General features: G+C 49.2%; 1 protein-coding gene, 1 long non-coding RNA gene and 1 pseudogene across 2 annotated transcripts; 1 reads left to right on the top strand and 2 right to left on the bottom strand.

The window, feature by feature from the left end:
* The first annotated feature begins 30,556 nt into the window (after window positions 1–30,556).
* Window positions 30,557–33,385, top strand: LOC104870672. Its single transcript, XR_782562.1, has 4 exons — window positions 30,557–30,594; window positions 31,154–31,274; window positions 32,357–32,495; window positions 33,032–33,385. It is a non-coding gene; the product is annotated as an uncharacterized LOC104870672 (long non-coding RNA).
* A 7,217-nt stretch (window positions 33,386–40,602) lies between these two features.
* LOC104870671 (PDZ and LIM domain protein 1) lies at window positions 40,603–41,968 on the bottom strand. Its single transcript, XM_010636350.3, has one exon. The coding sequence runs from the start codon at window positions 41,884–41,886 to the stop codon at window positions 40,897–40,899; it is 990 nt and encodes a 329-aa protein (XP_010634652.1). The 5' UTR covers window positions 41,887–41,968; the 3' UTR covers window positions 40,603–40,896.
* Window positions 41,969–52,294: 10,326 nt separating this feature from the next.
* Window positions 52,295–52,720, bottom strand: LOC117284487 (annotated as a pseudogene).
* Between the last annotated feature and the right edge of the window lie 18,207 nt (window positions 52,721–70,927).

Here is a 70,927-nt window from a genome sequence, read left to right as displayed (position 1 = left end):
GGGACAGGCTGGCTAGCCCTGGAGGCTGGCTCAGCACTCATCAGCATCCCAGTGGCCCGGCAGGGGACACCACCCCTCCACCTCTGCCGTGCCCTGTGGCTCTGCTGGTGCCACGACGCACCTGGTACGGGTCACCCATGATGCCCCAAGAGAGCTGGCCTGGTGGGGAGTAGAGCCCTGGAAGGTGCCCTGTGGTACTGTCTTGCTGATGGGGCCACAGGGGTGAGAAGAAGAGGGGAGAGCATCAGGCAGGGCTGTGGCAATGGCTGAGGCTGGAGGGGGCAAGGATCAGAGGGTCAGGGGTCAGGGAGAGAAGGTTAAACACCAGGAAGGCCCTACATTGCCTACAACCTCCCCTTGGGTCTCTCCCGGCAGGAGGCCCGCAGCAGGATCTTCTGGACTCAGGTTTCTGCCTGACTTTATCGGGTCTGAGGCATCCTGACTGTTCTGCCTCGAGGCTGTGCACGCTGAGACTGCAATCTGACTTCTGGGCCGAGGCACAGAGCAGGATAGGGGCCCTCTCAGGCCACGGTGCACCCGTGTTCCCAGGCCAGCCCTGGCCAGGACAGCGCCAGGGCACACACACATGGAGCTGAGCCCAGGCCAGCTGAGGCATCGAGGGGAGGGGGCTCCTCCAGCGCGGTAAGGGGCCCAGAGGTTGAAGGAGGGGTAGGGGCTGTGTGCAGCTGGATCCCAGGGAGGTTGACCCACCCCAGGCCTCTGTGCAGGAAGAGAAAGCTCTGCACCCAGCCTGGGAAAGAGATGCTGTCTCATCCTGCGTGAAGCCAAGACAACCTCACTCCACCTGGGCAGGAACAGCTGTCCAGGACACCCTCTGAGGAAGAAGGAGCCACCCTCCCCACCACCGCTGCTTCTAGGAGAGGGTGCGCGACCGTGACCGCAGCTCCCATCTCTTGACAGGAGCCGAGGCTCAGAAGAGCTCCTAGAGAAATCGCTGTCATGTTGGGGAGAAAATGACAAAGAGTGGAAATTAGGTCAGCCTCTTAAGGAGGCTGCAAAGAGCCCGCGTGACCGCAAAGGGGGCCAGGAGGCTGTGCGCCACACAGAGACAGCGGGTAATGGGAAAACTTTCTCCAATTACATGAAGAAGAGCGAGTGCATGTCAGCCGGCAGATAACAGATGACTGGGAGAGGCAGGCCACTAATGGGTTTTTCCCCCGCCATCAGTTAACCCGAGCAAGTGGCCCTGGTGACAGGCAGGGCAGGCAAGGGTGCTAGGCTCGAGAGTCCCTGTGCGATGACTGCTCTCCAGTCCTGTACCCAGTGACACAGGGTTTCCGTGAGAGCCACCAGGAGAAGGGCTGTCCTTGGCCAGAGCCGTCTTGGGCCACCTCCTGGTGATCAGGAAGGGCACCGGCTGGAGGACAGGCTGCATGGCACACAGGATGGTTGACAGGCAGGAACACGGGCGCCACTATGTAGACACAGATGCCACTGCTCATGTGTGTCCATATCACATGCAACAGCTCAGACACAGATGCCCAGAGCCAGGCACATGGACTCAAGCTGGGCTTACACACTCACACTCGTGCACACGCACACATTTATACATTCATGGACATCCGGGCCCAAAGGCACAGTGACAGGCTCACTCCCAGACACCAGCAGTCATATACCTGCGCACAGGCACACACACACATGAACACATGGATAACAGTCACACACACAGAGCTGTTCATAACTATACGACGACACACACTTGCACACAGACCACCACACACACGCATGCACACACACACTCCTGCCAGCTCACGTTCATGCACACAGTCGGTGCCCAGACCTTGACGTGAGTGAGCGAGTCCACACAGGCACACATAGGCAACCCACTCACAAACATGGCCTGGAGAGGCACAGCACTCCTCACAGAGCCCCCCGCCCAGGTCACAGGCCTGACCTATGTGCCCCTTGCCTCCATACCTCACTTGCCCGGGGTAGCCGCCTTTGCCCCAGCTCCCTGCACCTGTCTCCCCGTTTCTGCCTGGACCCCTGAAGCCCAGCCCTGCTCCCTGGACCCCAGGCCTTCAGGACAGCTAGGCCTTGTGTGCAGCCTCCTCCTCTCCACACGCCCTGACCCCAAGCCCCAGCTGGCTCCATCCTACTCCACTCAGCCAGTGCTTGCTCCATGTCTGCAGTGTCATGGGAGGGACAAGTGACAGCCCATGGAGATCCTCCTGCCTGGGTGGGGCCTGTGCTCCGATGGGGAGGCAGCACCCAGCAGCAGGGGAGAAGCAGACTCAGAGTAGGAGGGGGTCGGGCCCAGCAGGCCTGAGGGTTGGGGGGCAGGGCAGGTGCAGAGAGGGACCAGGAATCCACTACCCTCTGCAGGAGAGAGATGGAAACAAGGCCAGAAAGGCACAGGCAGCATGGTCGGGCTGAGTGGGCTGCTTTGGGGCAGCGGCTGGACACCAGGGCACTGATCCTGATGAAAGCTGTGTGTGGCCTGGGCCACCACAGGTGGGAGAAGGGCAGTTACGAACATGTCTCAGAGGAAAGAGGGGAGCTTTTAGTAGGGTGGGGGTGTCTTGGGGGGATAGGGCGAGAGGGGCAGGGCTGACTGTGGCTATCATCTGAGACAGGAAGACGGTGGAGAAGGCAGTCCCCAAGACAGCCATGCCCCACAATATGTCACTTCCCGTGGCAGAAGGGAAGTCACAGTTGTAACTGAGTGAGGAGGGCTTCCTGGGCCCCAAATAAGCTCCAAGGCAGAACCAGCATTCCGTTCAGGAGAAGCAAGAGAGTCAGGAGAGAGATGTGGCCGCCACGCTGCTGGCAGTGAAGATGGAGGAAGAGGCCACCAGCTGGGGATACAGGTGGTCCCCAGCAGGAAGGAAAGACCAGGGGACAGATTCTCCATGTCCTCCCACAGGATAACACCACCCCACCGCACCCTGATCCCAGGACTTTCTGACTCCCAGGACTAGGAAGAAGCCATCCGCGCTGCGTCTGTGGTTGTCATGACAGCAAGAGAAAAGACAGACAGATGCAACCAGCAGGAGCTACAAGTAGGTGGCTGCAGGCACAGTGTAGGTGGCTTCCAGAAAGTGTTTGGAGTCCCGATGCTGGGTGAGGCAGCCCTGTCACAGAAGCCGGATGAGGACCCGCCTGAGCCCTGGAGGTCCCAAAGGAGAGGATCAGGAAATGAACGGACAGCTCACAGGAAACAGGGAGAGAGGTCGCTGGCCTAAGGGAAGGGAACCAAGAGGTGAGGGGAGAAGGGAGGGCAGGGAGAGGGAAAGGAGACAAAATGAGAATGAAGACGTGCTCTGTCCGTGCACCAGCTCCCCGCGAGGAGTGAGATCGTTAAGTACTGCAGACGTGTGTGAATAAAAATAAAAATTGGGGGAAAGAAAAGGAAATGAAAGAAAACAGAAGAAGCAAAACAGGCTGAGAAGGAAGCTTTCTCCTGGAAGCCAAGAAAGTGCTTCGGAAGGGCAGGCGGCACAAGCACTACATGATAGGGCGTCAGCGGAGAGGCTGTCAGCCCCAGAAAGGATTAGCTACCGGCTAGGCCACCGCAGGCACGGACAGGCAACCCCTCCGAGCAAGCCGAAGAAGCCGCACAAAAGAACCAACTAGTGAACCTGAGAACCGGATCATAAACCTTCCAAAGCCTCAAAGTACACAGAAAGCCAATAAAATGGGATGGGGGGCACAAAGGAGAGAAGATGACAGGGTGAGGCTGGAGTTATTAATTCCAGCACCATATGTGCAAACCGAACCCCATTAGACAGGCAGCCTTTCACACCGAGTCAGGCGCAGTCAAAGAAAACACTGCGCCCGGGAGAATGGCCACAGCAAAGTCTAAAAAGATAAATACACACCCGCATACACAATCAGAAAGGAGCAAGCGGGTCAAACGCTCGGCTCAGACTCAGTAGCACATATGACAAAAAGCGTTACATAGAACAAGGGAACCTAACAGGCGAGGCATCTTATGAACTGAATTACACTGCATTTAAATACAGCAAGTAAAAACTCTCAGTAATATGAAAAAGTTTGGCGAAAATACTCCCCTAATTGAGGACTGTCATTTATCTCTCACTCTTTTGATAGGCGAAGAAGGCAATAAAGTTTCTGAATGTCTTATTACTAATATTGTGGAGGGGAGAGGGAGGAGAGAGAGATTTATATATGTATGAAACCTTGATGCTGACACACAAAAGCACAGCATCCCTGACATAAATTGGTCAAGTTATCAGCCAGTAACATTCCTAAACAGGAAGCAGTGTGTGGTAGAGCATGCCCATAATCCCAGCCTTTGCAAGGCTGAGGCGGGTAGATCTTGAGTTCAAGGCCAGCCTAGACTATCTAGCAAAACTCTGTCTCAAAAAGAAAGTGCAAAAGAAAAAAACATCTAAATGGGACTGGGAGTATAGTTCATGGTAGAGCATTTGTACAGTGCATGCAAAGTCCTGGGTTCCATCCTTAGCATCCACCCCCAAAAATCTTTAAAAGTCTAACAACAGAAGCAATCATGGAGCAATTGTACAGAGCACATTAGTGCATTAAAGTAAAAATTAGCCGGAAATGCTTTCATTTCTAACTATAAAACTTTTCAGAACCGTCCTTCAGGCCATTTCAAAGCCTTGAATAAATGTAGGCAGGAACCTCATCCTCATTGGGAAAGAGTTAATTTTCATGTGACAGTCACATAAGTTCAGCCCAAACTGATCTCCGAGGAAGACATGATTCTGACCTAAAAGAGAATTTTATCTTTTCAACTTTGAAAAGAATATTGTGAAACCAACCAGGAAGGGAAGTATTGAAAATACAAGGAAGTATTGAAAAGACTGAAGAGACACTTGCCCTCTCATATTAAAAAAAAAAAAAAATGTTTTAAAGCTATCACATACAAGAGTGAGCTGTTGGTACAGAGCTAGAGTATCCAAGGCCAGAACTGAGTTCCTGAGGAGAGCCAGGAACATGCATGATGCTCCCAGGCCACAAGACACAGTCTGGGATGTGAGAAAAGAGCGTTTTGTTTGATAACATCATCTAATTCGCAATGAAATAAATTCCAGAAAAAGATAACTTCAACATAAAGTACAAGGGCTGCGGGTGTGGCTCTGGGGTAGAGCAGTTGTCTAGCATGCACCTGGATTTCAGCCCCAGCCCTGCAAAAATAATCTAAATTAAAATAAACCACAAAATGTAGCTGGTATACATAAAACCTGAGCAGGAGAATGCTTTCCTAAGTAGGGTGCAAAAGGGAAATCCACAAAAGAGTAACAAATTTTGCTACATTCACACCTTAAACTTCTGTGGATTTAAATGAATAAAATAAACAAAATAAAAATAGAAACAAAGTAAAAAAATGTTGATAGATTTGGGAAAATATTTGCAACACTTTCTATGTATCCAGGGAAAGGGTTAACATCCATAATATACAAATAATCAAGGAAATATTAACATACAAATAGAAATATGAGCAAAGACTATGAACCGACAACTTTCAATAGAAGAAATACAAGTATCAAAAGGCATTTGAAAAAGTGTTCGGCCTCATTAGTATTCAAGTACATGCAAATTAAAACAACAAGCTACCATTTTTCACCTATGAAATTGGCTTTTTATTCTTACTATTATTATATTCTGCATTACCAAGAGCACGGAGTATGGACATTTATACTTTCTTGCTGGAAACATAAAGTGGTGCAGTTTTTAGAGTGCAATTTCACTTTCCATATCCATTTTTGCATACCTTTTGACCCACTTGTTCTTCTTGTAGAGATTTGTCCTAAAAAGAAAAAAGAATTAGCTACAGGGCTGTTTATTGCAGTATTTTGTAACAGCAAAAGAGAAAGAAATTCAAAATGTCAATTAATAGGCAATCATTGGTTGTATGAATCATGTACTTTTATACAATAGAATTCTATGCAGCCACCAGTAATGGCTTTATACAAGTGTGTATATGAATGCTGTATTGTTAAATGAAAAGAGAGGATGATAAAATAATACATAGCCCCAAAATCAATTTTTGTAAGAAAGGATGCACACTGAAATATTAATGCTGATTACCCATGGCTGGTAGATCATGGGTGATTTGTTCTTTTTGCATTGTGATTATTTCCATTAAAAAAATTTTTTACAATAAACATACATTAATTATATAATAAAAATGAATGTTTTTGTCTGGGATTTAGCTCAGAGTGGTTCTGCTGCCTGCCTCTCCAGTGCAAGAACCCAAGTTTGATCCCCGGTACCAAAAAAAAAAAAGAATGTTTTAAAAAGTGACAGAGGATTTGGTAACTTATAACACAATCCCTCTCAGTCCCAACTAACAGCTAGAGAAATTTGTGCAGTAGAATCATATTCATTGATATGAAAAAAGGTGATCACCTAACCTTAAATGAAAACAGTACATTACAAAACAGTGTGTGCTATGATCTTTTTTTGTTGAAAAACAGCAAATATATCTATTTGTATGCATAGAAAATGACAGAAGATTATGAAATGAAATATTAGGAATGGTTATCTCCGGAAGATGCAGTGAGGGTGGTGTGCTTGTGTGTGTGTGTGTGTATGTGTGTGTGCACGTGTGTTTCTTTGTTCATTTTGGCATTGTCCAAGTTTCCTGCAGCTAGAATTACTAACTGAATAATGAGAAATTATATTTATTCTTTAAAAGATGTTCACACCCTCCACCCCATGATGCCTTTTCTAACATTTTTGCCCTAAGGAAATAACTCCCACACCTGCTTCCTTAACTCCATAGTGTACCCTCCCCAGGGTGCTGGCATTGTCTGGCATATTTCTGGAGGCTGCAGGTCCTGCCAGTCTCTCCTGAGTGGATACCAAGAATGTTAAAACGGTTCTTCTGGGGCTGAGAGACCTGTCTTACATCAGATTCTCTTTCATTCCTTAAAGGACAAAGTATCCCTCTTCCTTTGCAGAGGGCCCCATTTCTCAGAAGCCAAAGGTACCAAAAAAGGGTGCCCAAGCTTGACCTTCATCCACAGAGAAACATAGAAGAGCTCTGGTGCCCAGGGACACTTCTCAGAGTCACTCTCTACACCCCAGCCCTGCACAGATGGGAAACCTGCAGCTGCTCCCCACAGCCTCCACGGTGGCGGCTCCTGATCCCTCTCCCCTATCCACCCAGCTCTCAGCCTAAGCATCCCCTGCCAGCCTCACTGACTCTACACCCTTCTACCCACTGTCTGGAGCCTGCATTGCACTGAGCAGCACTGTATTTGCACAGAGAGGAAAATAATTTACTCTCTGTGGGCAGGAGGTGCCCGCTGTGAGGGCCCATAAAATAAATATCTGGACACACGCACATTATTGAATGAACCCAAAAGGACCTATTGTGTGCTGACTCTAGTGCTGTGTTTCATTTATATACAAATGTAAATGTGCTGGGCTTGCTGCGCCCAGCAGATCTTGGAGGGTGATGGTCACATGACCAGTGCTACGCTGCTTTCACCATTCACACAGCTCCACACTTCTGCACAAAAACACCATACGCAACATCTAGTTTACAACTACTCATGCACAAGTGAAGACACTCAGCCTGCTCCCAAAGAGGTCCCACCCATCTTCAGGAGACAGTAACCTCCACCAGTTCCGTCCCAATCCAGCCTGGATGTTCCCTGACATGAGACTAAATTTTAAAGTTAAACACGGTGAAGACTCCACATATGAACAATCAGGGGACAGAGAAATAACTCGTAAACACATGCAAATAAATACATAATAGGAAGGGTGAGTAACGCGACTACTCTCCCTAATGCTACAGCTTACCACACAGCCAGGGTTAATCTTTCACCTCTTTTTTCTGCTGTCTCCTCAAGCGCCCTTTTATTTCAATCAGCTCCTTGGTGTGGTTCTTTACTGTCGGCCTGAACAAATATCCTTCTTCATTCTCTGTGGCTCTGAACTGACCATTGCTGTGCTTACGCACTAACTTTTATTACCAGACGGGAATACTGAGAGGCTCCCAAGAGGTTTCCCCTAGAGTGCAGATGTAATTCCCCTTCACCTGGCAAGCAGAAGCACACCAAATTCCCCACAATAACCGGGATCAACCACTCAGCCACGCAGAAATCCTTTCCCTGTGTCTGTCGACTCAAGGCCCATGATGGCCAGGTGGTCATGAACTAGTTGTCTAGTTTAAAGGAACCACAGTCACGGCTGAGCTGGAAGCCTTTCTCCCTCGGGAAACGCTGTGTCTAAATCAGCAGTGCCGAAAGATGTAGGGATGGGAAGCAACAATTTCACGAATGCACTCACAGGCATAGAAGAGCAGCTCCCTTCCATTTCTACCCCTCATCCCCAGATCTGTGGTACCACTATGGAAAAAAACTAACAGCACCGTTTATTGGTCACAAGCTTCTAAAACCTGCAGGACAACAGCCTGAACTGGCAGGGGGCTGCAATGGGCAATTCTAATAATTGCTGGCTGCAATAGGAAATTGCAGTTCTAATAATTGCAATAGGCAATTCTAATAATCTGTACCCAGAACTGGGGACCCATGAGGCAAATCTAGCCTGTTGTCTGTTTTTTTGTAAACAAAGTTTTATTGACACAGCCAGATCCATGCACTGACAGCAGGGTTGTGTAGTCGAGACAGAAATGGTGTGGTCTGTGAAGCCTAAAGAGCTCAAAATCTCTGCTGACACTTGGTCAGTAGTCTAAGCTGGTACTGTTGGTGACATAGGTGAAAGATTGGTAAAACCCACAGGTGTGAGCCTGTTGCTGCTCATCTTTTGCACAGAGTGAGTCCCTTGGCCTAAAGGAACTTGAAGCCCTCCTAGTAGAGAGTAAAGCATTTGCAGAGGTCCCCAGATAGCAGAGTTGGCAGGGGCCATGCACATCCATAAGCAAAAGCATCCATTCAGTGAGGGGAATGGCAGAGAGGATCCAGGGTAATCACCCCACTATCGGGTGCCACTTCTTCTGCACAGAGAGCAGGGCTTACTCCTGTCTCAACACAGGTCTCAGCTGTGAACAGGTTGAGCAACTGACAGTGGCAGTAGCCAGAGTAGTGCAGTGAGCAGGAGTCCGTACTGTGGCCTTTGCACATTCCGTCCTTCTATGCAGCCCTGTTGGAAAGAACAGGAAACTGACAAAAGAGGCTGCTGACTTTCATGGTTATGCAAATATTCCCAAACACTCTGCTCCTACTTTGAGACTTCCACCTATCTACCTCTTCCCCCATCTTCCTTGTCACCAGTCCTACAGTCCTGATCTTCCCCAGTCCCAAAGCATTGGCCACTGCCCATGAACAAGAATCACACCTCAAACCCCTTCCCTATGGCCTCCACACTGCGCTGTACCGCCCCCGCTCAGGTCTGCAAGGGCCACCACATCCTGCACAAGTACTTGTAAATCGGGGCCAGCTTTTCCACTCTCAGTTGGTTGTAGGAAAGTCTCTACGGAACCACAAATTACATTCTCCTGGGTCACGTTTTACCCTTGTTTCCTGGGCCAGGGGGGTTCTGATGGCCAAGAGACGGGAGAAGGAAGACTTGCAGGGAGCTGGCCCACTCTTGGGAAACTGACTCACTCCAGACTTTTCACAAAGGAAAGACCCATCTCTTCAGGCAGGAAGGGGAAGCTGCTTTTGAGACCCATCCTCCCTTCCAGGCCTCGGTGCGCCCTCCATTCTGATCAGTACCCTAGAATTTATGTAACCGATCTGTCATGGCTGCAAATTCAGTTTACGTTGTCATTCTTCGACCCCATGATCAAATTTGGAGTGTGATTTTCAGCTGTATCAGCCCTGGAGCTACAAAGGAAAAGAGATTGTTGTAGGGTATTGCTGAAGTTCTCTAATTCTTTGACTGCATCTTTACATGAGATTTCAAAGCCCCAATTTGTCACTTTCTCCCGCAGACTTCCCTGTGTGGTCAGAAGAAGACAGTCAACAGCAGAAGTCCTGTGGTCCTAGCTCCCTGTGTGGCTGTAACCCACACCATCCCCTTCAGCCCAGTGTTTATGGCAAGAAACCACATTCATTATCTGAAGGTTATATCACAACTGGTTGTCTACTTATGACTTGCTTTCCCCATCTCCCGCAGCAACAGCCCTATCTGTGATTTCCAGACTGAAATAATACAGGTAAATGCACAACCCCACCCTATGCTGGCTCATGCAGGGAAGGGAGTATGTGGGCTCCCACAGCTAGAGGCTGTGGCAGAACAGAAGTGGAGAGAGAGGAGCACAGCGCTCCCTTGGGCCGCCCCTCCCAGCCCTGCTGATCTGAGGAGAGGACACACCTGTGGCAGCCGCACAGAGCCTCCTGACATGGGGCAGGGGGACTTGCTGCCGTCATGATGGTCTCCCAGCTGCAGCCGCCTGACTTGCCTGGGGCCGCCACTGGCATGGTGTGTGAGCCTGGAAGTGTGGCAGGGCAATGCCCGTGGGGGGTCCTGTCCAGCTGGGAGTTCTAGAAGAGGAGGTGTAGAGCACACACACAGGTGCCACACGTGCCCACAATGTGCATGCACACAGCACATGCATGACACATGTGTGCACAGCACATACCCAGAGCATTCACATGACACACATGCATACTACTCACCTCATGTGTCCACAATACATGCACATGCAACGCACATGCACACAGCACACACACCCCAAGATGGGGCTCCTGTTTCACTGGGAGAGAAGAGCGAGTACAGAGTACACACACACCATACATGCACCACATATGCCCATACCAGCATGCACAACACACACACACACACACACACACACACACACACACACACAAAGTAGAGAGGAGGAAATGCTCACACACAGACACAACACACTCACACATGTGCATGCAACACAGGCACACAAAATATACCCTTGCCTGCTGACCACATACTCAGCACACACACACAAAGAAACGCATCTTTTTCTAAAGAGAGCTGGAGACACCTTACCTCTGTCAACCAGGGAAAACTGAGGGAACTAGAGGAAATTATCAACAGCCCTAGGATACATGTGTTGAGGGGGGGAGCTCTCTCAGTAGCATTTCATCAATGAGAAGAAATCGGATCATAGAATAATGGTATAATATGCTCCCCTTTATTGTTTTAAACATCAATTATATATGTATATATGTGCATTGGTTAAAAGGTCAGAACAAAAACAGATCTTTAAAATGGAAGAAGAACGCACCCACTTGCACAGTGAGGGGAGGAGAGTAAAGGATTTCCCCCCACTCCTCCGCTGCTTGCTTTGGAGCAATAAGCAAGGACTCGGGTATCGTTTTCAAACATGAAGCATCTCCAGGCAGGGGGCTGTCTGAGTGAGCTCCCACCTCCTGATTCTCCTCTGCCTACTTCCTGCCCCCCAATGCACCCACCTCACCCCAGGACTGCACAGGTAGGGCACAGGTGGGCGCAGTAGCATCTTGCCTCTGTCACTGAGATGACTGCGCAGAGGTCTGGCTTCACTGTTCTTCCTGCTCAAAGCAGACAATTGGGCCTTTTTCTAGCTCCCAAAATCAACAACCCCAAGACAGGCTTGTGGCCTTTTCCTGTTGCTGCCCCTGACGTGTGCCTACCCTTAGTTCTCTGGGCCAGGGGAGGAAAGCCTTTTGGGGGAACTCAGCCTGTCCTTCATCGAAGCAATGTGAGGGGGTGCAGACAGAAGTCCCATCCTCAGTCCTCAGGGAAGGGCCCAGGAGGGAGGCTGGACCTTCTGCAGCCAGGTGATGGGTTACATGGAGACCCAGGACAGATGGTCTCCATCTGTGCTGTGGGGAGAGGGCACAGGATGCAGCCTACATCCTCCAGGGCCAGGGAGGAAGAGAACAAGGCCCTGAGAGATCTGGGCCTCTCTCTGACCTGTCTGCATCCACGCAGCCTCCTGGGACTCATCCCACAACCCTCCATGTCCTGCCCTCAAGCTGCTGCTGACTGGGTTGCTCCCCAGGTCTCCACTCTGTCCCCTGCCATGCAGGCCCCTCTGGCCCTCACACCACCCACTCTGTGTCACTGTTCCTGATGCCCATGCTCACTGTGGTGTTTGCTGAGGGATAGAGAGCTGTTTCCTGACTTCAGAGAGCAGGGGTCAGCACTCAGCCATGCACCATCATTGATTGCAAGACTCCAGGACGACATGGATTCAGCCCCATCTCTGCCCTGCTATTGGGCCATTGGAATCCACTCAGCTTCCTCACCCAGCACTCACCTCTGAGGGCTGCAGGAAGGGCTGGGAGACTTGATATGCTGATCCCCTCCCTGCAGGGCCCTCAGGGGATGCCAGAAACTGCAGACAGTGCCAACACTATCATCCAGTGTCTTCTCCACTGTAACAAAGCCCTTGTCACTCACTGTGGCTGTGACTTTTGCAGTGTGATCACAAAAGTAGCACAATTGTCTTCTCCCTGTTTCACAATTTCAGGAAGAGAAGATTCATTTTCATGGTACATCTTGGCAATCTCTGCCTATGATAGTTTTCTGCCTTTATTAAACTGAGAACTTTCACCTTTTCATGTAAAGGAAGCATCTTCTGATCTTTGTCAATTCTGAATCACCAGCATCTTTACTTCGGGGCTTGGGGCCATGATTAGGCAAAATAAGACCTAGCTGAACACAAACACCGCCATCCCATGACAGTAGATCTCCAGAGGTGACTGAGACAGCTGCGAAGTGACTAACAGACAGGCAGTGTGACAGCAGGGATACACTGGATTAAGGGGTGACGACACAGTGGGGAGTGTCTCGAGCTCATCGTGCTACTCAGAAAGGTGTGTGGTTTTCACATATGAGTAGTTTATTCTAGAATTTTCCATTTGATATTTTCAGACCCTGACTCACAACGAGGCACTGACACTGCAAAGTGTAAAGCCACAGAGGAGCAGACGTGACTGTTACATGGCATGCCTGGGCCTGTGTCTGCCCTCAGTCAAACCACACCACGTTGGCCGCAGTCAGGTCAGGCCAGTGCAAGGCGGAGCCGGGACAGGGACAGGCATGATCCAAGGACTTCCCTTCTCCTTTGTCCATGAGCTTCTCTTCACGAGAGACAGCAAGGAACCCGCGTGGACACACCCAGATGGGTGATGAATTCTTGGAGGGTTTAGAGGCAAGGAGGCCCAACGTCTTGGACAAGGCCAGATCACAGAGGTGACCAGCAAAGGGTCAGCAAAGGATCCAGCAAAGCTGGAGACCAGATTTGTGCTTTCCAGAGACTGCTTGGGGTGCATCAGAAGGACTGCGCTAGAGGCAGAAGGCATGGTCCTGCAGTCTGTTTCCCCAACTCCCAGGAAGCTTCCACCCTCAAAAGCACTGCCCAACATCTTCCCCGTGCTCCTTCCGACCCATAGCCTGCTCTTCCTCTTTTCCCACCAGACAGGCACGCAGTGGAGCATTTCAGGGGGAGCTGACTCTCTCTAGGTCCCACGGCCAAACAGCTGCTTTATCCTCTTGGCCACAGACTTGGCTTGAGGACGGCTGCATGACCCAGCTCCTCCCTGAGGCTTCTTCTCACCTGCTGGTTCGAGAAGCTCCCCTTGCTCTGGGGCACCCCAGGCCACGGTAACCAATCAGTATGACAAGAGCCACGGCAAGGGGGACAGATGAGAGCAAGGAACTCAGACTAGGATTAAATCATTCTTTTTCTTCCTGAGCAGGTCTTAGCCAGGTTTCTGAACTCCTGCTGCATCTGACTGATAACCATCCAAAGGAACAGGCTCCTGAAATCTGAAATTCCACAAGATCAGAATCAGCCCACATGTTCCAGTCTTCCCAGGTCACTTAGGAAAGCAGGAGAAATGCATGAGCCCCCAAGAGCCAAAGCTGGGGGATTGGGGGAGGGGGCCCCCTCGGTAGTCCAGTAATTCCATGCAGGGACTGGCTGTCAGCCCCTTGGAAGCAAGATTCCTGGACCAGGCCTTTGGAATGGAGAGAGGAGAGATGGAGAGGGAGCAATCCTGCACCACACAGACCAGAGCAGACCCTCAGAACACAGGACACTGGCTCCCCAGGTGCCTCTGCCACGTGAGTCCCAGGCTTCCAGGGGGCGCAGAGACAGTGCTGCAGCCCAGCCCTCCACTATGAAATGAGAAGAATTGAGCTCCAAGAGCAGCCTATACTTCTGGGCACAGAGCGAAGGAGCATCAGACCTGCATTGAGAGCCAAAACCTTTCCTACCACCTCAAGTCCAGGCCCTGTGGTAGGAGCCTGGCTCACACTATGGCCTCTGTAAATGCTCCCCTCCTGCTCCTGGTCTGTGGGGTTAAAGGGCTTGTCTTTCCACTGAGGCTGCTCAGCCAACAGCACACAGCTACGTGACTGGGGCAACCTCTGCATGCACCCAAGACTTCTCCACGCCAAATCAGGGCCACCCAGGGGCCTCCTTTTACTCACCCAGCTGGGCACCCAGGGCACAAGGTATGTGCCAGAGGCCCCAGATAGCAAACTAAGATGCCACAGACAGAAAGGGCACACAGGCAAGGATCCCACATCAGTTAGCTTTTGCTACGTAATGGATGCCCCCAAGATGTAGTGGCTTTCAACAGTGACCACTGATTTCACTCACTACTTTTCTGGATCGGCAGTTTGAGCCTCAACATAGCTGTGGCCTTTGGTCTGGGCTGGGCCCAGCTGGTCCTGCTTCTTCCGGTCAGCTGAGGGTCATGTGACACAGGCTGACCTGATGACCTCTGCTGGCACCACCTGCCCCACAAGTTGCTCATCTTCCAGCTGCTGGCCCACACTTCTCCCCAGGACAGCTGAGTGGTTCTGAGAGTAAGAATGGAAATGGACCCGGTCTTTGGGAGCTGGCACATTCACAGGCCGCAGGCCAGCCTGGAGCCAGAGCTTGGGGAGATGGGTCCAGCCCCTGAAGGGAGGCGCTTGAGGTAGGAGGGTGGACCCAGTGGGGGATATTTCGGGCATTGCAGAAGGGTGCAGAGATAGGAACAATTACAGATATTTTGGGCAAAGGTGTAAGGGTTTAGGGAGTGAAACAACTGTGGGTATTTTTGCAAGCAATCTACCCCAAATTCTAAACATCTCAGGGACAAAAGGATTCGCTACACAAGGCATTTGTATCAGAACTTTAACAAACCATTTCCAGCTTTATTTTGAACAAAAATGTGACTGAGGGCAAACACCTGCTCAGGGCTGCTAAATAGAGCCCCCTGCAAGACAGTTAATGAATTTTTTTAAGGGAAAAGTAAGTGAAAGTTCTTCCAGATTTCAAAGATGCTGGGAAATTTCTGGTTACTGGCACCATGGCAGACGTGAACCTGAAAACTCCCCTGCTGAAAACACATAGAAATAGTTGGCAAAAAAGAACAAATATCCCTTTAAAGGCAGGGAACAGGTTAAAATAAATAAATATATTAAAATGGAGGTAAAGAGGAAACCAAAATACAGAAATCAAAAGAAACCTGAAAGGGCCAGGGATTTAGTTCAATGGTGCTGCCACCTGCCCTGCAAGCACAAGGACCCAAGTTCAATACCTAATATCAAAACAACCAAAAATCAAAAAACAAACAAATAAACCCCAAAACAAAAACAAAAGAAACCTGAAAGCCAGCATAACTGAGAGCAGAGCAGACACTATGTTGTGTGGGGAAGGGTGTGGGTCTTGGGTGTGTAAGGAGCACATGATGTAGCATTCTGCAAAAGCAAACAGGGGCCTTGGCCTTAGACCACACACACTTGAAATGAGACCCCTTCCCAGGTGACAGACTGCATGTGTAAGCAGACAGTGACAAGGGCAGGTGAAACAACAGATCTCTGACCCGCAGAATGCAGAAGCCATTCCAAGATGCCCACATGTGGTGGCAGCCCGCCTCTGTGGGCTCTAGAAAGTCAGACTTCTTTCTCCAGCACCCAGAAGGCCAAACAACCCTTGTAACAGTCAGCCCCAAGTGGCCAACACTTGATTAATAGTGGACAGCTTCCCTAATTTTGTCTCTGTTTCCAATGTAGGACTAACCAGACAAAGACAAATACACATCCATTCCTAACCTATCACACAGGGTGTCCTGTGTCTACCCAGCTCTGTGCCACAGCCTGCGATCCAGGCACACGAGGCACACCTGGCCATGCAACACCTTCTGCCCCTCTGAGTTTCTGTCTAAATGCAAGTGACAGTAGGTGACTCCTTATATAGCAGCTCTGTGTAAATAATCTTGGCTTCTGCTCACTTGCGTGGTCTTCTAGAGGGGACCTCCATAAAGATCTGATCAGTTCCAGATGTTTGTTTTCAAACATATGACCAAAATAACCCTCTTCTAGTAAGGCAAGGGTGTTCGTATTAGGAAAAAGTATTGACATATTTAATTCAATAGAATAAATGGGGGAAAAGGCTATAAGATCATCTGAATGGCTGTAGAATAAATACATAATATGAATTAATATCTATTCACAGCCAAAACTACACAAAAGAGAGAATCTTCAGTGTAATACGAAATGTGAATGAGAAACCTACCACTACAAAATGATGATTTGCAATAGACTAGTAGAAGTATCTGGTAGATATCAAGAACATGACAAGGGCCCTCACTGTTGTCACATCTACTCGGCACTGTAGGAAAAACTCTAACTCATGCAGTAAGACAAGAAAAAAAATCGAATGCATAAGGACTGGAAAAGAAGAAACAAAAACATTCATTATTCACAAATTCTGATTCTACACAGTCCCAGAGAATCTATAAACAGCCTAGTGCAATTAATTCAAAAGCAGAGCAGAGTTTCTGGACACAACAGTCAAAATGCAAAAAACAAATGGAAACTCTATACTACAGCATCGGGGAATCAGAATTTTTAATTTCAAGAAGACACCTAGAATCATAACAATACATTTGTAGGATTCTGGAGAAATCTAACAAAAGATGAGCATGATCTTTGCACAGAAAATTGTAATACCTTATTGAAAAACATAAAAGAAGGCCAAAGTAAATTAGCTAGATATGACATGTTCATGGGCAAGACAACTTGATATCATAAAAATGACAATTCTGGCAAATTGATCTATAAATTTAATTTAATCCCAATAGAGAATTTAAAGAATATGACTAGCTAGCCCTGAAACATATGTAGATGAATAAAGGGCTTTTAAAAAATACCATGACATTCCTGAAAAAGAAGGCGGGGAACCCATTAAAATAGCTATTGAGATTGACCACAAATATTACAGATGAAAACAGAGGTATGGTCACAGTAGGAAAAATAAAACAAAGGCACAAAATAGAAAGAGCCTAGACACTGGCTGAGACACAAAAGGAAAGAATTATCACTTCAGATCACTAGCAAAACAGGTATGGTTATTCCTGCAGAAAAAGAAAATAAAATCCTTAATCCAAATCATATAATGTGTAAAAAACACAGGTACATTACAGAACTAAATGTTAAAGAAAAACTGTAAGCCTTATGTAGAAAATAGAAAAATATCTTTATAACTTCAAATAGGAAACATTTATTGAATAAGACAGAAAAAAAATCACAAAATATAAAGGAAAAGATTGAGAATGCTGGGAACATTAAAGTGTAAACCTTCTATAAGACAAAAGACACAACAATCAAAATTTTAAAAAAACAAGCTGCAAACTGAGAAAGATATTTGCTCTGCATATAACTCACAAAAGATTATAATTCAGAAGATATAAGGAACTGCCACAAATCCCAATGAAAATGTCAACCCAACAAAAGAGTAAGATACATATATAGGAAATTTCCAGAAGAGGAGAGTGAATGTCCAGTTGACATTTGGAAAGTCATTCATAATAGGTAGCAACCAAGGGAGGTGTAAACACATCTGACTTCATCCAATGCATACTTATTGAGTGCCTACCATAGACCAGGGATCTCCTGCCATTGAGAAGTCTGGAAATACCAAGTGTTGGTGATAACATAGAGAAACAGCAGGTGTGCATATAAATCGATTCCACCCTTTGGGTGACAGCTAAATAGAGTTACTGATACTCTTACCCCACCACCCAGCAATTTCCTTCCCAACTCTCACATATGTGAGAAGATATAGACAAAAAATTATCACTGTGGTTTTGTCTATCGTAGAGAAAAATGAGAAGCAACTTAACTATCCACCAGCAAGCCAAGGGAGCACAAATTGTGGTCTATGTGTTCAGTGAAATATTACGCAGTGCTTCAATGAAGAAACCATAGCTAGATCTAAAAACATGTTGAACTGAAACAACAAAAAAGCAGGTCACAGAAGTTTACATACAGTTCATCATTCAGAGAATTTTAAATCATGCAAGACAACACTGTGTGTTATTTAGAGATGCAAAAAACGTTGTAAAATAATGAAAGATGGTTCAGGGCAGTGGTTTTTGCTAAGAAAGAAGGGGGAGCAGGATGGGAATCCCCTTGGGTTTAGGCTATGAGGGACCAGTTTGTCTAAACTTTCCCTAACCCTGAGGTGATGCCTTACTCCTCTCACTCAGTCAGCATTTGCTCAATGAATGACTGGATAAACAAGGTTTAAAAAAAGGGGGGGGGGGTGTGGATACATCAGTGGATTATCCAGGACCTAAAAATGTAAAAGAGGAACATTATTTGGGCTCATGGTTTCAGAGGTTTCAGTCCATGGTCAGCTGGCTCCAAGGCAGAAACAGCATGGTGAAAGGGTATGACAGAGGAAAGATGCTCAACTCACGGCAGCCAGGAAGCAGGGAAAAAATAGGAAGGGACAGAGATGGGTGAATGAGCCCAGGATCAGAATAGACCCTTCCAGGTCACACCCCCCAGCCCCCCACCTCCAGCCAGACCCCATCACCTAACAGCACATTCAGCCATGAATTCAGCAGTGGATGAATCCACCGATGGGTACAGTGCCCCTGAGCCAGTCACCTTCCCAAAACCTGACCTGAGCCTTTGGGGGCACATTTTAGATCAAAGCATGACAGCATCTGATGGTTTTGCCCATCCAGCACCCTTTTGGTAAGAGCACCCTTCTCTTTTGGAGAAAAGTCGTGCCCCTGATTATATTTCGCATGGTGTAAAAGAGGCCAAGACACCTCCCTAGCCCTGTCTCTCCCTTTCTCCATTTGGTGGGCACCAGTGCAGACCCAGGGAGATCAGGCTGTGATGGAAGAGACCCTGCTTCCCCTGGGGAGATGTGAAGCCAGTGCACAAGGAAGGAGTGAGTGTCCATCCCGGACTAAATATACCAGCCACACCTCCCAAGGCTTCTCAGTTTCATACACCAGTTTCACTGGCCCTTTGCTTAGGTAAAGTCAGACATCTTTCCCTCACACCCTGATCAACATGGGACCCTCAAACCAGAAAGGGATGGTGAAGTGTTGCCTTTGGAGTTACGAGGGCAGTCTCCATGCAGCATCCCATCAACATCTGCCCTCTCTATTGGGACCTTCACACAGGTGAAGAGTCACCATCCCTGCTGCAGCAAAGGCTGAGGCCGGCAAGGGAAGACACATTTGGCCTGAGAGGTGTGAATAGCCTTACATCCAAACTGGCAGGAGCCCTCTAAGAAGCTCTTCCACAACCTCCTCTTCTGAGACTTTTCCTCCAGACTCCACCTGGCCTCTTCTCTGACCTGCCTCCCTCCTTGACTCTGAGCTCCCCTCTGCTCTTACTGCAGGGACAACTCAGGACTGTACCCGCATGTCCTACAGCTCCTATCCTATCAGGAAGGCTTTGGGCACATAAACCTGAATCCTAAAGCCCTTCCCCAGCCTCTGGATGCCAACTGATGCCCGAACCCCAGACCCTCCTGTCTCAGAGGAGACAGGGAAAACAGGGGCCTGAAGTTGGTGCTCAAGGTCTCACTGGGTGGACAAGATCTGGGCTCCCTCCCTCCCAGGTCACCCCAGGTTCCCAAAATTGGGCCAGTCTGAATGGCAGGCAGTGCTTGTCTCTCCCCGGCCCCCACCCAGGTCTGGTCAGATGAGCCTAACCCAGCTGTGTGGCTGCTGGTGGCAGATTTAGTCTTTGCTAATGGACTGACATCCTTGGGGAATTAAGTGCAGGACACGCTTAATAAAGTCATTATTCTGCTACCCAGCTGTGCAGGATGGGAGGATCACAGGGAGGCGCAGGGAGCTTATGGTAGGAGGTCTCCAGAGCAGGGACAGAAAACTGAGCCAGCTAATTGCCAAAGCCACAGACTCTTCAAACCTCCAAATGGAACAGGGCCCAGGCCAGCAGAAGGGGGTCTTCAGAGCTCCAGCCTCATTAAATGGAGCAGGTACAGAAAACCAGGACTGAGAAGCTCCCTGCTCCCTACAGCTAGGTCTTTTCTGAAACAGACCTCTCTGGCCTGAAAAGAAACAGGGAGAAGGAACAATCACTGTGGTGAGAATGCCCGACCACACTTCCCCCTCCCCACCTCCAGCTGGCTGCCACACAGCTCCTGTGCACGGGAAACCGAGCTCATTACGATGACACATAAAGTGAGAATCAAAACTCACTCAGAGAGGTTGCATCACTAACCATGGCTGAGTAAGGACCTCCAAAAATTCTCTCCTCCACAGAACCAATGAGAACCCTGGGGAAAGAAATTTGTCAGAGCAAACATTTTAGAACTCTAGACATTAATCAAAGTCTTGTATCAATCTGGAGAGTGTTTAATCAGACAAAAGGCTGACTCAGGAAAGACAGCCAACATTTTAGCTTGCCCCCGTCTATCCCTCCCTTGGCCCACAGCTTCAAGAGACCTCAAGATTGAGCAGCCCATAGTCACAGCAATACCCAGAATCTGGCAGTCACTGGATAGGCAAGATGGAGCTGGAACACCTTCAAAGCTCCATCCCCAGAGAGTTGTCATGACTGACCTGTCTGGGATCTCCCCAACAGTCCCCATTTGCAAAACTGTCTTTACAGGAGCTGACCTAGGGTTCACTCAGGGCAAAAAGCTTGTCTCCTGGAACTATTTGTCAAAAACCATCAGAAGTGAGTGTTGCACATTGCAGATGTGGATAGGCAAGATGGAGCTGGAACACCTTCAAAGCTCCATCCCCAGAGAGTTGTCATGACTGACCTGTCTGGGATCTCCCCAACAGTCCCCATTTGCAAAACTGGAGGAGCTGACCTAGGGTTCACTCAGGGCAAAAATCTTGTCTCCTGGAACTATTTGTCAAAAACCATCAGAAGTGAGTGTTGCACATTGCAGATTGCCAGAGCACCAGACAATAGATAAGGCAAACAAACGGTTAACCAAAAAGTGAGGAAAATCTGAGAATGAGATGCCCATAGAAATTGGACACTGAGCCAACATGGTCCTGGGAATCCAGAAGAAAGAGCGGGTGTGTGGGAATGTGACATGCTCAGAAAAGGGCTGGAGAGGCCTTACATTCTCATTCTGGTCAAGATGAGGATCTTCACAAGCAGGAAAAGAAGGCTGAGGTAGAGTTGTGACCTGTCTATAAGAGGTAGGAGGTTCCAGGGATTTAAGAAGCCTCTTCCCAAACATTAGCTTGCCAAATAGAATTGTACAACCACAGATCACAGTATGCATTGTATCTTTCACTGGATTCAAAGGAGTAGACACTGGATTCAAGGGCAAATGTCTCTATTACAGCAATGCAGTCAATTTCAATTGAATATTGGAATCCTTTTCTAAGAGCTCTGAAGGATGGAGGATGGTCACTATCTCCAGTCCTTATCCATGTCCTATTCCATTCAATGATGACAGAACACATCCTAGCTGTCTTGGGCTTTCACACTGTCTCTTGACCCATTGCAATAAGACTTACAACAACATTCTCACCCAGACCCTAGGACATATAAAAGGAAGGTCCTGATGTGTATCAGCTGGCCAAATGTATACCTGCTCACTATTAAATACAACCTCTTTTTCAGGAAGCTGATGAGTGACCTCTAGGATAGTGACAACAATGTCAAAAAGATTTTCTAATAGGCATTGCTACCATTTGACCAAGGGCTAATAACACCAAAAGGTCAACCACAGAATCTAACAGTGAAACGCTCACCCACTCTACCCTGAAACGCAATATGCCCCTTTCCTCAGATTCTCTGTTCTTTTCAGGATGTGGGTACCCAGGCATACTTCCCTTAAGGATTAGAGATTGACTATGGCCTTCACTTTCTGAAGTGCAGGCTTTGCTTTCATCCTCTTAGGGATGGCAATCCAGAAAAACTTTGGTCAAGTTTCAAGTCTGGCCCAGGAATTTAAGGATGGCTCAATATTAATACTAAAAGCATCACATCAATAATTCAAAGAATATAGTAGAATCCACTATTTTCTAGCTCAAGGGTTGGACATTTTATCTATAAAAGAGCAGGAAGTAAATATTACAAGCATTATGAGCCATATACAACCTTTGCTGCATTTTGTCTTTGTTGATTGTTTTTTTTTAATAGCAACCTTTCAGAAGTAGAAGAATCACTTCTAATGCCCAGAAAGAAGCCACCTACATTAGGGCTTTGGACTATAGTTTGCCAACCCCTATCTTGAGAGATGTGCAAAGGGTATGTATAAAATTTAAAAAATCCATTCCTAATAAAGCTGTTGACACATTGAAATTAGGAAAAAATCTTCCTTAACATGATAAAACTGACCTCAAAGAAAAAAATTGTTCTAGAGTGTTCCCACTGTGTTCAGAAATGAGGCAAGGATATCTGATACTACCATATCTTAAATTGCTCTGGAAGTTCTAGCCAGTGCAATAAGACAAGAAAAATCAATAAATTTTAACAACTGGAAAAGAAGTGATCATTATTTTGATAGAATCAACTGAATGAACACTGGAAGTATAATATTTCAGTAAGTAAAATTTTAATAGTTATACAAAGTAAGCATATATTAAAGTTACAAGATACATTTGAAAAGAATCCCCCAAACTATAAAATGTCTAGAAATAACTTTCTCATGAAATGTACATGAGCTATACATTTTTTAAAATGTCATCATTTGATACAAAAATAGGTTATAGGATTTCCCAGAGTGGAAATGGTAAATTCTTTACCCGTCAGATCTCTCATTTACTAGCTTGCCTTACATTTATCACAGTGAAATACCTGAGGCAGACTGACTTAATAAAGTAAAGAGATTTATTTAGCTCACAATTTTGGTGTCTGAAAGTCTAAGCAGCATAGTGCCAATTCTGGTGAGGGTCACGGGGAAGATGGCAGACTATGGCTGGAGGAAATATTGTATCTCAAAACCAGAAGCCAGAGAGATTGGAACACCACAGTCCTTTCCAAAGTTCTCTTCCCAACAAAATAAGGAACCTCCACTAGACTGACTGTACCTCTCACCACATACCCAGGACCACACCTCCAGTGCATGAATCTCTGGGGAGAAAACCTCCAAGCCATGGCTTCCACAAATTAATTTACTAATTAAATTCTATTCACAAAAATCACTTTCTCTGACAAAATTATTGTGGTGGATTAACTAATGGTCAACTTGTAATGCCCAGGTGAACTGAATCAGTATGATCTGGGTAAGACCCACCTGAGGACTGTTGCCAAAGGCATAAAAAGAGAGCTAGAAGGGAAGTTTATAAGCTATTAATTTTCTTGGAGAAGCATGCTGTGGATAGTTTTCCTGATGCAAACTTGGCTGTTCTTGTAGGAGAAGGAGCTCGGGCCTCGCTGTCCCCGGGAATGGCTGCTGTTCTTATCAAGGGAGCTCTGATTTTCACTGTAAGCATCACTTCCTGGTTCCTGGTGGCACAAATCCTTCACCCAACTGGTGAATGTTTTCTGGCTTCCACCACTGGCCCGGGGCAGATCCTCAATACAGATAAGCATGAGTTATTGCAATAGGCTCTAGATTACTGGCTCGACTCATGGAAGACATTGCTTTGGACACTAGGCCTTCAGCTGGATTTGTGTGGGACATTGCTCTGGGATCCAGGCTCTTTGCTGGATACTTAGGGTCTCTAGTGTGTGGCTAGATCTCTTACATTTCCTCTGCATTTGACTGTTTTGGGTAACTGTTATAAAATAATCCTATAAATTATGTGTCCCATATTAAATTTATTCCCTGGCAAAACACTGATGACAGCAGTGATTTTTCAGGTTTACTTATGAGAATAAATAAGTCAAAATAGCCAAAATATTTTGCATAAAAATTATAATGAGGGGATACTTGTTCTGAAATGACATTTAAGAGTATGACATAGGAAAAGACAGAAGAGAATGAAATAGAAAGTCTAAAATGGGCCTTATTAAATATAATGAGTATATTTGTAAATATAAGTTTACTATGCACTAAATGTGACTCTCTAACTCAGCAGGGAACAAATTACTGGGCAAATAGCACCGGAACCTGTGAAGTTAACTGATTGTATCAACTTGAGTAAGAAACGCCCAACTAAATTGGCTCAGCCTAGTTCTGGGTGTGAGAGACCCACCCTAGAAGGATTGTTCCCAGAATGGTACAAGAGGAAAATGAAGGAAGGTTTGCTTCTGTTTCTTCACCTTCACCTTGGACATTGTCTGTTGGCTTCCAGGGCAGAATCTTTAGCCTCTAGGGCAGATCATTCACCCTTCTGGTGCAGATCCTTCAGCCCTCTGATAGGGACTCACTTGCAACACCACAGTGAGCTCCAGGCCTTTGACTGGATCCTTCAGGTCTCCAATGCATAGACAGACCTTTTGCTCTCTTCCGCATCTGACTCTGCAGGCAGCCATTTTCAGCCAATCTTATAAATTCTTATGTATTTGTACATCTTGCATTAAATCTGTTTCTTTAGTAAGTACTGACTGCTGGAGAACAGCTGGTTAACGTGAAAACAGTGTTACCTGTTCACCTTGCACCACACATCAGCATCATTCCTGGAAGGATTGGGAGTTAACTGCATTCCAGCCCAACATGGCAGACCCGTGCAATTGTTCACCCTCTTGCTTCCCTTCCAGACCTCTGTGCTTGGGTTCAAAGGACATGGACCCAGGAATGTCAACAGCAGCCCCAGCCTCCACCTGCCCACCATGAGCCTCTTTCCCTTTCCACTCTCCCTCTTGAAATGACATTGGTTTTCACAGATAGATGCAGCTCCAGATGCCTTTCCAGAGGGCCACCTGCCCCACATATCAGATGCTGCATCTCATTGTGGAATGTAAGCCCTATTCTCTGAGTCTGACTTCATTCAACAGGGTTCAGTAAAAGAACCCTGGAACTTGATCCCAATTAAGCCTTGGCTTGTTCGATGCACCTCATCCCACTTGGAAAGCTGTCCTTTCTCCTATTAGCTATGAAATATTACTCATCTGTCTGCCCCTCTTCTACCTTTCCTGGGCAGTTTTTCCAATCCTTACACTTGAAGAAACCCCCCCGCAATTTAACCTCTATGGTGCTGGTTTTGGACAGGATTCTTTAGGGTATAAATGATCAAATCTCTGTTCAAACTGGCTTCAGCAAAATGAGAAGTTTATTGGCCTAAGAAACAGAAAATTCTAGGCATGGCTTGGTCTGGGTGTTTGGACATCATGAAGAGCAACGTCAGTCTTTTCTGAGTTGGCTGTGTTCTTGGGCAAGCTTTCTCCCGTGGTGGCAGACATTGCTTTTCCCAGTCCTACACTCTTACCAATGAAGACAACTTCTGTCTCCTTACATTGCCAACAAATGTTCCAGAATTGCTTCTCACCAGCCTAGCTCAAGTCCTCTGGCCATCCCTGAATCTACCACCATGGAACTAGATGCAAGATAACATTTTGATTGGGCAAGTGGGGAAGGTGCAGATGCCCCCACACACACCACAAGTCCACAGGTGCTGTGATGAAGAAAACAGAGAATAACAAGAAAACATGGTCCAGTGTATGCTAATTCCTCTCTGAGGCCTCATTACATGATTTTTTTATTGATCATAATTTCACCCCCTCCCAGTACCCATCAGACAGGGAGCTTGTTTCCTGCATTAAATTGCTAGTCTTCTATGATACCCTTTGCTCAGCCCAGTTCCTCTTGGAGGAGGTAGTCAGTGAATGATGAGTAGGTAAAACCAGTCCAGATTAGACTAGGCAACTCCAACCAGATAAATCACTGGCCCAGAGCCAACCAGACTCATGCCAGAATAGACCAAACCAGGTTGGACCAGATCAGACCAGACCAGACCAGACCACAGCAACTGCACAAGACCCAGCTAGGCCACACTAGATCATACCAGATTACCAGACTAGACCAAATAGTGCCAACCAGATTAGAAAAGACCAGACCAGGAAAACTAGACCAAACTAGAGCCTTTTCCAATCAGGTCAGAGCCTGTAGTGGGGTGCAGGGGCCCAGGGTCCAGGTTGTACCCTATAAACAATTTATTGACTCTGAAAGACTGAGGCAGGAGGATCACAATTTCAAGCACAGCCTGGGCAAAGCAGTGACCCTGCCTCAAAATAAAACATGAAAAAGGCCTGGGGTGTAGTTCAGTGTGAAGGCTGAGTTCAATCTTCAGTACTGGGAAAAAATGTGGTCCGTATATCAGAACCTGCAGAAAGAGGTCACAAGTGGATTCAACCCACAACTGGCTTCATTTGGCCCATATAATCCTGTTGTCACCATCATCACTGTTATTGAACTTTTGGTAATAGTTTGAAATTAGATTTTTTACACCTGAATGTGGATTTCTTTCTTCTCAAAAACTAAGCCAGCCTGGATGATCAGAGCTCCCATTTCCCCAGGATGAGCAGCTGACCCAGAATGTGCCCACTCCCCACTTGAGGCCAGCCCTGCTGTGTCTGCTGTCTGGGAACCAATGACTTCACGGTACCTCCTGCTGAAATCAAAAGATGAATGAGGGACCCAGTGACTTCTTTTACCTAGTTGTCATTTCACCCCCCTCTGGGAGATGTACCCTTTCTCAACACAAGGCACATGCTGGTCTGGGAAGAGAATAATAAAACTCGTGCTGAAGTCACAGGAGGGAGCACAAGCTCAGAATCCAGGGTCAAAGGGACCCAGGGGAGGTTCAGGAGCCAGCATGGCTCAGGCCTGCTCCCCTTACCTCTTCTGGGTGCCTCTCTTGGGGACATCGTGGATGCCTCGGGGCACAAGGCCATTTCCTCTGTGATGGGAGGCCACTACCCAAGGCCACTGTTTCTCTGCTTCTCTCAGAGCAGGAATGGAGTTTCAGGGTGCATCAGAGGAAATGGGGCTTCCACAGAAGCCAGAGCGCTTCTCACAGATGCCTTGGCCACCCAGCTGTCACTGCACCAAAGCCCCCGTGCCTGTCCTCCTTCAGAGCCAGCCCCACTTCCTCCCACGTCTGGCTCACTGGCTCAAGACCCCAAGCAGGTGCAGTGTGGGACCCCCTCCTCCCTGACGGTGGAGGTTGTCATTATCAGTGTGTGCAGGACTGACCCCTGCCAGTCGCATGGTGCACCCATCCACCTTCATCCTCACCACCATGGATCCAGAGCAGCAGGGAGGCACCTATGTGTGAATCTCATTACTTCTCAACCTTGGCAATGACAAGGACCTCACTGAACCTCACAACAGCTGCAGAGGACAAGCGCAACCATTACCCGCTCAACAGCCTCCAGACAGGAGGCAACCGCCACCAGGAATGTTGCCCCACAGCCCCAAGGCAGTAGCCTGACTCAGTTCAGGGAGATTTGCACGTTATGCTCTGTGGCTACTTAGGACTGTATGCTCAGGTTCATTTGTGAGCCTCTCATTGAATCAAAGGAGACCATTTATTTTGGTGAATAGGACAAAGGATTTATTCAAAGCTGGCTCTGAGGAAATGGAAGGGCCTTATTCACCTCAAATCACCATCTGCCCTGTACAAGTATGTGACACAACAAGGGACAGAGGGAAGGGAACAGAGTGAGAGAAGATATATCTCCAGGCTTGCTTTGTCTTATCACCCCTGTGGAAGGGACCCTGGCTGCTGGGCCAGCTTTGCATCATCTGTCACTCCATCCAGGCTGAGGAGATGGGGTGGCTTGTACACCTTATCCCTAAGGACGTTTGGGAAGCCACTTGTCTCCAAACAGGAAAACATAAGACTTTCAAAGTTCCATTTTGCTATCGTGAAAGTGACAGCTGGACTGCCTGTCCCCTCCCACATCCATGTTACTGTGGTAATGGCATTAAGAGGCTGGGCTTCCTGGGAGGTATTTAGGTCTTGGGGCTCTGAGCTCAGGAATGGATTCAGGCCTTCATCCGTTGAAGTGGGTTGATTATAAAAGAGAGCAGTGTGGTTCCCTCTTTCCTCTCTGAACCCTCTGCACCCTCCTCTCCTCTCTGGCTCTCTCATACCCACTTTGACCACAGGTTGCTGCCTGCTGCATTATCATGGGGAATGAAGTCTCATCCTGGATGCCCAGCCTCCAGAACTGTGAGAAATAAACCTCTTTCTCTCTAAGCAGCCCAGCCTGTCATAAAAACAGAAATCATTTATTCACATACTCCAACCTGAGGGGATATCATAAAAGCCACTAGCTCGGCTTTAAATTTGCTGGTAGCCACACCTTTCCAAAGTAAGAAAGGCACAACTGAATTAATTTTCACTGTATGGCTTATTAAACAGATCTAAAATATCATTGCTTCACTATCTAATTAATAGAAAAGGAATGGAGGGTTTTGGTTTTGGGTTTTGTTTTTATATTTTGGAGCACTGTGTCTTGGAAATAGCATGCACACCTCATTTCTGGCTCTCTGCATCTCCAGGACTCTGTGGCCACTCGTGGCAGGGGGCAGAGCCAGAGCCCACCTTGTGCCCAGCAGGCCTTGGGGGAAACCACTTACAGGGCCACTGTGAGCAGCTGATCAATTACTCAAGCCCCATCTACTGGGGAACACAGTGGGCTCTCCACAAGCACGGTTTTTGCTTTTTGCCCTTTCTTTACTTTTTAAAAAAAATTGGCACTAAGGGTGGGGGCCAGATCTAGAGCTTCCTACGTGCCCCACAAGCAAGCTGCTACCCCTAAACTGCTACCCCCCAACCTTCGTTCCCTTTCAGGTGCTCTTCTGTTTCCCATCCCCCACATTCAGAGTGTACAGTTCTAGGGCTGCACCAGCTGTGTGTCTTATTTCCTCAGGCGGTGCCCATCCCCCTCCTGGCAGGTACAGGATTTGCATACAATGGAGCTGCTTGGCTACCTAGTTTTCAGCTCTCCTTGCCTGTGTTCTGCTGAGTGGAGCAGTTCATTTTTCTTAAAGGAGCAACACAAATTTCTTCATTCGGAGCACTTGAAACCATGAGGAAGCTAGGTTTTGGCAAAAGGATGAAGTGGGACTTCCTTAGGAGCATGGAGCGGATATGGGTGGGACCCAGGATCCCAGGCCAGTCCTGGCCTTATGTTCTTGAACTTCACCGTGGATAGAGTGAGGTACCCAGGGTGCCCTAGGATGTGGTGGGGTCCTGCTAGGCCTGTGAACATATGGAGCCCCACCTGGGGCAACCACATGCACCCCAGAATGTGGACTGGAAGTCAGTCCTGGGAATTACAGTTGTGGAAGCAGTGACGCCTCAAAGCACTAGGGTTAGGGAGAAAGGAGAGGTAGCTTTGCCTCCACATGCAGCAGGGATGGTGCTGGCCCAGGCCCTGATCACAGACACCTCAATCCAACCCCACAGCCATAGCCCTAAACCCACTATTAGACCAAGGTGGTCTGGGAAATTAAAGGGCTTTGAGAACCATTACAGATGCCAACCAGAAAAAGATCCCACCACCTTTAGCAACAAGGCTGGGCAGACAGATCTAAGAGCATTTTTAAAAGGAAAATCTGGGGAAGGAAGGCACAAGCTATTTGTGTCAATCTTGCATTGGCTGTAGTGAGAGGAGACCTGAAGTGGAAACCTTGTGGGCATGGTGACAGAAGTCCTAACTGCATCTAGGTGGCCAGGTTGTGATGATGACCTGGTAGTGCCAGGGAGGTGTGACAGGATTTGAGCTAGGGTTATAGGCCTAGCTATTGACTGATTCCTCACCCCCTTTTTCCCCCCTCTACCTTCATCCTTCCAGTTAAGCTGAAGGAATCTCAGAATCCTCCTCTAATCACCAGATTTCTCAAACTTCTGTCTTTCAGATGTGTACCACTTCCACAGGCCATTGCCAGTGTTCTGATGCAGTTAAACACTACACTAGAGACAGGGGACAAAGAAACTCCCAGGTCCTTAACCTTTACTGAGCACAGGATCTGTGTTTCCTTCCGAGGCAGTCAGGGATTAAAAGTGGAGTTTGCTGATGTTGTAGCAAATATGACTCACAGTGCTTTACCTCTAGGTGGTATAACAGAGTCAGGCCAAGATGAATCAAGCACATACCATGGAAGTTGAAGGCAGGTTCATTTCACTAGCACACTGATTGGGGACTTCTCCACAAAGATCAGTCCTGGGTGGTGAACACCCAAAACTGGAACCAGACCAGGACCATAACAAGCCTTTATTATGGGGAGGATCTGCTGGGCTGTGTCTGAACAAAGGAGAGAGAGAGCAACGTGGCGGAACAGGGAGCATCTTTTATAAGAGCAGGGTGGGGTTAGCCTGAGCTGGGGTGGGGTTGAGTGAGGTAGCATTAAAATATTGGAGGAGCCTATGACATCACTAGGAGAGGCTTGTGACATCACCTGCTGCTAAGAGGGAGCAAGTATCAGGTTTCTCTTTTGGCAGGAAGAGATGCATGTTGGGAAGAAGAAGCCTGTCCTTTGTTGGGAGAAGCCATATTTTAACATGGAGGCTGCTATTCCATGTGGCAGCCATTTTAAGGCAAGGATAATCTAACCAGGTGAGGATACAGTGGCAAGACGCTTAACATTAATTCATTAGTTGAAGTAGATACATTCAGCTTATACAATTGGATAGAAAGGTACACTAGGATTCACTTTATTTACATAAGGCGAGAAGCAGGGGTCACAGAAACTCTACTGAGAACAAAGGACAATGGAGGAAAACATGTTGGGCAAATCTGAGTGAGACCAGGACATATTTTAGGTGCAGGAGGGGTCATAGGTAGGAGGAGTCTTTTGCTTGCTACCCAGTTAGCTGCAGTACAGGCTGCTTCTGGTTAGAAATCATTTCCCTGTTCACTAAAATCTTCACTTGGGCCTCCAGTTGCCCAATAAGTAACTAAAAGCCAAGCAAAGCCTGACTTTCACTTCATATCCTTCATTACTCTAAAACTTTGGATATATGACCATTGTTTAGAGAAAGTTAGCTTTTCAAGGTTAATTAGCCCAAAGCTTGCCTCGTCCAACTCATCTCCCTAAGACCCAGGACACCAAGAAAAGAGGAACTATGTTCAGGATTTACAAGGACACCTGATTACGTGCATTTACCATGCTCAGTTCCAGGCTCCCCACCCTAGCAACGTCTACAAGTCTCCAGCCACTGCCCCAAACCGGCAGTCACCTGGATCCCGGAAAAGCGGGGCCTTGCAGACCACTCCTCAGTGAGGTCACTCCCCAGGTAAGAATGATCATTTCAGGGAACTAAATCAACCCTGGATCCCTGAGCTGCGAAATAAGTATGAGAGAATGACTTGACCACACCCCAGCCCACACCAGCACCCTGCAAAGCTGGTGTCCTCTCCTTTGTGAAAAGGTCCCCTCTTCCAAGCTGTGCCCCCTTCCATTTCTCAAGCAGAAGCTGTTTTTCTACCTTCTCTTGCTTCCCTGTTAGGGAACAGCTTGATTTTTGTCAGAATTGTGCTCCCTTCTTTCTCTTACTTTTCAGTGAAAGCCTTTCCCTACACGTTCATGCCCAATGCCTCAGTTTTAATTTTCATTATCACTGAAGCAAAGCTGAGCACCAGTCAGTGGCGATTCCTCCTCATTCTTTGTTGATGAAATACTTCTAAGAAATAATAGCCTGGAAATCCCACCTTCTGTTTGTGGATCATTGTTCTCTATAATCTTAGAACCTAGGTATGTCTCTCTTGAAATGGACGTTTAGCTCAGTGTCCACCTAAAACCATCCTGTGTCCCTGAGAATATTACAAGACAGTGATGCCCTGCACCCATGGGAGCTAGGGGAGGGTGGGGAGGGGCTCCTAGGAGCTTTAGGACCCTGACACCCCTGGCTCCACACTGCCCAGTTCTGGTTCACCTACCAACCCCAGCACCCTCCGGTCCCAGCTCCTCTCAAATTCAGACCTCCTAACATCTTGTTTGCTGTGTGTTAGTCAGCTTTTTATCTCTGTGAGCAAACACCTGAAAAAAACAACTTAGAAGAGGGAAGGTTTCTCTGGGCTCCTGGGTTTGGGAGTTTCAGTCCATGGTGACTGGGTGAGGCGGAACCATGATGGTGGAAGGGTGTGGCGAAAGCAAGCTGCTCACCTCATGGTGACCAGGCAGCAGAGAACAGGAAAAGTCCCCAAGGAAGGTGCCAGGGGCAGAGACAGTCTCCAAGGCCACACCCCTGTGACCTACTCCCTTCAGCTGGGCCCAGTGCCGGCTTCAGCTACTTCCCATGACTGCCGTTTAATTATGATCACATCAGTGGATTAACCACAGATGCCTAACAACTCTTACGATCCATTTCTTCCCCAGAAGCACATCTGCTGGCAATGAAGCCTTCGCTCAGTGAGCCTGTTGGGGGTGTTTTGGATCCTGGCCATCAAACTGCTTCCCTTCCTCACCCAAGCCGGTATTCAGGCTTCCTAGACACAGAACCCCAGGCGGAGCCCAGGTGGACATGTTCTTTAGGGAGCCCTGAGAGGAAGGGGTGGAGGGAGCCAGGGCAGGACCTGCAATGGAGGCAGAGCTAGGGCCTCCGATGGGTACTAGCTGCGCTGAGCTATTCCTCACCCTGCAGCCCATGCTGAGTGGCATGGGGTGCAAAGGGCATCCCTCACGGTGGGAATTTATGTGCATATTGTCGAAATCACCCAACAAGATGACCCCCACTGCGCCCCAGTGTAACTCGATTTATGATTCCATTTTCCACCTTGACCTGGCAGGCAGCTAAGCTGGGAGGGGTCAGACCGGGTGGGCGGTGAGAGCACAGTCTGGAGGCAGCAGTGGCTGCCCCGAGCCAGGAACTGTTTTCTGTATGGTGGCACTTCATGAAGGTGACCTTGAGAGAGCACATGGAACTCACTCGTGTGGCCTCCCGCTGCCCAGCACCCGATCCAGGCCCTAATTTTCCTCCTTCCTGCATGACAACTGCTCCCAAGGTCAGCTCCAAAAGGACCGCCCTCACCATTCCTGTCTCCTAATCTCTAGGCTCTGAGCAAGCTGCTTCCGCTCAGGCCTCAGTTTCTGCATGCGGAAGGACAGCAGTGCCTGGCTTCTCCAAATTATCTCTGGGATCCACCATGGCTCTGGGGGAACCTGATTCAGCAGGCCCTTTGGAATCCTCTGCATGGTCACGCAGCACGACCTGCAGCGGACTGTGTGAGCCGCCCACCCAGACCCAGGACTTCCAGCCAGGATTGCACACACCATGGAGCTCCAATGAGCTCTAGACAGTTCGCAAAATTATATCATGTCTGACTCATTCTGATTTCTCAGAGTGGGTGCACTGTGGGTTAAAAACAGGACCAATGTGAGAACCAGGATCCCAGCAGCCATGGCTTGGCCAGCATCTCCGCCCGTCGCGAGCCCATCTGGGCACCCTGGGTCCAGGCTGGAGGGAGTCACAGAGCCGAGCGGTCCTGCCTTCCCATCCCAGGCCTGACCGTGAGGAAAGGTGCTTCCTCCTAGGGACCCCATAGGTTCTCCAATCATGTGGAGCTGCAGGGTCATAGACCCAGCCCTTCCTAACTCCTGAGTGCTCCTCAGTGACTTCTCTGGGGCCCTTCCTCCAGGAAGCCGGCCCAATTATCTGGCCTCCTGGCCCCAGTGGGGTCCCTAGGAGGGTCCACATAGCTCCACGCATCTCTAAGGCCCTGGGTCTCTCATGGAGCCTCTTCAGAGCAGGGCTACAGGTCCCCACCGCAGATGCCATGGACTCCCTCTTCACTGAGTGGCCAGCTGAGGTCTTGTCTAATCAGCCATCTGCCACCTGGCTTGGACACGCTTGACCTGCACTTGTCCCTCCTGCCAGGTGATATTCACCTGCACCTGCTCAGGCCCTCCCTGCCCACCGAGCCGTGACGACCTGTGCCTGCCACTGCCCTTGGCCAACTCGGCCCCCAGAAGCTGACAGCAGCTGTGGAATACACTGGCAGGCTTAGGGTGAATGCGGCCAGAGAGACAGGTACAGTCAGGAGCCAGAGCGGCCAGACCTCTGAGGTGGCCCGGGGAGGGCAGCCAGGGCCTGCACCAGCAGCAGGCACCTGCTCTGTGCCAGCTGGGCTCTGTCCCTTTACTGACAGAAAGGCTTCCTTTAGGGAACACACTCTCTCCTATTCCGGGTGCTGTGACCAAATGAACTGTGCCAACCCTGGATCCAGACCACGCCTGCTCAGGTGCATTGTTCACGGGCCAGTGATGGGTACAGGATTCAGGCCCCCACAAACCCTTCTCAGGACTTGTATAGCAGCACAGGGGACAAGATGTTTACGGGAAAGCGACCACTTGCATTCACTGATGAGTTCCTTGGTTACCACACAGCAAAAGTCCACCAGAGACTGAACTTGACAGAGAACCAGTAGGGGGAGAGGCGTTATCTGAGCACCTGGATCCAGACATGCCTGGAACCATGCTGGACTTCCAGGAACATGAGCCAATAGATTTCCATCTCCATTAGAGTGTGAAATGGGATTCATTCACATACAACTCCGTGCTGAAAATATGACAGCTATCACAGGAGAGAGCCTGACCCATCCTTGACCTTCAGGAGCAGACAAAACACCTGCAGAGGAGGTACAGGGACTCAGAAAAGGGACGATTGACAGCTGCCCTCTCTGCCCGAGACCTGCCTAGTGAGCTGACCCTGGGTGGAGATGCCTTCTCCTATTGGGAAGTTGGGACCTGGAGGTCCCCCCGCCTTTCCATCCCCAGGCCCAGTCTGGGGTCAGGGTGGTCAGGGTGGCTTCCCCCGGGTTACCCTGTGCAGTGGGGCTCCTGCCATGGCCATGTCATCTGCTCAGAGGCTGCAGGCAGACAGAACTGGCTTCGGACCCCAGCGCCTCCTCTGCGGCTGTGTGGCCCTGATGAATGGTGTCCCTCGCTGTGCCTCGCCTATCTTGTGAGAATCACGAGCTCTTCCTTGCAGGCACTGAGGAAGGGGTTCCCATGTGTGGTGGACAGTAGTGTCCCTCAGCTGCCCCCAACCCTCCCCATGTTCGCAGTCACTGTTTATCCACCATCACTCATTCATTTACTCAAATCAGTTTCCCAGGATGGAAACACAACTCCAACCCCCACTTCCCAGCCTTCTCAGCTGCGGGGCAGGGACTCCACCATCAGTTCCTCAGTGCTTTGGGCTGTGAGCATGGCTTGGTTCAGTCACCAAGAAGGGGGCGTGGTACAAAGTGCCCAGGACAGAGGGTGCCCACGGGAGTGCATACACCAAGACCAAAAGCTCAGAAGCAGAGCTGGCCTAAACAGCTCAGTAAGTGGGGCAGGTGGGGAATCCAAGAGCCGTATCCCTGGGGGCCAGGAACAGCCAGGCAGTGTCCCCAGAAGGACCCAGCAAGCAGAGCGAAGCAGGGTCTGGTATAAAAAATGAGCACAGCAGAGTGTGTTCCTGGGTCAAAGAAGGGAGGAGGCAAACAGGCGCCTCACCGTTAGGGAAGGTCACAGATACAATGGCCCCACCAGAGGTCAAAGATGGAATGGATGCAGACATTTTAGCGGCCTAGGAAAACATGCAAAATTGGTGTTGTCAGAAAAGCAGAATGTGTGAACACCATGTGGTTTTTTTTAAAAGACTTGAAGAAAATGTGCTGCAATCTTAAATAAAGATCTGGTGGTGAGTGACTGATTCTTCTGGGATTTGTTCTTTCTCCATTCCTCTAAGGAGGAACAAGCCCAGTGCCAACCTGCAGGAGGACCCCTGACCTTTGTCATCAGTGCCACAGGCTCCAGTGAGGAGGCACCGACCTGGCCAGCCACACCGCCAGGAAGCCCACCATGGGCCACGCAGGGATTCTGCTTCTAAGTTCCGCAGCTGTCACTTCCCCGGGTAACACACCCCTGGGGCGACCCTACTGTAGGCCCCACCGTCTGTGCCATGCTGCCTGCTCCACTCCTGAGCCAGGAAAGTAGAGGTTGTCCTCGCAGGATGCTGTTCTGGGAAGGCACCACTCACAACACGGACAGCCAGACCACTTCTTTTCCTGCTGTCTATCTCACGAGACAGCAAAATATAGGGAAAGAGCTGACCGGCAAAGTCCCCTGGGCCAGGGTGAGGGGTTGTGGTGAAGGAGCCATCCCGGGCGGGGTGTGGCCCAGTGGCAAGTGCTTGCCTAGAGTGCAGGGGGCCGAGGGTTCTGTGCCCAGCACTGCAAAAATAAAGAAAAAATCAACAGATAAATAAAGGCACAGTGCAGGCACAGTGCCCAATTCCACAGAGTGAGCACGTCCCTAGGCGACTGCAGCCTGTGCTGTGCTTGTCACCCTGCTCTGCACTGAGTATCTTTGGACATCAGCCCCACCCTCAGCAGGCACAGGAAGACTGCAGGGATTAAGGTTGGAGGCTCATAGTCTATCTTACTTTCCCTCTGCTGTGACATAACATCCAACACCCACAACTGAAAGGAGGAGAGGTTTATTTGGCTGGCTGACAGTCTCAGTCCATGGTCAGTTGGCTCCAAGGCAGAAACAGGATGGCAGAGGGGCCTGGCGGAAGAGAAGGTGCTCACTTCATGGTGGTGAGGAAGTAGAGAGCAAAGGGTGGAGCCGGGGAGGGAGAGTAACCCTTCCAGGCTACACCCCCAGTGACCACCTCTTCCTCCCAGGCCCTACTTCCTAACAGCACCTTCCTCTTTGAACCCATCGGTGTAACCCTGGTGACCCAATCACCTTCCAAACACATGGGAGTTTGGGGGACGTTCTAGATCTAAACCCTAGCACACCCTCATGAAGAATGAGCCCTCTATAAGCAGCCCCAGCACCTGACCCATAAGAGGCCACAGCAGGTCCCTCACATTGCACCCCAGAGAGCCTGTTGCAGAGACAACCAGTCTGTGTGTCCCTCTCACCTCTGCCAAGCCTGAGCCCTGCTTTTCTATTGGCATTGACAGGATGAGCCAATGGTTAGCTACCCTAGGAAAACTCCCACAGCCACCCACTGGCCAGGGACCCATACACACACACACACACCTCATCTGTGACTGTTCATATCAGCTTGTGCACGCAAGTGAGCAAGCTAGGTCTACCTGGGTTGTACTGCCATCAGCCCGTCCAGCTAGTCGGGGAGGACTGCACACTGGGGGCAGGGGCTGTGTCCATAACATGCAACTCAGAAAGACTCTCAGATCCAGGCCAGCACTGGGTGCTAGAAAGCAGGACAGCAAGGGACAGAGAAGGTAGGGGTGGCATGTGCTTGTGTGGGCAACAACCGTGCCTGCTGCATACGGCCACGGTAAAATGCACACATCCCTGGCCCTGGGCCTTCTCCATACCCTGCTCCCCTGCAGAGAATCCATCTGTGTCCTGGACAGGATGGCAGTGTCCCCTGGAGCCCTGCAGTGTCCCCTGGAGTTGGTAGGTAGCCTAGGCACTCTGTCCAGCTCCCTGTGGGTCCAGAGGCCAGCACAGGCCGGACACTGAGCTCTGTGATGCCAGTAGAGGGCAAGGAGGAGATCCAGACCTGGTGTCAGATGTCCTGGGTCAGTCCCAACTCAGCCCCTACTACACCTGTGACCTTGGGCAAAGAACTTGACCTCTGGAGACTTTCACTTCTCTGTCATCAGACATAGATACTTACAGGTATCTTTTAGGGCAGGTGTGAGGAATAAAAGATGTAAGCAGCTAATTGGAGGCCTTACAAATACCAGATTCTTAAAAAATATCTGGGGTCTCTGCTCTAGACAGAGGAATTTTAAAATCACTTGACACTCTCTCTGCACTGGGTTCCCCTCAACAGCAGACCCTAAGATGACAGCTTATGAGCAGGTTTTTTGAGGATGGATCCAGGAAACATATGTGCAGGAGGAAGAGAGACGAAGAAGGAGAGGTGATCCAGGGTTCCTTGGCGAGCAGGTTGCCATGTGGGCAGCTGGCACTCGATCCTGCCAGGTCCCCTCTGAGTGCCTTGGAGCACAGGCCTCAGAATCACCCATTCTGGGAACAAACCCTCTAACACATGGCCAAGTGCTTTTCAACAAGGGTGCCAAGACCACTTGATGGAGAAATGACAATTTTTTAAAATAAATTGTGCCAGGAAAACCAAATATCCACGTGTAAGATAATGAAGTTGGTGGTTTCCTTACACTATACACAAAAACTAATGACAAATAGATCGAAGAAGTCAAGAGCTAAAATTCTAAAACTCTTAGAAGAAAATAGTGAGTGAAAGCCTCACGTGGGAGAAAATACAGAGGCAGGAGTTGGCAAGGATTTCTTGGGTCTGATGCCAAATGGACAGGCCAGGAAAGTAAAATTGTATCAATTGGATGACATTAAAATTTAAACTGTCTGTCAGTCAAAGGCCACAGCAGAGTGTAAAGGCAACCTGCAGAATGGGGCAAATGTTCACAAATTACATATCCGATGGCCAGCTAATGTGCACAATTGGCAAGCGACTCCTACAACTCGACAATAACCAAAGAACAAGTGAGCTGATTCAGAAATGAGCAAGGGACCTAAACAGACATTTTTCCAGAGAAGATGAACAAGTAGCCAACAGCACACGCAGTATTGCTCCAAGCCACAAATCACTAAGTGAATGCCAATCAAACCCACAGTGGTGATGCTTCTTCCTCCCCATCAGGATGCTCAGCGCCCAATAAATGATAAAGAGAGAAAACAAGGGTCCTTGAGAAGGCGATAGAAAATGGTATAATGCATTTGGAGCCACACATTAAAAGTAGAAGTGTGGTGAGATCCAGAAGAATCCATTCTGGGTAGATGATGAAAAGAACCTCAAAGCAGGGTGTTGTTCACAGCAGCCAGCAGGTGGTAGCTTCAGCCTTTACAGGAGCCCTTGGTCCGGTCAGGCACCCTCTGCAGATAAACCAGAGGTGGTCCATACATACAGTGGAACACTTCTCGTTCGAAAAAATAAGGAAGGGAATTCTGACCTAGACTATGGCTTGGATGAACCTTGGGGACATTCTGTGAAGAAAAATTACCCAGTCATCAAAAGATGCACACCACATGATCGCGCTGAACTGAGATCCCCAGAGCCCTGGCTTCCTGGAGATGCAAGGTGGAGGGCAGTTGCCAGAGGTGCAGGAGGAAGGAGAGCAGTTGTTCAAAGGGCAGGAGGAAAAGCCATCCTACAGGCTGGTCTCAGAGCAGAGCAGAAAGATGGGGACACCAAGGGTCTACACCAGGGGACGAGGACTCAGGGACGTCCACAGGGCCCACCCACCTCCTTCAGTCCCTCAGAGAGGCTCCCGTGCAAGGGTCTTCCCACAATACTGTTCACAGAGGGTGAGGACTGGAGTCCATCCTCTCCACCTCCAGGGCGCAGCCCGCGGTGAAGGAAGGATCCAGAGATACCCTGTGCCAGCCTCTGCAACTGTTTTGGCCCCAGACACTTGGCCCAGCTTCAGAGCTGCCCAGGCCTCCATGGGCATTGCCCACAGGCATGGGAATCATGAAAAAAAGGTAGATCATCCACAAAATAAGAGCCTGGGATGTAGCTCGGCTCAAAGGCCCTGGGGTCGATCCAAAATAAAATTTTAAAGATGTGACCCCAGGGCTCTATCTTGCTGGTTTTGCAGTGAAAGGATCAGGTAACAACCCAGCAAAGGTTATGCAAGCCAGCCCGTGTGGGGACCACTTTCTGGAGGATTCTTACAAAGGCAGGGATACCTCAGGCCTCAGGAGGATGGACAGGCCATTGGAGGTGGGACTCAGATGCCCGGCCTCCGAGTGTGCCTGGTCTGTGATTGCAGAGGGCCCAGCCGGGGTTGGCCAGCACAAGGGCCAGGGTGGCACAGGCTCCGGCCAGGCTGAAATTAAATCTCTGCCCTACTGACCCGCCAGCCTATGTAAAATGCAGAGAGAGCCCTGGGACAGCACCAGGAGGATCCCTCCCTCCTGGGGCCCTGGGAGATGAAGGGGTAGAGCCCAGGCCACGGGGCTTGGCCATTTCCTGGGTGTAGCAGGAGGTCAGAATTCACTCTGAATTCTCTTCAGAATGGTCTCTGCCCACTAGTGTCTGAGCCAGAGCTCCAGGACTGAATTGGCCCTCAATTCTGGGGACCAGGTCTTCGTGAAGGAGTTGCGAACAGTCAGCCACCCCAGGATGGAGATCATCCCCTGGGCAGGGACTGGGACACCCAAGTGCTCAGTCTCCTCCTACTTCGGTCAGGCAGGGTCCTTATGTAAGAGACCTCTGTTAGCCCCGTCCTCCGCTCCTGTCCCTCAGGCCTATGAGAGGGGCCGACCGGCCCACCTCAGGGCCCTGCCTCAGTCACAAACACCCCCAGATTAGACAAGGTTTCACTCTGCCTTTGCTTCCTGAGAAATCCAGCCCTTGAACAAGGATCTCTGGTTAGTTCATTCTGCACACGCACACACACAAACACACACACACACAAACACACACACACACCACCACCACCAGCACCAGTACCAGCAGCAGCAGCAGCAGCAGCCTTGGGACCTTTGCACATGCTGCGTCCTCTGCCTGAAACTCTTCTCCCTGATTCTCTGCCCTAGCCCTCTGCTGAAACATCACTTTCTTAAGGAAATCTGTTTTATAACCTATATATTTATTGTGTAAAACAAAATCAATATCAGACATACTAAATTTAGGCTGGTTAAAATATGACCAAGGTCATTTTCAGTAAAGAACTGAGGTAAAGAAGGTACAGTGTTGCTGGCAAGGGGACAGAGAACAAAACCATTTTCCAATAAATGTAAAAGCAGGTATCACAAAGCCTAGGAAGGAACTCCAACATTTAATGTGTAAGGCTAAAACTAAGGGAAGCACAGTACACTCAGAGAAGAAAGGCCACACCAGTCAAGACAGCAGGTACAGTAGAGGTTGAGTGGAGAATGGCCGTCAGTGCAGAGCTGCTGGATCACTTGGGGAACACTGTGACCACATCATAGCCCTCTGGTGGTGTGACCCGTTCCCGAGCATGCTTTTCACAGTAGATCTGATCCTCTACGAAGAAATGGCCCTTCTGTTTCAGGTTGGTACCACAGTCGGTGCACACATAACACTCAGGGTGACGGTGATGGTTCCGTAATTTCACAAACACACCAACAATGCCAGTACTACATTTGTCACATATGGGCAACTTCTGGGCATTTCCGACAGATGCAGCCACTTTGGTGATTGGAGCTTTAACACTTCTAAATCCTGAGGGCTTATTGGGATCCCCTTTTTCCTCTGACTCCAGGATTTCCTGCAAGACCAGGAATGATGTGGACTGTTTGGGGGGCTCATTTAACTCCTGTTTCTCCTGAAGCATCTTGTAAACTTCAGATTCTTTTTCAATGATGAGGCTGCCTGAATGCTGGGAATGATCTAAGGGTCGGCCATTTGCCTCCTCCTCACTGGCTGTAGTCTTTGACTCCACAGCACTGTTGAAGCTAGAAATGTTTTCAGAGGAGTAGAGGCCTGCTGGGTTGTTGTACTGGTTCTTGATGACTTTGTGGGCAGCGTTGGAAGCAGGCGAAGCAGTAAAGGGCATGGCACTTCTGTTGTGGGCGCTTCCTATGTGCAGGACCTCCTGGGGTTCAGAAGCTAAATTCATCTTGTATGGATGACGTTTCCCCTCCTCATTCACTAGAGGAGACCAGATTTTATGTTCAGATCTGGTTACCGTGAGAGTCATGTTATCTGTACATCCTTTGATTTTGTTTTGAGCTTCCAAGTGCGTCATGTTGCTGGTATTTTCCCCATCAATGGCTGTGATAGTATCTCCAATACATAAATTAGCTATGGCAGCTTTGCTTCCAGGAGTGACCCGGGAAATGGCGAGAGGCTGCTCGAAGTCTTTGCCGCCCACGAGGCGGAAGCCCCACGGTCCCGGGCCCTGAAGGACGATCTGCTGGGTAGCCATAGCGCTGCGTAGACGGCGACCCCCGGGGACGGACGGAGAGGACGGTCGGGCGCGCTGGGATCCCAAAGAAGCTGCTGCAGAAAGAGCGAAACATCACTTTCTTAAGGAAATCTTCCTTGGGTGAAAACTGGCACAATCCCTATGGAGATCAGTATGGAGAGCCCTCAAAAGACTAAAACTAGAAATTCCATTCAACCCAGCCATTCCCCTCCTAGGAATCTTCCCAAAAAGATGGAGGGAGATGGGGGAGGGAAGGAACATAAAAAGAATCAAAATGTGTTATGCAGGTGTGCCAGCTCCCCACAGGAATGTGACTGGGTATTGCATCCATGTACTGATAAAAATAAAAATTAAAAACAAAGGAAATCTCCCTTGACCATCCATTCCCAAAGCTAGGTAAGGTTTTCTGTCATGAACTCTGCAACAATACCAAGGACCGTTCCTTCCAGCACTCAGGAATAATCACGATGACCTCAGCACTTATTAGCACTCTCTGCATCTCAAACCCTGGTTTACGTTCATTATGAAAATCGTGGAGTTAATTAGCTTCCCGCCTCGACCCTAGGAGGAAGACAGCTTGATGCTCCAAAGATGTCATACCAAGGAAGTCCTTTTTATAATATGACATCTGCAGGGACCTGTCTTGAGCCATCAAATGGCCAAGTGTGACACAAGGGACATTAGTGTCTTCCGAAGCCAGCATGGCTCCCGTATCTCTCTCTCTCTCTCTCTCTCTCTCTCTCTCTGCTCACCCTTACAATGCAGCTGCTCTCACAGGATGCCCAGGTGACATGGAGAAGCCCTATGTCAGGGTTCCCAGCCCTGGCCCCTCCCCTAGCTTCAAGACCCCTAGCCGAGCCGCAGACTTGGAACAGAGCCTTCGGTCCTCATTTTGTCCCAGCTAAACGCCTGGCCTCAGAAAACACAAGAACCCTTATGTAGTTACTGCGTGAGCCTGGTTTAGGGATGAACTTCATGCATCAGTTAACATACCGTTTTCTACATGAGGAAACTGAGGCACAGACCCGTGAACCACTGCCCAAGGGACACAGCTACCCAGATAAATTAGACTTTGCTCTTGGAAATTTCCCTGCTACCTCCGGGAGCGGGGCACAGCATCCACCTTGATGGTGTGGAACTCGTCAGTGTGACCCGCTGCAGAGGAGTGGCAGAGGTGGAAGGATGAGTTCTCACCGTTAGCCCCAGCCAGGAGTGGTGGTGCACACCCGTAATCCGAGCACTCGGAGCGTCACCGCAAGTTTGAGGCCAGCCTGGGCTACGTAGTGAGTTCAAGACCAGGGATAAATGCAAGACGTTGTGTCACAGATTCCCACCCCCGATCCTTCCCCTGGCTGCAAACACTCTTATCCCATTGCTCTTGCCCCTTTCTGAAGCAGTTCTGGAGATCATCTTTCTTGAGCTTTACAAGATGTGATCGTCCATACAATGCATGGTGCTGCCAAGCACCATCCAACAGAAAGGCGGCTCGTCAAAAACATGACACTGTGTCCTCGTCCACCTTATTCATTGGTCTGGTGCTGTGCAACTCCTGGCTGTTCCCCAGAGTCACAATGACCACGTTGATCGTCCATACAATGCATGGTGCTGCCAAGCACCATCCAACAGAAAGGCGGCTCGTCAAAAAACATGACACTGTGTCCTCGTCCACCTTATTCGTTGGTCTGGTGCTGTGCAACTCCTGGCTCTTCCCCAGAGTCACAATGACCACAAAAGGGAAACAGTTTGAATTAAGTCAGGACACCAAGGCAGCTTCGGCTGTGCAACCTAAGACGCGCAGGAAAGAGCTCCAGAGCTGCTGCACAAAGTGGCAAAGACCATGGGACGAGCGTACTCAAAGCAAGGAAAGCAACCAAGACACGTGGTAAACCCAAACAGTTCCAGTGAAGGAGCCAGCAGTGAGCTGCCAAACCAGCTCTCCAGAGAAGCAAAGCTCTGGGTTGTAGCAAGTGCTGATTTCAGTGGTGTAAATCCTCCCACCGTGACCATGCTGCCAGCAGTCTGACACGTGATTAGCAAATGTCCCTGAACATTTAGCAAGAATGAACTGGCTGTTCTGCAACCGACAGTCCTGTTTGGTTTTGTTCGGGTTTTGGTTTTAAAGCCATTGCTTTATTACTGATCCTCAGATGCAGACTTTCTGGGTCCAAAGCTGTGACCACTTAAGTGTCCACTGATCAAATGACCCCTAGAGAGGCCAAGCCATTTCCCCGGCCCCAGCTGTGGTCTAGCTGTCCACCTGCACTCCCTTTGCTCACACCGGCCACCCCAGCAGGATATGGGCTCTGTGGAGGGTTCTGTCTTCCCCAAAGCCCTGCAGATTTTCCCGAGGTCCCTACACTCACCAGCAAGGTCGTGGCTACTCAGGTGCAGAGGAGGCCCCTGCCCTGGACCTCTGTGCGGGTCAGGCCCACCTGGCCACATTCCTGGACCTTGCATGAGAGCACCACAATGGGAATGCACAGGCTGAGAACGCAGCATGAGGGGCACTCAGCTGCCAGTTCCCAGGAGCACGGAAGGGTAGAACTATGGAGACACAGACAGGGTGCAGGGCTCACCAGGAGGGCCTGGCCCAGGGCCTGTGGCAGGAAGGAAGGGAGCAGGACAGGACAGCAGTGACCTTGAGCTGTGCCCTGTGCACAAGGACAGCCAGGTGACTTCCGAGAGTTGGTTGGGCCTGGCCCCGGAGCTGTGCCTAGTCGGTAGATGGTCAGGCCTGCATAGGTCACAGGAAGTAGGCCTGGGGAGGACAGGCCGGGTGGTGGCAGTGTGTGGGAGGGCAGTGCGTCCTTCAGTTAAGGGGTCTGAGCACATCCCTGTGTCCTCCCTCGTCCCCGAGCACCGGGGTCCCTTCAGACACATGAGGGTTACTCTGGGCTCCTTAAGGTCGCCAGCACCCCACACCCTGGGCGGCACCTGGCCTCCCTCCTCCACTCTGCCAGTGTCCCCTGCAGTGCAAGGCTCCCAGAACCCCAGGCCTGTCCCTGTCCCACCTCTGCAGGGGCCCTCAGGCCACCCACTTCAGGCCCACACTCCGGGAGGCCCCGGCTTTGTGCTCACAGCCGGGCTCTCTCCCTCTCCTGCCTGTCCCACCTACACCGCGCAGGGCCCCGTCACGCATCTGGCTCCTCCTCTGCAACATGCACGGGAGCCCCCATCCCCGAGGCCTGTTTGGGCCACCCAGTGCCAGGTGACATGGTGGTCACCCATTGGGACTAAGTCCCTGTTGTGGCCTCCCAGAGAAGGTCAGCTGTGGTCCACAACCCCACATACCTGTCCAAGCCCAAACCTCAGGACCACTATGAAAGAAGCCACATCAGCATCAGCCACTTGTCCAGGGGACCAATGGGGACGCTGCAGTCCAGTGTGGGCAAGGGAGGGCCAGGCGGGGCCTGGGAGCAGACCCTTTTGCCTAGGAGTTGAGTCTCCTTGGAAAGCAGGCCGACATGGGGCAGCTGCCCACTGGCCAGTTGCCAAGGAAACCATCGGATGAGTTCCGGGTTGAGTCTTCAAGAGGAAGGACCCAGGAGAGGGACCCCCGAGGAGCGGAGGGGCGGGGCCAGCTGGAGGAAGCTGGAGTGACCGCCACACCTTTCCGAGCCCCCGTGTCCTCACCCGGACATTGGCAACGCCGCCCCGTCCAGCGCAGTGAGGGCCAAGAGAGGGGACACGACCACGCCACACTCTGGTGATGTCACCAGCGTTGCCCGAGCACCCACCACACACCAGCAGAGCGTGTCCTCACCCTGCGTCATCAACTCCTCCCTGTGAGCTGTGAATCAAAGTAACACACTGCACAGAGTAACACATGCACAAGAAGGGCACTGCTCAACACACATGAAACATGCGTATATAACACACATGCAAGCACGAGGCGCATCACAACCCATCCACACGCATAACACGCTTAGCACACAGATGCAAAGTGTGCCCGAAGCGCACACGCAGAGCTTAACACCCACGTACAACACGCTCGCACTCACTGGCATGCCCGCAGAGCCTGTGTGGGAGGTACCCGAGTCCCCACTTTATAGACAGGGGTGGGGGCGCTGGGGTTTCCACCCTGCGATGTGCAGCCCATGGGCCAGGCCTGGGAATCTAAGCTCACACCCAGCGGTGATGGCCAGAGAGCAGGGAGGTGGGCTGGAGGCGGGGGGACCCCGGGGCGGCCTTCCCTGGGGCAAGTCTGTCTCCTGCCCTGGAGGAGTCCCCAGGGCAGGCTGCAGAGCCTCTACAGTGTGGAGAGTGCCTTCCACCAGAGCTAATGCGCTGCACCTGCCCAGTACACATAGTAACAGTGGCAGCTCCTGGGGTACCCCAACGTTCAGTTCCCTCAGAGCCACCTCCGTCCCCAGGCCCAAGGGTCACCGTTCACCAGCCTGGCCCACCCTTGGGGTTCCCTCCCCCCACCATGATGGGCAGGGCCACGGAAGGCACCACCCTGGACTTGGGTGAAGCTGTGGAGATAGAACGCTTTTTGTGTACAGTGGCTGGCAACTCTGACAAGCCTAGAGTGGTCCTAAGAGCCAGCCCAAGATCCAACCACCCCAGAGGAACACGGGCCTCAAGCTTGCCACCCTCCTGCCTCAGCCTCCTGGAGTGCTGGGATTATAGGTGTGCAGCACCACACCCAGCTCGGGGCAATGAATGGAAAGAAGGGAGGCTGGGCACCACCTCGAGGCCCCTGTGGGTCCTGCCCCTTCCACTGTGTGACCTAGGGTGGCGCTGTGCCTCTCCGTGCCTGATGTCCGGCCCAAGTGGGGAGCTTGGGTACAGTGGAAGCGAGAGGAGGTGGCCGAGGTGACGGCAGAGGAGGCCTACACACAGTGGATGGCCGGGCAGGTTCCAGAGCCTCGCAGCCCCTCCCTACTCTGCGATGATGGTGACAGTGAGGGAATCACTCTTGGCCACTACACTGGACCTCCGAGCATACGAGAGGCGGCCCGTGTGACAGAGGACCTGGGTTTGTCTCTTCGGTGAATTTTAAGTAACTTAAATTTAAAAACTGATGCTCAAATCAGATCAGATATTTTGGAACTACTTGGGTATGTAAATCTCCTCTTTCAACAGTAAATTTTATCAAATCTAAATACAGATCGAGTGTTTCTGATGAAATTTTATCTTCTGAAGTGACAGGAGCTGTATGTATAAAAAAAACACACCAGATTTGGAGAATGAAGTACAATAAAATACACGAGACAATCTCACTGATGTTTTATCTTGAGGACCTATTGAACAATATGATTTCCAATACATGGGGCTTAAATATATTGAAGGATAAATGTAGGCGAGTAAGCAACATATGTATTGATATATAAATGGTCTTAAATTAAATTTCTCCTTAATGAGTAGCTGGGGAGTTCTATACCGCAGAAGTAGCTCGTGAGATCTGGGTCACGCAAGGCCACCCAGCACCCGGGTCCCAGCCTTCTCTCCGGAACCCATCTGCACCCAGCCACCCTGTCAGGAGGAAGCCCCAGCTGGATGAGCCACAGAAGGAGCCCCAGTCCACGGTGCCAGTCCCTGCTGTACCACCTCTGGGAACAGCAATGTCAGACCCCAACAGGCCCCAGCAGGCCCAACAGACCCTGGTCAGGCGTAAGTTCCCAGTCCCAGAGATGCCAGCACAGCCCTGTGCTGGGGAGGAAGAGGGGGTCAAGGGTGCATGGATGGCACCATGGGGCATTCATTCTGCCTTTGTCCTTTCCCCCGAGACAGGCGTCTGCTCTCTCACCCTCTCCCTCAGCCCATAAGCCCCACCCCACACTGGCCTGGTCAGACTCACCCAGGAACGTGGGGGACAAGTCTCTGGCAGGAAGACAGATATCAGGTGACCGGGATCCCATCAGTAGTCATATCAGGCAAATCCCTTCCCCTTTCTGCACCTCAGTCTCCCATATATAAAATGAGAGGGAAAAGCAAAAAGGACCCTCTCCACTCTTCCCCACTCTGGAAAGCAGGCATCTAAGAGCTGGGTTGATCTGTCCATCAGTTATAAGTGGCAGAGATGCTGTTGAGGAGGAGTGGACTGGCTCATGTGGTGAAGAGTGGGGGGGTGAGCTTCAGGTGTGGCTGGATCCAGAAGCCCCATGTCTTGAGACATCCCCTCTCTTGCTGTGTCCATCCTCCTCTAGGTGGCGATATTGATAGCACGGTTCCAGTGGCTGGCAGCTTCAGGCTCATGTTTTCTTGCTGGCGTAGATCAGACCTGCGTGTCTTGCTTGGCTTTTCCACATGTCCACCCAAGACCAATCGTAGTCCCTGAGGATGGTCAGGGAGACTGCTGGTGGTGAGCTTGCCCATGGGCCTGACTGATGGAGAGACAGAGCCTGGGGGCCTATCAATTGGGGTTCGGACATTTTTGAAAGGCCAGAGAGACCACTGATATCCTCTAAATAGGTCTCCTCTTCCTCTCCTCCTCCTCTTCCTAAGTTGTTGTGAGACCTGGGGACGAGGAGAGCAGGGACAGTTCATGGTGTCATCAAAGCCGGGAGCCTGCTGCACCCACACAAGTGTGCACACGCAAACCGGGGAATCAAAGACCCCACAGAAGCCACCCGACCTCTGCCTCCCAGGCCTCACTAAAGAGATTATGGGGCTGTCTTCTCCCAGAAACCCCGGGCCTCTGGGCTGGCTCTGCTAATCCAGACAAAGGATAACAGGCCCCTAATTAATTCTCCGAATCTGATGGTGGTGTGAACACCAGCCAGTCCACCCGCCTTAATGAGTTTAATCGACTGGACTTGATGATTTTATTCAAAACCTAGGGCCGCAAATTAAGCTCTTAAAAATGCACTTGAACTTGATTGGCAGCAGTAATCCCAGCAAAGTCGGTTTAATCCTCAGGCTGCCTGGGTAGGAGCAGCCGCGAGAGCTGTGGACTCCAGAGCGCCTGCTGTGTCCTCGGCTCTGGGCCTGAGTCTCGTCTGCCCTCTACCCTCTGCCTTCAGGCCCAGCAGGGATGACCAGTCTCAGCCATGCTGCCCATAGGCGAACTCCTATGCATGCTTTGTAGCCTCTCCCTAGACCCCCACATTTTCCATCAAAGCTCTACTGTACTCACGCTGCTGCCCTGCTTAGGTGACGCTTGCAGAGCCTTGGTGCTGGCCAGCTTTGCAGAGGTGGCCTCTGCAGGGACCACCCAGGGTCCCTGCCAGATATGAGCCTGGCTCCATTGGGGGAGAGCAGGAGGCCCCGAGACCAGTGCCAAGAGGGCACAGGGAGGCTGCCTAGGCCTCCAGCCCGCTTGCTGAGCCTTCACAGAACCAACAGAGGCCACTGGCACCCATGGCGGTGTGACTATGGCCCTGCCTTTGGCCTCTGAGGTCTTGGCCAGCCCGGCACCCCAGCCCCCATGGCCCTGCCTGGCCCCTTGACCTAACTTCAGATCAGTGGAGCAGGGCCAAGGGCCCAGTCGTCCTCCCACAGGCCCTGTGCTCACGTCAGCCGCCTCCTCCCCAAATGTGGGGTGGGTCGGATCCTTGAGTAAGATGTGGATGCACACAGAGACTCACAAACACCCACATACACGCACATGCATGTACACACACATAAGCGCCTCTCGTGGGTGCTCACACATCAGCCCCAGGAAATGCCGGCAAGTGTGCAGGGAGAAGGGTACACTTACACCAAGGCTGGAATGTGAACTGGAACAGCCATGCCTGAAATCAGCATGGAGACGTCTCCCAAGACCAAAACACACCACTGCTCAGTATGTTCCTGAAGGAGTGAAGTCGAGACAGGATGCAGACAGCAGCAGCCCCGAGTTTTACTGGAGCAATCACACTAGCTCAGCTGTGGAGCCAGCCTAGGCACCCATCCAAAAATGGATAAAGAAAAGGTTACCGCCCCTTTTTTAATGTACACAGTGGAGTATTATGCAGCCATAAAGAAGAACAAAAATCTCATCATTTGAAAGAAAATGGATGGAACTGGAGACCATCGTGTTAAGCCTAATAAGCCAGAGGCTGGGGATTTGGCTCAGTGGTTCCGCCACCTGCCACCCTCCAAAGCACAAGGACCTGAGTTCGATCCCCAATACCAAAAAAAAAAAAAAAAAAAAAAAAAAAAGCTAATAAGCGAGGCTTGGAAATACAGATATTGCATATTTTCTCACATATGTGGAATCTTAAAAAAAAAGAAAGGAAAGAGAGATGACAGGTAAGTAGAAGGGAGACTCTCAAAGAAGAGGCAGAGGGTAAGGGAGGAAGAGGGGGAGAGGAGAGTGCATAATGGGAGGAAAAGTAAGCAAAGCAGGTCATATACACATCCGGATAGACCAGAACAAAGCCTGCTATTCAATATGACTACTATGCACCAACGAATGTCTGACGAAAAGAAACAGACAAAATGAGCTCATTACACTCTGCTCACAGGACAGCTTGCCCTGCAGTTGCTTGCTGAGAAAGCCACTCTGGGAGTGCAAGGAAAAGCAGCTTCTTTATATTTTTAGTAAAAGGCAAAAGACTTATACAATCTGAAGAGAGACCAGAATACAGCTTCTTTATATTTTTACAAATATGATTTCCCCAGCAGATTAGCCAGACTGCAAGTGTTTTGCAGACGTCGGGCCGGTGAGCCCTGGGGGAGCAAGCTACTGCCCGCTTCGAGGAGGGCCCGGGGCAGCTGGCACCTTTGAGCGGCGTCATCTGCTCCATTTCACTGCAGCAGCAAGAAGGCAGGCGAGTTCAGCCCTGTATCGCCCTACATTCCGACCCCAGGAGAGCACCGCCTGTGTTCTGTTCTGTTTGGTTCAGCAGTGCTGCGGGGGGCGGGGGGGACCCAGGGCCATGCACATGTTACCACCGAGCTGCTGCATCCACAGGCCCTTCTTCTTTTTTATTTTGAGACAGAGTCTCACTAAGTTGCCCAAGCAGGGCTTGAACTTGTGATCCTCCTGCCTCCGCCTCCAGAGTAGCTGGGAGTTACTGGTGTGCACCACCATGCTAAGCATTGTCTGGCTTTCAAAATGACAGTAATGAAAGCTGTAGAGAGAGGGAAAGTGCGCTGGTTGAACAAGAAGTCAGGGTCCCTGGGTCGGGCAAGGCCACCCTTCCTGCAGCCTGCTGTGCCTGCACTGTCCTAAGCTGGCCGGGTACCCTCTCCACCCCATTCCTGCACGGCCACCTCTAGGCCCACCTCCTCGCCCCTGCCCTATAGCACCTGTGCTGACCCACCAGTGTGGCCCAGGCCTGGGCTGCAGGCCACGAGTTGAGGCTGGCAGCTGCTTTGATGAAACTTTCAGGGACATTGCATCTTTCAGGGGGATTGAGGGTGCTGACAGAGAAGGCAGCTCCCTGTGCACCTTCAGCACAGGGGCCGAGCCTGGCAGGTGGGCCGGGGGTGGGGACCCTGCCAGTGGAGTGGGCGAACCATCCCAGCCCCGTACCCTCACCCCGACTGCGGAGGAGGTGAACAGGCCAGGACTGGGCAGGGGCCACTGGTCTCTAAGGTGCTGACCACTCCCCTACTGCTCACTGGCCTCCCTACCCCACCCTTGCACCAGCCCACAACGGGGCAGCAGGGGCAGAGGCCCAGGTCCTAATGGCCCAGATCCCTAGAGGCCAGAGTCAGGCTGGGAAGGGAGCAGCACACCCACCCACAGCAGCTGGCTCAGGACATGCTGGGGACTCTCTTTCTACCCCTGCCCCCAGCACTGGGGGTTGGACCAGGGCCTTTTCACTACGTTTCATCCCCAGCCCTTTTTTATTTTGAGACAAAAATCTCACTAAATTGCTAAATTTCCCAGGCTGGACTTGAATTTGAGATCCTCCTGCTTCAGCTTCCCAGAGTGCTGGGATTACAGGTATGCATCACCATGACTGGCTCTCCCTCTCTCTTTTTCCTTCTCCATCTGTGTCCACTCCATCCTCCTGGCTTAGAAAGCCCTGTGCTTTCCACGCCTTTCCCTAGGTAGATGCCAGGGTTCCTGAGAGGTGTGTGATCCAAGAGAACGGATCCCCAGTGCCTGAACCCAGCAGTCCCAGCCAACTTTGGATGTTCGGGGACAGCAGGGGATGCCCAGCGTGCCCACCCAGCCTGAGCCAGAGTCTCATATGGGTTCTTCTGGGGACAGTGTGAGGCTGAGCCTGGGTGCCAGGTAGGGCAGCCGAGCTGTGCCAGAAGTGAAGACCACTCGTGCCTCTGCAAGCACAGCTGGGTACCTGAGGGGGCATGTGTGGCCCCAGATTTTTTTTTTTTAAAGCAGGCAGTTGTATCCCATGCTGTCCCCAAACAGCTATCTTTATTCAGGCCCAGTCCTGCTCTCCCAAAGGGTTTCCCAGTGTCACTTCAGTCTCCTGCAGTCACCATCCTGCAGACCTCCCCGCAAGGCTGTCGTGACCCCAACGCTTGACTTCTTCTGGTGTCACCCCTCCTGTCACTGGGCTCCAAGTCTGTCCAGTGGCCTCAACTGGGACTTCAAAGCATAGCTACCAGTTTGAAGGTGCCTTCTGGCTTGGCAGGAACCACGTGGATGAAAGTCTCGTAGAGGACAGCACCCTTGGGCAGCCTGCTGACCGGATCCACAGCCTCCAGGTCGGTGGGCTTGGGCACGTAGACCTCTTGAGTGTAGCGGACTGTCCCCTCCTCCAGAGCATACAGGCACTTCCTCTTCCCCGGGCCCACCTTCCATTTTCTTGATGCCAAAGCATTTGCCTGGTAACTTTCCACCAAGGCTTTTGGAGCTGCCACCAGTTTTTTTGGATGCACATCTAACAGCAAGAGCTGTAGCCAGAGGAGGGCTCAACAGGGCTGCCAGATGAGTTCTTGAAGGCCTGTGTGAATGTCCCTGTGAAGTCCCACAGTGCCAGGCCATGGGGAGCCTGAGCCACAGCCCAGGGCCACTCTGAAGTCACCCAGCCCAGCCCCACCCCCAGCCAGCCCTACATGAGCAACTCCCACTGCCTGCTGAGCCCTTTGCAAATCAGAGCCTCAGAATCTGAACATCTGATGTCCCCGAGTTGGGTCAGAGAACTTGCCACACAGCAACAGAGCCCTGGCGTCCCCAGAGGACGGGCCCTGCCTTCAGAGCAGGTGCAGGCAGATGGCGAGCTGAGGAAGCCCTTTGCTGTGTCCTTGAGTCAGAGAGGGACAAGCCAGGCCTTCTGGCTTCCAGGGACAAAGGTGCCCTGCAGAGCAGGGAGTGCAGGACAAGGGGGCTGAGGGACTCCCTGGTGGGGTGAGCAAGCAGCCCTCAGAAGGCAGGGGCAGCGAGGCTGCAGGACGCAGGGTGCAGTCTCATCTGGAGACATGTTTTAAGGTCTCTGCGGAACAGCAGCCCCGGGACATCCAAAGTCACCTAGGCCCTTGCAGGCTCGTCAGAGCCACACACCCAGCCTGTCCAGGTTCCTGCCATGGGTGAGTCAGGACCTGGCTTAACTCACCTGCACATGGTTCTGACGCAGGCTGGCATCTGACAGCCTCCTACACCGTCTTAGCGGTGCCCTGTGGCTGGGGACTTTTGCCACTTGTGCTCTAAGTGAGGCAAATAGGGAAGCTACAGAATTCTGAAAACGGTGAAGGTCATGGGCAGGGCAGTGTGCAGCATCCCTGGGGACAGCTCAGGGTGCCTGGTCCCCTGGGCAGACCCCGTAGAGGCACCTTTTCTGAGAGCAGGGCATGGGATGCAGGAGGCGGAGTCCTGATCCATGCCAGGGCCAGGCTGGGTGTTTCTGGGCACCTCCCTCCTGCGTGGTGTCTTCTGCTGAACAAGGGAGATATTGAGATCTCACTCGTGACTGTGTAGCTCATTACCTTCGTATCATTTCACTGATTTCTATTACTCCCCTCAGTCTTTCTTGCAGCCTAACTTCAGCTCACATCGTTCATCTTCCCCTCTTCACTTTATTTACTCTGAAGGCGGTTGTGTTCCTTTGTGTTCTTGTGAGGAGGGGGGATCATTTAGAGAGCTGTTCTTTAATTGCATTTTCTCTTCACTTTTTAAACCCATTTATACTCATAATGCCTCAGCCCTGGATTCTCATTTCCAATCTTGGGTTTCATCTACTTAACAGTTATTTCCTGGATATTAACTCTGTCCTTGTTCCTAATCTTTGCTCTTTGTGCCTGGGTCTTCTGTTTGGCAGCCCATTGGTTTCTTGTCTTTTTATCTCTTTATCCTAAATCTCATTTTCATCTCTTTTATTTTGTTATTTTTGACACTCTAAGGTTCTCTTTGTTAGCTTTCTTTAAACCACTTGTTTCTAAGTCTTATGTCATGTGCGATAACAATATTAATTCTTTTCCTGGTATGTGTGCTTCTGTATTTGCATCTCTGCTCACCCCTTTAGGATTCCTCCCCTCGTTTGCATCTGCTTTTCACGGCAGGAGGGCTGGGGGCTGGGGTGTTAGGATGACCCAGCACACAAGGGGCAGGGCCCGCAACTTCCCAGAGTCTGCTCTGAGACCCTAACAGGAGGTCCCTCCACATCACACACAGGGCATGCAGAGGCAGGTGTCCTGGGGGGCGTGGTGGCTGAGGCCTCCTTCTGCAGTCCAGAGGCTGCCAAGGGCAGCAAGAGGGATACAGAGGCGGCTGGCCTCCCAAGGAAGGGGCCCTCTGCCCAGGGCCAGGCCTCTCACAGTTCTTCCTCCAAGGTTCAGAGTAATACTGTCTCCTAATGAAGTATCCCTCACTTTCATTTTCAAGCATTGGGAACAGTAACATAGAAACAGAAGGCCTAAATGCACCACCAGGTCCCTGCTTCCAAAGGAGGCCAATACAGGCAGGGAAGAGATCAGCTGTTTGCATGACACATAACATAGGCCCTTTAGATTTCAAAGAAAATGAAAAAAAGAAAGAAATTGGGGGGTGTGTGTGTGTGTTCCCTGCTTCCAAAGGAGGCCAATACAGGCAGGGAAGAGATCAGCTGTTTGCATGACACATAACATAGGCCCTTTAGATTTCAAAGAAAATGAAAAAAAGAAAGAAATTGGGGTGTGTGTGTGTGTGTGTGTGTGTGTGGTGCTTGTGTTTGTAAAGAGGACAGGACAGAGTCACACTGCACTGTGACTATGGTACCCATAGGACTGTCAAGGGGGTGCGTTTCTGTGTTTTATTCTATGCATCTCTCTGAATGCTCTACAATGAGCACTATACACTTATCTTTTGTAATTACAAATTTAAACAATATGCTATAGTTTGGATCTCAACCATCCTCCAAAAGCCTCACACGTTGAAGGCTGGGTCCTCAGTGCAAGATGCTAGAAGAGGGGTTCTGGGGAGGTGACTGGCTCATGGGTGCTCTGTCTTACCACAGACTAATCCACAGATGGGTTCACAGCTGAATGGACTACTAGGGGTGGAAGGCTGAGGAGGCAGGGCAGTTGGAGGAAACAGGCCACAGGGGTGTGGTCTGGACAGGTGCCATGTCCCCACCACCTCCCCGTCCTGGATGCTGCAAGGCGAGCAGCTTCTGCCATGAGGTTTGCCCTCGGCATGGGCCTAGAGATGATGGGACAGAAAGACCACAGACTCGAACCTTTCCTCTATTTTTTTTATACCAGGGTTGGAACTCAGGACCTTGCTCTTGTGAAGCAGGTGTGGTGCCACTGAGCTAAATCCCCGGCCCAAACCTTTCCTCTTCTAAGTTGTCTTCCTTGGGGTTTTGCCACTGTTAGGAAACTAACATGTGACCCATAAAAGAAAATTTCTAAAAGTTCTTCCAAAATAGTTTCACAAAGCACCTGCTGGAAAGCTCGAGGCTGTTTCTGCTCACCCCGAGTGTGGGCCAAGAGGAAGGGGTGGCCCTGGGTAGCTTTTACATTCATCCCTCTTTCCAGATGGAAGTGATCTAAAGCCAATCCTTTCTGGATTGAACACAAGCACATAAAAGGTCCTGGCAGGTAGACAGTAGAGCTGCTCAGAAAAGCAAGGTGGAGTCTTGGTTAATATCAGTCCCCACTTCCCAGGGTGCTCAGAACCAGGGAACCCAATACTCATCTCAACCACCAGTCTGGTGACAAACATGGTGCCTGTACCCCTGCAGGACCCAGGACCTCGAAGGCATCAATCCTGTGACACCCACCCAGGCCAGCCACTGGCCAAAGGTCACAGATGGCCCAGAATGGCCCCACCACAGAGGCCTTGAACTAGCATCCTTCTACCCAAAGGATGTGAGGGTCTTCTGTTGACGAGGACAGAGGGAAATGGCTGGCGGCTGGGCAGTCCCCAGTGGCTGCCCCAGCAGAGTACACATCTTGGCCATTCACAAAACACATCATAGCTCATAAAGCACTCTGTGGCTTGAGAATAAATACACTTTGTCCCCTAGAAAGCACTAGGAAGTTAAAAGGGTAAGAGCATTTCCTCCACTGATCTTCACAAGACCCCAACCAGGCTGAGGAAGAGGCTCAGAAAGTCCGTGACAACCACAGCTCCTTCCTAAGCAAACAGCCACATTCCTTCCCAGTCGCTTATGTCAGTGCCCCCTCCCACGTGGGCACCTTCCCTGGTCACTTCCCCTCATCCTGCAGCCATGTTTGGTCAGGCTCCATGTGTGGACCAATCAGAGGCTGCCCCTTACAGAGCCTGCATGAGAAGAGCACAGGATAAGGGGTAACAGTCACTGTAAAACAAAGCTGTGGGGAGAGGAGGGACCAGGATAGGGCCACCAGAGCAAGAAGCACAAACAGGGTGACAGGCCCAGCACAGAGTGCAGGGCAAGGTCTTGGCAGGATGGCTGCTGGGTCCAAATCTCAGCTCTTCTATTCCTTAGCTGTGTGATTTTAGTCAAGCTGCTGCCTTTCTCTGTGCCCTAGCTGCTTCTTCTGGTAAACAGAACGGTGACGATCCACTCAGAGAAGGGGTCACACAGTAAGTGCCACCAAGTGTTTGCTCCAGCTTCTCACTTCTCTGAGGGCCCCGGAGCTGACACAGACGCTAGCAGCTGGACTCTGGCTGGTGCCGACACCGGAGAAGACCCTCCAATCTGCTACTTCATTTACCCTGGCAGAGCATTACTTGTCCAAGGTCACAGAGCCAGGCTTCCGCAGAGCAGACACAGACTCAAGTGTCCTGGCTGTCAATCTGTTTCCCATCAGCAGTGACCCAGGCAGGAAGAGTAAATGTCCCTGCTCCACTGTGTTGAGAAGGAGAAGACCAATGACTCAGATAAGAAAGACACTACCCATATTGGCAAGGATGGGTTAGGCAGGATAATTACAGATCTAAGCAAATACAAAGGGAAGATCCAGCCAGGACCAGACCCTGTCAGTTTTGACAATTCAGGACGAGTCTGCTTCCGGGCCACCCCGGAGCCAAGGCACCAGATAAAATAATGTCCTTCCCCACCTGAGAAGAAGGGGCAGGGTGGGGTCTGAATGTCAGCTGGGGTAGAGACACCGCTTCTCAGCACTCCATGTCTCCAGCCCTTCTTCCCAGTCTAAACCATGGGACAACCACCTTGAAGGTATGGCAGATCTGCAAAGTCGCCCTAGGCACCTGCAAGGACAATTCTCTGCTCAACAGAGGGGACAATAACAATAACATGATAACAATAACACAGACAGATGGCCTGCCAGTGTAGTCTGGAACCAGTTGGCCCCCAGGGACCTTGAACTATTGGTTAATGCCCTCCAGTCAGGGGGACCCCCACCCTCTCCAGGGGTGATAGATCAGTCAGCCTTCCCACTGCTGAGACACAATACCCAACACCCACAACTCAAAAGAAGACAGCTTTAATTTCAGTCACTTTTTTTGGGATTCAGTCTATGGACAGCTGGCTCCAAGGCATTATAGCACAAGGGTATGGCAAAGGAAAACTACTCACCTTATGGCAGCCAAGAAGCAGAAAAGGGTACTGCGGGTGAGGAAGAGGCTAGGAACCAGGTATAGAACCCAAAGTCCTGCCTCCATGACCCACCTAGAAACACCCAGGAGAATTCTTTAATAATCTATTACTCTTTCCTAATCCAATGAAGTTGACAAATCAGGCAGGATTAAGGGTATCAGTTGGGGAAAAGAGGAGGCAGAACAGGAAGTCCCAGGTATAACCACAGAGAATGTCTTCCTAGTGAAAACGACAACAGTGGAGGTTAAAAGTCCCTACTTAATACTTGTGGCCCTTTGTTCCAGATTCCCATTCCAGAGAATTTGATCAAGCCTAAGTGGGTCATGAGTCCACAGGGTGGGATGTTGATTGAAAGCCCTACCCAACTATACGGCAACGGAAATGGAAGTCGCCAGAGGAAGGAATGGGTAAACGGGCAAGCACTACAGATGGCTCCACACTGATGAACCCAGGACTTATGCCTCAGAAGCACAAGGCCAGTTGGAGGTCTAAACACCTAAGGACAAATATCCTTTCCCCTTGTGAAGGAGACTCATGAATCAGGAAGGCTCAACATCCCCAGAGGAAGCAACCCCTGAGGACGCTTGATTAGGAATGATCTGGAATGGTCTGGAAGCTTCATTTTGCCAGTCATGGGGGAACTTCAAGCCTTATTGGCTGGAATCACTCTGGTTTGGGTCCCAACCTTGCTTCTTCCTGGTTGTATGAGGTTGGGCAATACATAGTCTCCCTGGACCTCACTTTTCCATTTGTAAATGGGATTGGCCTCTACCTCAAAGAGATCTTCTTAGAGCTGTGCTTACAAGACCAGGATCAGGGTGGTGATCTACAATCCTTGTAGGTTCCTTCATTGTCCTCTTCCTCAGTCCCAGCAGCCAACTTCAGCACCAAGTCCATCCTAAAAATGGATTCCCAGTCCTAGCCCCAGCCTGTGTGTTAGTTTCTATGCTGCATGGTAAATGGCCACACATTTAGTGACTCCTTCTGTCCCCCATGTATTATGTGACTGCTCTGCAGGTCAAGTATCCAACCCAGGTGGACTGGTTCATCTTACTCAGCGTCTCCTGAGACTGAGATCAAGGTGTCAGCCAGCCAGGGATGGGACCTCAGCTGAGGCCAGCTCCCCAGATCTTCCTGCGACCCCACAGGCTGTGCACAGGATTCAGGTCCTTGTAGTTACCAGAGCCCGTGTCCCCATTTTCTTGTTGGCAGTGAGTAGGAGTGACTACAAGGTCCTAGACACATCACACAGGGCAGCTCTCTTCCCAGTGCCAGCAAGAGGGGTCTATATAAAGGAAGGTGACCTTCCCCACCCCATCATGGCCACAGTGTGAAATCTAACCAAGTGTGTGGCCATCCCACCCTCCTCCTGGGCCAGCCCAGGACAAGAATCTGAAGGACCACATCTGAATCATGTCTTTCACAGCCTGCAGATACCTCAGCATTCCTGAGGGCCTCCAATCAAGAGCCCTGACTCTTCATTACTTGTGAATTTTGCCTAGCAACCATTGCCAAGCAACAACCTTCAGAGAGAGAGAGACACGATGAACTTGGGGATGAGGGAATATAGGTCAGCAGGGGGAGTCCTGGCCAATCTGTGGGACTTCCTCTGTCCAGGCCTCATGGGTATCAAGGAGTCTGGCTGGTCCGCTGAGAAAGTTACATTACCCCCCAGGACCTCAGGTTTGCATCTGTCAATCAGGGACCATGTCTGAGCCATTGTCCTTGAAAGGGATAAGGGAAGGTAAGGCAAGATGGGAATGGATGGTGTGTGAGCCTTCTGGGCCCTGCAATCCAGTGGCTGTGAATGGGAGAAGATCTGAGAGAGTTAGCTGAATGGAACCAAGGGCACAGCATGGCCCTTAAACCCCATTTTTGTGCATGTTCTTTCATCAGCTCTTTCTTAGCAACTACTTTGCCACCTCCACACCCTAGGACCCAAGGGAATCTTTGCTCACTCCCTTAGTCATTGGATGGATCTCTGCTGGTCATTAGGGCACAGTAACAGGGGGAAAGGGGAAGTGTGAGCTCAGTAGATGAGATATTTCATAGTGCACCCAACAAGAAAAGCTCCATGGGGATAACCAGGCTAGGAGAGAGTCAGAGAATTATTTGGGGTGAGGGAATATAATTTTACATAGAGGGGTCAGGAAGGATCTCACTACAAAAAGGAGCTTTGAGTAAAGACCAGAAGGAGGGAAGGGAGCAAATCATGCAGGCACAGGGTGAGGAATTCCTGCAGTGATATGGTCTCTGGTGCCTCTCCGCAGAAAGTTGCAGAAATCCTGAAGGGAGACATGGAGAGGAGTTGGAACTCAACCTGTCTCTGCTTACAAGGTGGTACCCTGACAGTCCACCCCAACACTCCACTTCTCTACAAACCACATGCCATGAACAACCCAAATGGTCTCTGTAAGATATGTATCTCCATCCACATCACTGCATTCCCTGGCTATAGGGTGACCACTGTGTCCCCAACCCCCAGCTAAAAACCCTGGTACTTACCATAGCCCTCCTCCCAGCCCTGCTTCCGGATACCCAGCCCCACCTATCCAGCCTCTCTGACCAGGGACAGAGAGCTGGGCACTTTTGCTTGCCTTTAATGTCAAAGGAAGAGCCACCTCCTGTCACCAAGACTACTTGCCCCCATGAAGTGTTCTATAAAACAGATACCAGTGTCAGCCATCTTTCCATTGCTGTGACAACCTATCTGAAATACTTAACTTATGAAGAAGAAAGGTTTCCTTTGCCACACAGTTTTGGAGGTTTCAGTCCAAAACCAGTTAGCCTGGTTGCTTCAGAGCTGTGGTAAGATGGCAGGGACCACATAGCCAGGACATAAGAGGAGAAAGGCAGAGACTGGTGTCTCTAATCCTCTTCAAGACCATACATCCAATGACCTAGCTTCTAACTTCCAGGCCCCACTTAGTAAAGACACCATCATTTCCTGCTAACACCAGGCTGGGGACCCAAGTCTTTAACACACTGGAGGGCATTGAGAGACCTTCCAGATCTGTAGTATAGCACAGGATGAAAACAGAAGAGCACTCAGAAACAGCTGTGGAAACTTAGAAAATGAATGAAATAGTCAAAACAAAACGCTGTGATGACCACTGGTGATCTATCCAAAAATCAGGAGGAAGCCAGATCCCTTCCTCACATCCTAAAAAAAATCAACTCACAGAATCATGCTGAACAGACAAAATTGAGAGCATTTCCTCTAAAGTCAGAAATGAGATAAGGATGTTCAATCTCACCACTCCTCTTCAATATAGTACTTGAAATTTTAGCCAGAGTGATAAGACAAGAAAAAGAAACAAAAGTGATTCAATAGGAAAGGACAAGTTATCTTTATTTGTAAATTATATGATCCTAGATTTAGAGAACCTTAAAAGGCTCCACTGAAAGACTTTTAGAGCCAATAAATTCAGCAAAGTAACAAATATGAAATCAATAGCTTTTCCATATATGAATAATGAACTAGCTAAAAAAGAATCAGGAAAGCAAGTCCATTCACAATAGTTTCAAAAAATTACTTAGGAATCAACCTAGCCAAAAAGGTAAATTCTTCTGACACAGAGGATGGAAAGATCTCCCATGTACACAGATCAGCAGATATACTATTGTTAAAATAGTTATATTATTGAAAGGAATCTACAGAGTCAATGCAATCCCCACCAAAATTCCAATTACATTCTTCACAGAACTAGTAAAAAACAATCCAAGATTCATATGGGACCACAAAAAACACAGAATAGCCAAGGCAATCCTGAACAAAAAGACAGAAGCCAGAGGCATCACAATACCCAATTTCAAATAGGTCCACCATGCCATAGTAACAATCAGCATGGAATTGGCACAAAAAATAGACACATAGACCAATGGAGAAGAATAGAGGAACAGATGCAAACCCATACCAATATCAGCCCCTTGACAAAGGAGAAGAGACAGGCTCAGGTGCTCGGGAAACTTGGTATCCATATGTAGAAGATTGAAACTAGATCCCTATCTCTTACTCTGTACAGAAATCAATTGAAGGGGCCAGGGATTTAGCTCAGTGGCACAAGGTCCTGAATTGGATTCCCGGTATTCCCCACCAAAAAAATCAATTCAAAGTGGACCACAGACTGAGATATAAGACCTGAAACTTTAAATCTACTGAAAGAAAATGTAGGGGAAACACTTGAAGGCACAGGCATAGGCATAGGCAAAGACTTTCTAAATAGGACTGTAACAGCATAAGAAGAATCCACAAATGAGAGCACAAAGTAAAAATTTCTGCTCAGCAAAGGAATGTAGGTGGAGAAACTTACTATAAAATGGAGAAAATCTTTGCCAGCTCCTCCTCTGACACAAAATTGATGTCTAGAATACACAAAGACCCCCCCAAAAAAAAACCACCAAAAAAATCTAATCACCCAGTCACTAAATAGGCAAACAAATTGAACGGACAATTCTCCAAAGAAATACAAGTGGCCAGTAAGCATTTGAAAAAAAAGTTCATCCTCTTTAGTAATTAAAGAAATGCAAATCAAAACTACACTGAGAGCCCATCTCGCCCCAGTCAGAGCTACTATCATCAAAAATACAGAAAAGAATAAATGCTGGCAAGGATATGGACGAAAAGGAGCATTCTGAAGCTGCTGGTGGGAACATAGACTAGTACAGGCACTGTGGAAATCAGTATGGAGGTTTAAAAGTGGAACTCCATATGATCCAGCTACAGCATGCCTTGGTGTACACCCAAAAGATTTAAAGTCAGTGAACTACAGGGACACCTGCACACCCATGTTTACTGCAGCACAATTCACAACAGCCAAGATATGGAACCGGCCAGGTGCCCATCAACAGATGGATAAAAACAATGTGAGAAAAAAATATATATATACAATGAAGTATTATTTAACTATAAAGAGGAACAAAATTGTGAAATTTGCAGGAAAGTGGACAGAACTGGAGATCACGTTAAGCAAAATGAGCCAGGTGCAGAGTAAGTATCACATGGTTTCTCTAATGTGTGGAATCTTAAAAAGATGCCATGAGAGCAGAAGAGAGGTGATTATTAGACAAGAACAAGGGAATAAGAGGGATGAGGGGGAGAGGTACAAAAGAGAGGGTCACAGAGGAATAGGTATGACCACAGCATGTTACATGCATGTATGAAAATACCACATTGAAACCCAGCATTTTATAATTTTAACAAGCACTAATAAAAACATATTTTTTGTGGTACCAGGGATCAAACTTCTTCTGCTTACAAGGTAGGCATGGTGCCACTGAGCTAAATCCCCGCCCAAAAACATATTTTTAAAAAATCTACTCAACGTGAGTTGAAAGCTGGAAAGTGAAAGGAAAACTGAACCTTGCAGAAGACTACACAGGAGGATAATCCTCTTGGACCTTGGCACTAAGAGACATCGCTTAAACAAATGAAGAGAAAAAAGCAAAGTCAGTTATATAAAAATGAAGAACTTCCATTCCCCCAAAGAAGCCCCAGTGACACCATCGACAACAGTCTCCAAAAAGTCTCTCAACAGTCTATGAACAAACAAGCAAATCATAGACCATGCATATGGCTTAATCCATTTACATAAATCCAGAAATAATGAAACCAAGCAGTAGATTGGTGAAGGCTGAAGCTGTCAATAAAAGACACAGAGTGTTTAGCATAAATTGCAGAAGACTGAGCTACTTCGGGTGGAGAGGGAACACACAGGGGCTTTTAAAGCCCATTAGTGTCACCTCTGTTAACTGAGGTGATACACTGGCACTTTTGTTATGACTCTAAAGCCATATGTCTTAGTCACTTGCTTGTGACTAAGGCTAGGACAAAATATCCAACACCCCCAGCTTAAAGGAGGAGATTTTCCTCTGGCTCACAGTTTTAGTCCATGGTTCATGGCACAGAATGGCCGAGAGACACAACAAGCAGACAGGTGCTCAACCCCTGCAGCCAGGAAGCAGAGGGACAGGAAGGAGCTGGGAAGCGAGGTGAACTCTTCTAAGTCATGCTCCCAGTGACCTGCTTCTTCAGAGCCCACCTCCCAGTAGCAGGCCAGCTAGGAACTCGACAGTGGGCCAGCACTGGTCCAATCACCTTCCAAGCATATCAGGCCTGTGAGGAACATTTTAGATCAAAATCTTAACACCACTTATACACATTTTAAACATACTTTTATTGCATAAAATATCAAATAGTTTCATAAAGTTAATTTAAAGGTTGACTGCCATGTGCACTTGCTAGCAAAATAATCCTTGACTTAAGCAAAATAAGCCAGGTGCCTTTACCACAGTGACAAAGCAATAGACATTCGGTAGAAACTGTACTTTGATTTGACTTCTGAGCTTTCTAGGGATACAATACTCTCTTGAGCACTAGGCAAGACAGTCACCCCATGATCATAGGGGAAAACAACAGAAACTCTACAGTGTGCTGTGTTACTAACCTGGGACGTTCATGGTATAATAAATGCTTTAGCTTTGGCTTTGGTTTTTGCAGTACTAAGGATAGAACTCAAGGCCTTGCACACTCCAGGCAAATATTTTACCACTGAGCTGCACCTCCAGCCCAAATACATTTTATTTTGGGGCTGTACTGGGGAGCACTACCACTGAGCTATGTCCCCAGACCTTTTTACTTTCTATTTTGAGAGATATCTCACTAAATTACCCAGGCAGGACTCAGACTTGCAACCCTCCTGTTTCAGCCTCTTTCAGTGCTGGGATTACAGGCATGGAAAAATGGTGTAAAGCTCCAAATACTTCTGATGTACAGTGTTCTTCCTGTCCCATAGATAGGTTGATCAGGATACAACCCCATCACAAGTCAAGCAACTTCTGTATGCTGTTTGAGAATAAGAATATATAAATAACCCCAAAATGGTCCTTCTCAACTCTGATAGAGAAAGCAAGCAATCGGGCAGGTGGAATTTGACATCAAAGCGTCATTAACTCAGCCCCATGAGTTGTGCCCCATGAGTCATATTCAACGACATAAGAGCACATGTGTGCTGAACACGGATAGAAGCCACTGAAGGACCAAGTAGGCACTAAATATTCATGGAACACTAAATATGCATGAGCCAACTGCAACACTGAATATTTCCATTCTGGTAGATCCAGGAGCCACTGAATATGTGTGAGCTCTTAAGTTGGGCACTGGCTGGTAATACCCGAGCCCCTCATGTCCTCTTCCAGATAAAGATATAGGTGTCCACTGGTGTGCTTCAGCCCCTGGCTAAGCCCTCCTGTCCGCGGGACCCAGCAGAGCAAGCACCTGTCCTGGACCCCAGGTGCCCTCTGTCTGTCCGGCTTCTCCTCAGCTCTGCCTTTACAATGCACCACCAGCCAGGAGCAAGTCTGGACATGGAGACTTTACATGCCAGGGTTCAGGGCTATGGGTTTCTGCCCCCTCCCCCATACCTATCTCTTGTCCTTTGCCTCTTGCCTTTTGCCCTGTGTTTAATTTATCAGTAAGCTGTATACACTGAGAATCTCGGGAGGTCCATGAGCCTCTGTTGGGGGACCCAGGAAACATTCTGGGTCCTGCAGACATGGTAACCCCACTGGTCAAGATCATTGGCAGCAAGATACAGGCCGAACTGAATGTGAGGAGGAAGCGCTGGGGGGAAGTTGCTGGGTTGCTTAAAGATCAAAATTCCAACATTGCTTGCGCCCAGGTTGGGGAGGAAGGGAAGAGCCTGTGACAGGGGTCCAGGACACATCCCAGCCTAAGGCTGGCTGAGAAAGAGGAGCCCCAAATCCCCTGGAGAAGGAGGCATGAGAAAAACTCAGAGTGGGGGCTCACAGAAGGCAGAAAGGGGGAACTGACCATCACCATAGATGAATTGTTATGCGGCAAGAATAAGAAAGGGAACGGTAGTTCTAGATCAAATGCAAGAAAGAACTGCCAGAACCCTACAGAGACAACAGAGGATCAACTCCCATTTTGTACTTCTCTGGTCTGCGTAGAAATTCACAAAGAGCCCGAAGATCAGCATCCTCCGGCGGGACCCAGGGGCAGCCTTAGTGAGCAGCAGGAGGGCACACAATTGTCCTGCCGCGAGTCTGTGTGCAGACAGAGCTGCACCACCGCTGCCCTGCGGAGGAGAACGGCCTGAGGACCTCGATCCTTACACACGCGCTCTGCCCCTCACTCCCTACCCGCTAAGGAGAGGGTTGTTTGTGAGGTCAGAGCAGGAGCCAGGCAGAGTCCACTGCACAGCTGGCGCTGAGCACAGGCAGCAGAGAAACAGACAATGCACATGGTGCTTTGAGCCACACCCCTCCTGTTGAAATGCTTGTGGAATACACATTTACTATGTAACTCCTGTTTGTACACATATGCGATATCCTACGTATATAACATGGTTCATGTTAATCACATGCTATACACATGTCACATGTAACCTTATGTCATACATAGATGGATACATATGTACTGTTGTACAATATTATATTCATAATATTATAAAATACATAGTTATAAGTATATGATATCTAATATATATATGATCCACATTAATAAGTACATGCAATATTATACACCACATATCTCTATTATGGTATATAATACACCCTATGTATTATGACATATTATTACATAACATTATACATAATATGAAATACCTATTTAAAATGTCACAAGGTTTTTAGGTTTTGGTACCGGGGATTGAACTCAGGGCCTGGCACTTGTGAGGCAGGAGGCAGAACCACTGAGCTAAATCCCCAGCACTTTTAGCAGTTAAAATAGAAGATCTCTTAACGTTATACCAATTCGAGAGTGGTTAAGTAAATTGTGGCCCATCCTTGCTGTGAAATGCTGCACAGCTGTGAAAAAGGATGAGGCAGACACATGTGTGTTGACCTAGAAGGTGTCCCTGATAAATGGTGACTGAGAGGCACCTGGTTCTGAAGTGGGGCGCATAGCGTGGGTGTTCTAAGAGACAGAGGCCATGGCAGCATCAGGACAGCTGAGAGGCACCTAGCGCAGGACCAGAGCAGCAATGAGCAGGGACCCTTGTCCCGGATGCACAGCCACCTATCTCCACCACCTCTAGAGAGCTCTGGAGCAAAGACAGCTGATAAAAGGGTGCTGTGTGCAACCCACCCTTGCTGGGGCTGGCCCAAGAACACCATAACCTCGTCACTTTAGGACCTGAGGCAAACCCACAGCTGAGTGCTGCCAGCTGCTTGCCCTCAGAGTGGGCAAGGAGAACTCCTCAGAGGGGAAATCTTCTAGATCACAGGTCCGCAGCCTTTTGGCCCTGTTACGGCCTAGATCTAAAATGGCCTCAAGGCCTCGTGTGTTTGGAATAGGGGCATGCTAGCCGGCTTGCTAGGCGGGGTCTGACTGGAGGAGGCAGGTCACTGGGTGTGTGACCTGAAAGCCCCCCCCCACACTTCCCTCTCCGCTTCCTGGACAGCATCGCATGAACAGCTCTTCCTCCACCAGGCCCTTCTGCCTTACCTTCCTGCCTTGGAGCCAGCCAACCTTGGACGGAAACAGGAGCCAAAATGCACCTCTTCTCCTTTAAGTTGTGGTGTTGGGTATTACGTCTCAGTAACGAGGAAAGTAATTGAGATAGGAACCATGGACTGGTTTTATGAAAGGCAACTTTTCCATGGAGTGGGGTGAGAGATGTGGTGGTTTCAGGAACAGATTCGCACATGGAGTGCACAGCCTGGATCCCTTGCCCTGGCTCCTGTGAGATCCTAATGCTGACGCTGATTGACAGGAGGTGGAGCTCAGGCAGTGATGTGCATGATGGGAGCCCCCGGAAATACAGATGAAGGGTTGTTCCCTCACCTGCTGCTCAACTCCTGGTGTGTGGTCCTGTTCCTTGCAGGCCCAGGACTGATACCAATCCTTGGCATGGGGGTTGGGGGGACCTGTTCTAGACTCAAGAAGCATGTCTCCACCGTGCCCGCAGAGCAACTGCCACCGCAGCATGCGGGGGAAGTGTGGACATGAAGATGTGCATTCTGTGAGCGTAGCTGTCTGCGTGCATAGCCAGTCACCCAATCGGATACCTACTGAATGCTGATGTGTGACATCTGAAGTGGAAAGCGGCAGGAAACAGTGAGGCGCCGTCGCTTTGGCTGTCGCTCTGGCTGTCGCTTTGTTTTTTGGCTTGACATGCTCCTGTGTTGTTGAAAGGTTTTTGTATCAGCTAACCTTATCATTATAAAATAATGAGGGCAAGTAAGCAGGCCTGCACCAGACTTGCCCCATGTCCACACACACACACACACACACACACACACACACACACACACGCGAGCGCGCGCGCGCAGGGGCGTGACTATCCAACTCCAAACTCCAAGCTGGCTCTATATTTTTGCTTCTCCTTGGCATGAGGCAGCAGAGGCAAGGACGAACGAAACAACCAAACAACCTGATCTTGGGCGAGGACAGTGCCTGGGAGAGAAAGGAGCAACCAGATACCACAGCTATCAGGGTTCAGTGGAACAGCCCACAGAAACGGCTGCCCTGTGGCCTCATCCAGCAGAGACCAGAGGGCTGACGGTGTCTCCCATCTACCAACAGGACAAAGTGGAGTGAAAGGGTATAGAGGACTGTGGTGCAGGGAGGGCAACTCAAAAACCTGGGCTAAGTCTGGGTGGAGAAAATCATGATTGGCTGGATCTCAACATGGCAGATCTTTGAAAGAGATCAGTCATTCCAAAACAGAGGAATTTTTTCTTTAACTCAATCTTTAAAAATTTTTTTAAATTATTTTTTATATTTCCATCATTGGGATTTGGGGTGGAAGTGAAGTTTTTCCTTCTCTCTCTGTCTCTGTCTCTGTCTCTTTCTCTCTCTGTCTCTCTCTCTCTCTCCTTCCCCCTTTCAACATTTTTCTCTTCCTTCTTATTTTCTTTTATTTCCTGTATTTTGCTCTCTTTTTCTTTTTTTATTTGTTCTTTCCTGCAACTGTTCTCCAACACAATTAATTTCCTTTTTCTCCTTAATAGGACCACCTATTTCAAATTCCTCTCCTCCTTCTCAAATCCCATTCATTAATTTTTCCAATTTTGCTTTTTTTAATTATCTGGTTCCCCACCCCTCTATCTTTACTAATGTAACTGCTAAGCTTTATGAATGCGTAGATAGCTAGTTAATTTTACACTGTCGCTGTAGAATGTGGTCTATTGTTAGTAGAGGTAAAGTTGTCCCATTTAGTAGATGTTTACTATAGGTCAATAGTAAGTCAATATTTGGTTTGTCTTCATGTTCATACTCTAATTATAGATCTGGTCTCTACGTTAAGGATGGTACATGCCTTAGGGACTGTCAATATTAAATATGTATTTGATGCTATAATTGATGTTAATGTTATTACTATAGCCAATGTGATACAGCTATTCCTATTAGTTGGTTTTCTTGGAGTGCAACTGTCTGGATTGCCTTGGGATCATAAACAATATTGTGGCCCATTCCTGAGGAACTGGGTCCTGGGCAAAATATGCTGTAGTCTCCCATCCCAAGTAAGTGGAGGTTGATAGCTCCTGAGCAAAGGCCCAGGCAAGGACCAATAGTTAGCCATGACCAAAGGACAACACTGAGAAGTAGACATTAGCTAAAGAGGTCTCCATACTAGAAACAAAGCTGTCCACTACAATCAACTCCCCAGGCTCAACAGAACAAACAATTTTTAAAAAGTACAAAGACAAGAGGACAAGCCAACAAAATGCCTCCAAAAACTCCCAACTCTTACAAAGATGATTCATGGGGTAGCATTAAAGGGGAGGAAACGAAAAGACACTCACATGAATTATTAGACATGACATCAAGGGAGATAACAAAAACAGATCAATAAGACATTTGGCAAGCTCACAGAAGATACCTTAATAGATATTGGACCAAATACGCAAAATGACCAGTGAGTCTACAGAAGACATTAATAAAAAGTTAACAGAGCTAAACAAAATGATGCAAAACCCAAATGACCAGCATAGAATTAGAGTTCATAAAAAGGCTTCAAATAGAAATCCAGGAGATTAAAAATTTAATCAAAGTATGGGCAGGAGAAGCAACCAGTTTGTGAACACAGAGTGTCAGAACTAGAAGACAGAGCTGTCAGAGACCTATTAATCAGAGACACCTTAAAGACAATAAGAGAACATGAAAAATGGATCCAACAGTTCCTAGATGATGCAAAGAAGACTAATCCAAGGTTAATTGAAACTAGTGAAAAATCAAGAGGCAGCACAAATAGTATAAAAACCTGATTGATAAAATAACAGCAGAAAACTTTACAAGTAAGGGAAAATAATTTAACACATAGATGAGTGAGGTATATAGAACCCCAAATAACCACAATCAGAAAAGAACCTCTCCACAGCATATCATAAACAAAATCCTCAAAGCCCAACATAAGAAAGAAGAATCTTAAAAGCTGCCAGAGAGAAGCAATGAATCACTTATAAAGGTAAACACATTAGAACCACAGAAGACTACTGCACGTAAGATTTAAAGGCCAGGATAGCCTGGCGTGAAGTGTTTCAAGCTCTAAAAGAAAACAATTTCCAACCCATGTTGACATATCCTGCAAAATTATCTTTCAAAATTGATGGAGTGGGCTAGGGATTTAGCTCAGTGGTTCCAACACCTGCCTCACAAGCACAAGGACCTGAGTTCAATCCAGTACCAAAATTGATGGAGTGGGCTAGGGATTTAGCTCAGTGGTTCCAACACCTGCCTCACAAGCACAAGGACCTGAGTTCAATCCCCAGTACCAAAAAACAAAACAAAACAAAACAAATTAATGGAGAAATAAGAGTTTTATGATAAAGAGGACCTAAAGAAATTAATGACAACTAACCAGCACTCAAAAACATTCTCAAGAATATTATAGAAAGAGACAATGAAGTAATATTCTGTACTATGAGAACTTGAAAAGAAGTGGGCATAATTATCCTATTTTCAAACAAAGTGGACTTTAAGCCAAAACTGATCAGAAGAGGCAAAGAAGGTCACTACATAATGGTTAAAGGACTAATTCAATGGGAATTAATAACAGTAACATATATGCACTGAACAATGGCAAACCCAACTTCATAAAACAAGTACTAATGGGTACAAACAAATCAGATAAAAGTAAACACCATCAGAATGTAGTGTGCCAATACCTCATTGTCACAAATAGATCATCCAGACCAAAAAAAAATTGCAAAGAAATATTAGAGCTGAACAAAACTTGAACAAATGGATTTTATCTACAGAATGT

The sequence above is a fragment of the Fukomys damarensis genome, unplaced genomic scaffold (genome assembly GCF_012274545.1).
Source record: "Fukomys damarensis isolate Sample0158 unplaced genomic scaffold, DMR_v1.0_HiC HiC_scaffold_37, whole genome shotgun sequence".
In the NCBI taxonomy this organism is placed as follows: Eukaryota; Metazoa; Chordata; class Mammalia; order Rodentia; family Bathyergidae; genus Fukomys; species Fukomys damarensis.
Note: the sequence above shows the minus strand (reverse complement) of the source record. Positions and strands in the feature narration are given on the sequence as shown.

Bases quoted from the DNA above. Each gene is read 5' to 3' on its own strand.
- LOC104870671 (XM_010636350.3), bottom strand. From the start codon at position 41,886: ATGGCTACCCAGCAGATCGTCCTTCAGGGCCCGGGACCGTGGGGCTTC.